Genomic DNA, 58,459 nt, shown 5'->3' with positions numbered 1-58,459 from the left:
CGGAGCGGCCGAGCGAACCGGGGTAAGCTATAAAACAGGGGGTCTTCAAACTTGGCCCTTTGATGACTGGTGGACTTCAACTCCCAGAATTCCTCAGCCAGCCATGCTGGCTGAGGAATTCTGGGAGTTGAAGTCCACCAGTCATCAAAGGGCCAAGTTCGAAGATTCCCCGCTATAAAACTTCCGCCGAGAGAAGCCGCTGCGGCGCTTCGCCCCGACCTTCCCGAAACAAAGCGACATTCTCTCCCACCCCCTTTCCCCCCCCCTCTCCCACGGCCGGCCGCCGGGACGCGTCGACGTCACTTCTCCAGCGCCCGCGCGCCAGCCGGCGTGGGCGGGGCCTGCCTGGGCCTTTCCTGCGTATCGGTTGGCCTCTATTCTGCTGGCCGGGGTTTCCACGCGGGGGGGGAGGGGGGGACGGGGGCGTTCGTTGGTACGCCGCCTCCTCCTCCTCCTCCTCCTCCTCCTCCTCCTCCTCCTCCTCCCCCCTCCCCCTCCCGTTCGGAAGACGGTTGATCGGCTATCGCTGGCTCAGGCGATAGGTTTCCCGAGCGGGCATCCAGGAAGAGAAGCGCGCATTTTCAGCTTGCTACTTGAACCGTCAGGTACGTTGGACCGCGGAGCATCTCTTGGCGGCTTCGCTTCGCCTCTGGCCGGTGCTTCCACCCGCTCGCCGGTGCCTAGGAGCAGGCCCGAAGTTTTGGATCCCCCAGGCGACTCTTCCCTGCCAGCCTGCCTGCCTCGGTGTCCGCGGAAATAGGCAAAACGATTTCTTGTGTTCCTTCTGTGCAGGCGCGGCACCGGCGTCCTTGCATTCGTGCAGCGAAAGGACGGCCGCCTCTTTTATTTTATTTCCTGGAGCCCCTACGAAGTGGATTTGAAAGAAGCCTCTTGTCTGCTTACCCCAGGGGTAGGCAACCTCGGCTCTTTTATGACTCGTGGACTTCAACTCCCAGAATTCCTGAGCCAGCAGGGCTGGCTCAGGAATTCTGGGAGTTGAAGTCCACGAGTCATAAAAGAGCCGAGGTTGCCTACCCCTGGCTTACCCGATGGTCATCATAATTTAAAACGGAGCTTATTATTTGAAGAACTTTTTTTAGTTCGCTCGATCTTATGTTGTGATTGATTGTAATGGCGCTTTAGTTGTGAGCTCATGATGAGCCGGCACCCACGGGGTGGTCCTCGACTTACAACCACAATTGAGCCCAACGTTTCTGTTGCTGAGTGAGACGTTTGTTAAGTGAGCTTTGCCCCATTTCTTGCCACAGTTGTTAAGTGAAGTACTGCAGTTGTTAAGTTGGTAGCAGAGCTGGACACTGCCACTGTCATAAATAGGAGTCAGTTGCCAAGCCTCTGAAGTTTGATCATGTGACCATGGAGATGGTGAAATGGTCATAAGTGTGAAACAGTCATAGGTTTCTTTTTTCAGTGCTGTTGTCACTTTGAATAGTCACTAAAGCAGGGGTGTCAAACTGCCGGCCTGCGGGCCAGATGCATCATCCGGATACATGCGCGACGCAAGTTTGACATATCTGCACTAAAGGAACTGTTGTAAGTCGATGACTACCTGTACTTTTGTTACTACAATTGTACAAGGGAGTGTGGCAAAGCAGCAAACTTAAAGTAAAGGTATCTAGATATGGAGCCAAGGATTGCAGGAGGCAGATTCATGTTAAATTGAACTTGAAAGCAATGAAAATAAAGGCCAGAAGTGCAGTGGTTGGAGTTTTGCAACATTACAAAAGTTGCTTCTTCAGCCTACTCTTTTTGGAGTTTTAGTTAGTAGTCTGCTACACAGAAAAGACAAAACAGAATGAAGGACTTTCAAGACTGCTGATGCAAAGCAGACATAGTACCCCAGTTGTTTGAGGCCATATTGTGTTTCTCAACAGCATGCCTTAAAAAAAAAGTGAAGCAAGTGACTTTGGTTGTTTAACAGGGGTCTTCAAACTTGACCCTTTTATGACTTGTGAACTTCAACTACCAGAATTCCTCAGCCAGCATGCCTGTCTGAGGAATTCTGGGAGTTGAAGTCCACAATTCATAAAAGGGCCAAATTTGAAGACCCCCGGTCTAACGAGTGGATAGCCAATTGAGCTTATAAATAAATAAGATCACAAGTTGCAAAGATAGATTGAAAATTGGAGTGAAAATATGACAAAAAGTTTTAAAAGTTAGCAAGGATTGGAGGCTCTAGGAATATACATTTATACATTCCACAATTGTTCCCTCACCTTTAGGAAACAATTAAGTTTTTAATTTTATAAAAGATACCACATAAATGAATAAGGAAATACAAAAAATAATTGGAATGCTAGGAAACCACCATTCTATGATCCCTTAAACATGGCCCCTAAACATTTTTTTTTAAATTCCATTTGTATCCCGCCCTTCTCCGAAGACTCAGGGCGGCTTACAAGCTTAGCAGTAAGCATTTAGTCTCAGAAAGCATCAAATGGTAATTATGTCTAAGAGTGTGACAAAATTTAGTGTTTTTCTAATCCAGTAAAGAGGCAAAAGCAGAGTTGATTAGATTTTGGTATTATTTCAAATTCTTGGCTACATTTTAGTATTACTTCAAATACTGACGCACAGAGACACAATTGAAGGTAGTATTGCTAGGATTGGTTATGGAGTTAAAATTGTGGCTGGAAAAGATAAAATGCCAATATGCACATGTAATACAAAGATTTTTAATGTATTGCCTTTGAGAATGCATTTCCATGTTTTGTGAAGCACAGTCCCAGAGACCATAAGATATATTCCTCCTGATATACTTGTGAAAGTAAGGTAACAAAGTAAGACTTCCTGCTTTGAATAGTAATTTCTCTGAATTCCCTTAAAAGATTAGCTTTTTCATAGATGGGAAGTTCTGATGCTGAACCCTAAAGTGAAAAGACTGATGGGGGGGCAAGGTTTATTGCTAGAAGGTATATCTAAAATAAATCTTTGGCCAATGTTCCAGATTCTTATTAAATCAAAATTTAATGGTCCATTCAAGATGTAAATTGACTGGTATTTATCTATGTTACAGCGTTTAGCAGTAGTGAAATATCAAAATGAGCCGCCGTCGAAAGCGTGCTCCTCCCATGAGGATGAATGAAGAGCAAAAGAGGCAACTCTGTTGGAATATGCATGATGACCAGAAAAATGATATGTTAGACGTAGATGTCATGGCTGAAGACCATCCTGTTGCTGGTACAAGTTCATCTTCTGCTGTACATATTGTGATAAATGATGATAGCAGGGATGAAGACTTGACTCGCAAAGAAAAGAACCCCAAATCCCCAAACATCTTAACACTTGTAGATGAAGCAGAAGATTCTTGTCATCTATTGTCATCTATAGCTATACAGCTAAATATTTTGATACTTCCTTATCAGCCTGATCCTCCCTGGAAAACTTTGCTTGGAGAATTTACACTTCAGCTTCTTTCTGAACAACACTTAAGTGACAATATCCAGAAAAGAGTGTTGACCTTGATGACCGCAGAATTTAGTGATCATCTGCATCTTCTTGTCCATGTAAATGATATTATAAAGGTGGACAAAGGGGAAGAATCATTGCAGAGTACTTACGAACTAGATGTTTTAGTTGAATCGTCTTTAAATAATGAAATTATGGAAAATTTAATGTGGCTGCAGAAGAAAAAAATAATTGTACTGTATCAAAGATCTGGAGATACTTGTTCTGTAAAGGTAGTCAATTTATATAATTAATAGAACATATCTACTGGTGAATATATTTGAAATGAAGAATATGTACAAAGGTCCCTGAATAGAATATTGTAACTAATGTCTTTTATCTGCAAATGGAAAATATGTTAGCATCAAAGATAGGAGTATTTTCTTTAATTCAATTTATTCTATATGCAAAGTAGATTTTACTAGATTTTATTCTTTTGCAGGACCTATTAACTAGCATTTCTGAATAAAATGTTAATTATGCCAGCTAAAATAATGAAAAGCTTTGCCCCAGCATACTGTATCTTAGGGAGTATAGTTTTCATCTGTTTTAAATTTTCAGTTGGGATGTGCAAGTAAAACTCTCCCCTGAGAAAGTTTAAAGCTGCTGTTCAGTCATAAAATTTCCTTCCTGTAGAGGAATATAGAGATAGTTCTGTAACTTATTATCCAGACTCCTAACTTGCCTATTTATTTAAACTTAAGGAATTCTTTATCTGTAAATTGGATTTTAGTGGAATCTTTATTATTTATTTATTTATTTATTATTTATTTATTTATTTTATTATATTTATATACCGCCCTTTCCCGAAGGACTCAGGGCGGTTTACAGGGTGATTAAAACGAAAAATACAAGAGTATTTTTTTATACAATTAAAAAATTAAAAAATTATATCAATCCCTGAACAAATAAAAACCCCAGTTAAAATTAAAATTAAAATTCTCAGCCTGGGCTAGAGAGCTCGAAGAGCCAGGTCTTCAGGTCCCGGCGGAATGAACGGAGGTCGGGGGCAGTCCTAAGCTCCACTGGCAGCTGTTTCCAAAGGGCAGGCGCACCCACTGAGAAAGCCCTCCCCCTGGGTGTTATCCGCCGGCAATCTTTTACCGCCGGCACCCTGAGAAGACCCTGTGGGAGCGCACTGGACGAAGGGAGCTTGATGCCGGCAGCAGGTGTTTCCTCAGATATCCCAGACCCTCACCATTTAGGGCTTTATAGGTCATCACCAGCACCTTGAATCTCACCCGGAGGGCAACCAGGAGCCAATGCAGCTCGCGGAGTAGAGGTGTTACATGGGAGTATCGGGAAACCCCCATCACAACTCGCGTGGCCGCATTCTGCACCAGCTGAAGCCTCCGAGTGGTCCTCAAGGGCAGCCCCATGTAGAGATTGTTGCAGTAGTCTAAACGGGAGGTCACGAGCGCATGAGTGACTGCGTAGGGCATCTCGGTCCAGATAGGGTCGCAACTGGCGCACCATGCGAACCTGGGCAAAAGCCCCCCTGGTCACGGTTCCTATATGATCTTCAAAGTTGAGCCGGGAGTCAAGGAGGACGCCCAAGTTGCGAGCCCTATCAACGGGGGGTAACACCTCATCCCCCATCGTTAAAGGTGGAATGGTCTGGTTAACCTGAGATGCCGATATGCACAGCCACTCAGTCTTGGCAGGATTGAGACGAAGCCTGTTTCTCCCCATCCAGACCTGGACCGCCTCCAGGCACCGGGACATCACGGCGAGGGCATCGCTGGGTTGGTTTGGGGTGGAAAGAAAAAGTTGGGTATTATCAGCGTACTGATGATACCCCACCCCGAAACCACGAATGATCTCACCCAGCGGCTTCATATAGATGTTGAAGAGGAGGGGCGAAAGAACCGACCCCTGAAGAACTCCACAAACAAGAGGCCTCGGGGTAGATCTCTGCCCTCCTGTCAACACCGACTGCGAGCGGCCCAGGAGATAGGAGAACCACCGTAAAACGGTGCCTCCCACTCCTAACCCCCTGAGACGCCGCAGTAGGATACCATGGTCGATGGTATCAAAAGCCGCTGAGAGATCTAATAGGACCAGGACAGAGGAACAACCCCTGTCCCGAGCCCGCCAGAGATCATTCACCAGCGCGACCAATGCCGTCTCCGTGCTGTATCCGGGCCTGAAACCCGATTGGTATGGGTCCAGATAATCAGTTTCCTCCAGGAACAGAGGAAGCTGATGCGCCACCACACTCTCAACAACCTTCGCCAAAAAGCAAAGGTTGGAGACTGGATGATAGTTATTTAAAACAGCCGGGTCCAGGGCAGGCTTTTTGAATTTATTAAATAAATTAAATGATGTATGTTTGTGTGTATAGCATTAAATAACCAAAGGTAAATCACAAATATAAGCTACTAATTAATTAGAAAGGAAATGCTTTTGATATAGCCATATTGTTATAAACAATTCTTTTATCAAATACGGTAGTTAACATTTTTTTAATTTAGCAAATTTTATTATGGGATATTTTTTTAAAAAACATTATAAACTGAATAAATCACATTTTATCCATAAGTTAATTACTAGTTCTTCTAATGTTTTCTGTAATTTCAGTTTAACTCCCTCAGTCCCACCACTGCATTTAATTGAAACTGAAACAACGTATTTATTTTCCTGCTCTGCTGGTTTAAATACCACCTATAGAGGTTATCATATGGAAAAGGAAATGCAAATCATTGATTAGATTACTAGATTATGGTTCAGCGTTTTATGAATACATATCAATAACGGGTGATTTAATTATGACTCTCCTTCACTAAATATAGTTTGGCCTTTAGTTATTTTCATCCAGGATTCTCAAGATCATTTGCCTCATTAATAGGATGTGCCCAGCTTTCTTTTCCCTTGCAGCTAATAATTGGAATATACTTACGAATCCCAAATAATAGTTACGATTTCAATTTTTAGGAAAATATTAAAATATACCATTATTACTAATAAAGGAGAATATGTGCAGCTCAGGGTTGACATGAGGGGTCCTTGGTGCTGTCTGAGCTTGCTTGTTTTCTTGCAGACGTTTCATTACCCAAACTAGGTAACATCATGAGTGCTAGTAAGGAGTGCAATTTGCTGTCAGCTTTATATTTTGGTGCCTTGCCTGTCAGCGTTTGTAGGGGTAGTCTTAGAGATTCTTTGGTTGGGTCAAGAAACTGCGAAAGAAGCCAACAGCAAACAGCCCAACCAAATAATCTCTAAGACCACCCCCACCAGCGCTGACAGGCAGGCCACCAGAATATAAAGCTGACAGCAAACTGCACTCTTACTAGTACTGATGCTGTTACTTAGCTTGGGTAATGAAACGTTTGGAAGAAAACAAGCAAGCTCAGACAGCACCAAGGACCTCTCATCATTATAACTTAGCCTGTTAAATTACTTTCACTATTCTTAATGACCCATTGTCTAAACTGGTATCCCTTTCATTATGAAATATGTTAGTTCTCATATTGCAACCAGTCTTGGTGAATTGTTTTAAGAATTGGCTCAGTATATTTGAGGAAAACTAGGTTAGGAAAGGCAGCTTTAATGTTCTCATTATGATTTCATTTGTTGTTATTTTTATTCTTTGTATATTCTAAAGTTGTCTAAACTTTTTTCCGTGAACGTTTAATTCACAGGTTGGAATATATCTTCTTGAACTTGGCATAAGTAAGTTAGAATTCCTTAGCGATGGTGGGGGAAGAATAAGAAAGGCTAATCAACTCCTTCAGAAACTGATGGAAAAATTTTATCACTTTGTAATTCCAGGTAATCATATTTTTCAGACCAGATGCTTTAAAATATATCTGTTTATGAATGATATTATCACTTAATTGTGAATTCTGGCAGAATCTGTGCCGTTGTTTGTTTGCCAGTTTTCTCTATATTATGTTAGGTTTTGGCCATTTACTGCAAGTTCTTTTAAGAATGGCAGCCTTTGCTCAGTTCTTCAACATAAATTTAGCATTAGTTGGTTGCTAGGAAAATGCTTGTCTTTCTGCCCTCAAAATCAGTATGCTGATAAGTTTGAGTTAGGGTAAGATTTACAACATTATTACTGTTATAAAATCCTAAGAAAAAGGAAATGAGTGAGGAAGATACTTCATTTCTCTTAGCTAGTCTAGTACCCCTTGTGGAATATGAGAAATTAAAGAGAACAAACTAGATGTATTTGGAGTAGTGAGAATATTCTTATAGACAATTTGGAATGTTATCATTAGTTTGGATGTTTTATTGTGGAAATGTGTATGATCTTATATTCAAATTTTCTTTTTGCTGACAAAGAGTTAAATGATTATATATATATGTGTGTGTGTGTGTGTGTGTGTGGTTATATGGTTATATGGAATCTTGTATGATTCCTATCTAGTTATTCTCCCCCCCCCTTTTTAAAAATGTGAGTTGCCCAGAACAATTTGGGAGTCAGACAACCTTCCAAATTTAAATAAATCCCATTCAACAACCAACCTTCAACTCCATATTCAACAAAGATTCTCTAATTCAAGCCTATTCACTTTATTGTACACTTTTTAAAAAAATCAATACAAGTTCAATAAATTAACTTTTTCAGTGGACAGCAGAAGAGCAAGAATCTAGTCTGCCCCCTCTGCCCAGCAAAAAGCCATACTACCACTTTCCCAGTTTTGTCATCTCTCTCAGTAACGTATCGGTCAGGATGCTGCCAAATGTATTCCCAGACACACATACTTTCCTTTTGCTTTTTGCATTTAGTTTTACTTCTTTTCACAATAAATGCATCCCTTCATTCGGTGCGGGTCCAGTTTTCATGTTAAACAAGTCCCATATCTATTCTGAAAACTCCAGAAAGAAATTACACCTGTATTTTAACATTTTTTCAGGTACGCTAGCAGTGCCTTTGTCCTCACTGTTTTGCAACATTCTCACACATTTATTTACAACATTCCCCCCCCTCCGGCCTTGGATACTAACATGACATTTGTTTCCATTCCACTTTCTGACTTAATGCTATTGTTATAGAAATCTTTTAAAACACTTCTTCTAGCATTTTTTCACATTAGTTTAATCCTGGGTTTTGTATAACTTTTACTTTTTTAATTTTATTCACTCTGTTTAATAGTCTTTAACTGCAAAAAAGTTTTTAAAAATTTATATTAAAACTGGTCTCTGTTTTCTCTGCTTGTTTTAAGCTTAACTGCTTTTTTCTTGTTCTTTGTAAATGTCTGGACACCATATACAGTAGGTTTCTCTCATTCTCAGTTTTTGCAACAATAATTTTTATGTGCATTTTTTCTCATCCCCATTTTTTTCACATTGCATTTCACCAAGGCTGCTTTTTTATTCTTTATATTCTTCTTAATATAACTCACTGCACTTAATGTGTAGCACTCTGATAATTCTTGTTCCTGATAATATATAAATCTTCCCATTCTGTTTTCATATCTTCCACTATCCAATCTACTAGGAGATTAATATTTCTTCTCATACTTTTGCTTACAAGATTTGTACTTTCTCTTTCTGCACTTGTTCTATTTTCATTCTTATTGATTTTACTTTTTGTCTTCCACACCTATTTTTTCCAAGATTCACTTTTAATGCTACCAAATAGTATTATTTCAAATTATCTCAGCATTTTTGTATCCTTTACAGTATTAATGATCTCACATTTTATTGCAGGTGAATCAGTTATGGATTTAGATTTCTATTCATTCCTTTACCATGTGTATATATAACCCTATGCTTAAAATTCTTATTAAAAATCTCTCTTTGTTGGCAGATAACTTACCTCAGAGCCTTTCTTATTTCCTTCCTGTCTCCCAGCTATGTCACTTAACTGAATGGATTGGATTCATTTGCACAATTTCCCCTCAAATTCATCTCAGTGTTTACTGGAATATATCACAATCTGTGGGTTCCTAGTTTCATAAGGAGCCATAGTTACATAGATGACACCAATTTATACTTTCTGACATACATTTTAGCCCTTTCATTTTTAATGAAACCTGCTGTTTCAGTTCCCTATATTCCTTCAATTTATTTATCAAATTTTGAAACTGCCTATCTCAGTCAACACATATTCATCACCTCACTCGACGAGGCCACCTTAATTCACATCTTATATCCTTCCATTTTTATTAATTTGCAATATTTCTGCATAAATAAAACAATTAAAAATGGAGGTGTGGTTCATTTTCTTCAATAAATGAATAAACAATTATATAAAAAAATGAACAAATATAATGTTTTTAACTCAGTTCTTAAAGTGAGTTCTCTTTATCTAGTTTTAGGATTTGCGTGGAAAACAATGTTTTGGGTCATATTTATAGAGAAATATTGAAAATTCAATATTCAAATGGGTTCACTAACTTAAATATTATTATATATTCATAACATTGTTTCATCAGATATTTATTCATATATTTGTATTTTGAGGTGTTGTTTTCTTATCCCTCTTTGAAAGCTTGGAAGCATTGTTGCACTAAATTATTATGTTTTTAATACTCATACTTTTTTCAACTTTTTATTTCTTATGTACTTTAAAAATGTTTGTGTTACTGATAGTCAATAGCTCTGTACATTTTTTTAGACATTCTGGAAGAAGACGAGGAATCTGATAGAGATATAGAACGGCAAAATATTGAAGAGCTGTATGACTATGTGAGGCATGTACACCAAAAAGAGATACATTTTTTAAAGGAAAACGTACAACATTCTGCATTGATTCCTGTACTCAGGCCATATCAAAGTGAGGCTGTAAATTGGATGCTGCAGCGTGAGAACTTTAGATATATAACTACCAATGGTAATTATGTCACAATAGCAGCAGGAATGCGTACATATACAACATGTTAATAGTAGAATACATGATGATGTACTATGAGGAAATCACCAGCTCCTTCTTTTGGTTAATGTTGCTTAATGACATCTTTAGAAACTATAGAAATATTAGCAAATACTATGTCCAGTTTGCATAGTAGATCAATAGAAAGGTTAACATAAACTGTATTGTATATTAGATAAGCAGTCCTTAAGCATTGCATCAATAGTGGCATTCTAATCTAGCATTTCTTTCTAAAAAATGACCCCATATTATTAATCCATGGAGGCTCTAGTTAAGAATAGCCACTAATATTTCAGAAACACAGATGTTTTAAGAAGAGATTTTATTGAATGCTTTTATATTGTGGGAAGGGATTGAAATTAGCACAAAGTTGCAAGTTGCAGTCATGTGACATTGTGTTTAACATTCACTGGTGATTCACTTAATGATCACAGCTGGAACTGATGTGATATGTCAGTATGGTTTCACTTTACAACATTTTGCTTAGCCACAGAGTTGCCGGTGCCAGCTTTGGCCAGTAAGTGAGGACTACCTGTATTTTTATATCAAGTACAATTTAGTTAAAATGGTTCCATATAATGAGGAATGACTTTCTTCAAAACTTCAATTTCAACTTCCAATTTTGAGGAGATGTAAAGTTCAATGAATCTCATTGTCTTGTTCTTTTCTTTCATCAGATAATGCCATCCACTACTTATGGAGAGAATTTATTACTCTAGATGGACTAAAGCTCTACTATAATCCTTTTACTGGCTGGTAAGGATGGACTGCTTTAATACAGGGGTGTCAAACTGCAGGTCCATGGGCTGGACGCATCATACGGAAGCTGCGCCCACCCCATTGCCAGCAATGGCAAAACCGTCCCAATACGTTGCGTGACATCACATGACATCATGAGTTTGACATGTCTGCTTTAATATATCCAAAAGCATAACATTGAAACGAGTGTAGCTGATACTTATTTAGAATTCTAAATATTGAATTCAGTAAGTTAGTTGCATTTGTAACAAAAATCCATAATTTTTTATTTTCAGTGTAATCCGTGATCGACCCGTTGCTGGGCCTCGGTGGCCTGGAGGAATATTAGCAGATGAGATGGGCCTTGGAAAAACAGTAGAAGTCTTGGCTCTTATTTTGTCACACACTCGTAAGGACATCAGACAAGATGCTCTGATGTTACCAGAGGTGAGAAACCTGCATTGTGAGTGGATAAAAGTAGTCCCAATATTCAAATCCATTTTAGTTCATTGATTGTAATTGGAAGTTACATTTGGAATATATAAGCAATGATTTCTCCTAAATCTGTAACCTTTAAAGTTTGTAAAACAATTTTGTATGACTTTATTTTTCTTTTATAATTTGTGTCAAGAGAAAAGATTTAGTTGTGAATGTAATTTGCTGGAAAAACTGGAATGAAGTAGAAAATCATATCATAATTCTACAGGATTCATAACAATCAGTCTTCATTCTTAAGCATTATTTTCCTCCCTCCCCAATCCTCAGTTTAACATTGTTTTCCATTTCCAATTTATCTATCCTAGTGAATGTCTCAAAAGGACTATGCAGTCTGCTTGAGCTTTCATTTCCTTTCAGCCTACTTGAAACATTGATACTTTACTACCCCTAAGCTTTTCACTGTCTACCACAGTGTTTGGTCACCTTTTCAGTCTCTTTCCCTGGGACATCATACAATGACACACTGTCCCAGGCATTTAAAAAGTTCTACAGTATCTCACAAAATTCTGGTGGTTTAAAATTTGCTTTATTTATGGGCCTCAACATTTTATTCTGGAGTTTGTCAGTCCCTGGATTAAAAACACATTTGTTCATAAATTCAACAGGCATAGGTGTTCATAACATTATTTACATAATGGAATCCAAATATGGATTAAGAATTATTGTCTCATTCTCTATTATACATTCCCTACTCACTAAAGTCTGGTATGTTAATCAGTTAATGAATCATATAAATGAACCATATAGATATTCATCTGGTTGTTTCAGGATCACATTTCAATCTGAGTCTTGAATGCTAAAAGAATTAATTTAATTGTTTATTTAATTATTCTGATAATTTAATAGAACATTTTGGGAAAGGTTTGCTTGGTAGCACAATGGAAATGTCACTTTTGTGTATAAGTAACATGCAAAATGCATACTAGTTTTATGAAGAAAGGTTCAAAATCAATCTGCTCTATATCATTATGCTATTACGTAACTGTGGTGTAGCTATATTGTAATAATTTGTCTGGTTCTTTTTATATTGAAAATATAAAACAACAATATTCTTAGGGTTGCATCGTATTTCTTTATCCTTGGGAAAAACCTAATCCCAACTAAAACTTTTTAAATCATTTTGTTAAAAATATCAAGTTAACTAGAATATGATAATCCCATTTTAAAATTTTTCTAGTCTTTATTCTTCTATTCACAACACACTTCAGTTAGAAATGTGTTGCAAACTGTTATCGTAGTTGTCAATCTTTAGAATTTGAAGCTTGCTAATTTGAGCAATTTGTAGATATAGTTTACCAATAGCCATTAGCAGTGAAGAGAAGAGAAAAGGTGTTTTCCTGGGAAATACAGGGCAGAACCTTTTGTATGTAATAAAGCATTTTGTGTATCTATTATTTGCCATGTAAGTCTCTTCTAGAGTGTCCTTTTTGTATTATGTCATGCACAAAATGACTGACAACATTTTTCCCATAAGCACAGTATGCTTTTTCAGAGGCTTGTTATTCATGGTTCAATTGAAACAGAACCCCCATGAATAAACAAAGCCCACTGTATATTTAAATTGGTGAAAAGATCAGTATTTCTAAGTACTGCTTCTAGAAAATAATGCTTCATTCTTACAATTTTCTTTTCCAGTTTTAATTCTACTGATTGACAATGAATTTTTATAACAGTGTTAAAGTTTCCACCTGAATTCTTGCATGCTTGGATAAAACCAGTGGACCAATAATTAAACGTACATTTTATTTTTGTCATGCCTAGCCTTTGTTAATTATTAGGTAGATTGTGACATAATAATGTTAAAATTATATTTCAGGGGTTTTTAGTAAACTTCTTTGTTCCACCACAACCTACTGAAGGAAGTAAAAAGAAAAACATAATGAAAATGGAGTTTACGTTGAAGGAAAAAGTCCAGTATCCAAGTAAGTATTTAGTAGGTATCATTTGCATAACCAGCAGTAAGAAAAAACAGCTATCTTTAGAGAGAAAAAAGTTAGTGCTGAAGTTTGTTTATACATATATATTGACAAAGCCAATGCCTTAAATCTGCATGGCTTTGTTGTGATTCATTGTCAGCCTGTGCTCCCAGCAGCTGAGTCCAAGGAATCTGAGGAGGAGGAGGAGGGGTTTGGAGAGCCTTCGGTGTCGGAGGGAGGCTCTGATGCACTTCAGGACTCTCAGCTTGGCCCCTCCAGTCGTGTTCCTCATGAGGCTCAGCTGTGTGAGAAGCAGGTGTCGGACTCAGAGGAGTCATAGCTGAATCTGTTCAGAGATGCTAGAAGCAGAAGGCAATCCAGCAGAGCAGAGAAAATCAATGAGGCAACTCAGTGAAAAGAGGAGAAGGCATTGAGAAGCCACGCCTTGGGACTGATAATAAAAGGGGAAGGTGTGGGCGGTATTGGTTGCTGAAGGCAACCGTTCGGAGACATTCAAAGAGAATGGTCTGTTCTTGCTAATCTGTTTGACTCTTGTTTGATGTTTTGAATCATGTATTTTTGGTTGAAGAAAATATTCTGCTGCTTTTTTGTTTGAAAGACTTTATTATTTGGAACTGTAAATAAATTTGGGTTCGGTTTTTTCCCAGCCTACTGATTGTTAAAAGGAAAAAGGGTTGTCCCTGACACACAAACAGGGCCGGTCGTAGGCTGGAACAGAACAGGTTTTGTGCAAGTCTAAATTTGTACATAACTCACTCTCTTGCGGGAGTTGCATTGGTTGCTGATTTGCTTCCAAATCCAATTCAAGGTGCCTTTTGACACCTTTAAAACTACGGTACATGGTCTGGGTCCAGGTTATATGAAGGGTCATCTTTTCCCAGTTACATCTACCTGACCCACCGGAGTAAAAAGGCAAGATAAAGTTTCTGTCCCCTCTCTTAAGGAGGTCCATCTAGTGGGACCAGAAAAAGGGACCTTCTTTGTGGAGGCTTCCTCCCTGTGGAACATCATCCCTGCAGAAATAAGATTGGCCACCACCTTGATACACTTTTGAAAGGCTTTGAAAATGTTTTGCCAGCGGGCCATGGGATCCCAGGGGTGAAATGGAGCCCATCAAGTTGCTGGTTTGATTATTGTGGCCAGGATGTGGAGGTTTATTGGGTTTTGTTTTCGGGCTTTATTTCTGTAAGCCACCTGGAATCACCAGGAATAAGTTGGGCTGCCATATATGTTTTCTAAATAAATAATAAATATTCCCTTTTTATTTATTTAAAGTACTGATAATACTTTCACTCACAGTATGTTCAAAGTAAATAAACACAATTGTATAGGTTTTAGTATTCATAATTATTAAAAACTAGGAACTATCAAATTCCTAACAAAATGATGTTTTATTTCCTCCAGGCGGTTATTTACTTACACATTAATAAAACATGCATTTTTCTCAGACAGCTGATAGTTCTGTGGGGGGGGGGAAAACCTGTCAAATATGCTTAATGTAAAATTATTTTCTGTTCTTTAAATTAATGAACTTTCAAGACAGAGCTCAGTTCTTCATTTTTTCCCCAGTTCTTATTTTTTCCAGTCTTCGCTAGAAGATTTTCCTAGTGCATAGGTGGTTCTTGTAAGCCCCACAGTATTTATACTGATGGCAGGTGTGATTCATTTACAACAACACGCAGAGGAATTAAATTATAAAATAAGTGACAGTCACAAGTAATTGAGAGTCTATTTGGGATTTCTCAATAAAGTAGAAACAACACATTAACAGAAGCATAGATATATATTACATAATGTATATTATTTTGATATACCAGTTAAAGTTTGAGTGAGAGGTCCTAAAGTTACATAAGGGAAATAGGTTAACTGTTGTATATTGTTGGAAAACCTGTGACTTCACCTCAGATTAAATGCTTGTTTTAGGCTAAAGAGTTTTTTTCCCCTCTTGTACAAAAACTAAGACCCATATCAAATCTTTTTGCAATTCCATTATTAAGTATATGATGCTTTCTATATCCCTTGGTTACATGTGATAATTGAAGAATTATTATTAGAGAATAAAAGTCCTGGAGGCTAGTAAGAAATTAAACTATTTAAGTTGTTTAGCAGAAAAAGCTACCTCTGCAAACTAGCCACAAAAAATTAAGCCAGAGCTTTTAAGTGTTACAATAAAAATCTTAAAATTACCTTGCAATCTCTTTTCACAGTTTTGATCAAAAATATTCATTCTTCGTATAGGTTTGCGAGTAATGCTTTTAACAGCTATAAAAGAAATGAATGTGAAGAAGGGAGCATCCATTGTTGCAATTTTTAAGTATGTCCATTCCATATATAAATACGATGTTCAGAGGAACCGTCGGATTCTTAAAAGAACTCTGGAAAAATTAATTGCAGAGAAGGTAGTGGAGCAAGTCAAAGGCCATGGTCTTGCTGGCTCTTTCAAGTTGGGCAGAAACTACAAGGAACAGATGTTTTGTAATAGATCCAAAAAACAGGTGAGCTGGAAGAAAAGGAATTATTTAGGATTATTTAAATTCATGTTCATTGCTATAATTAAGGGTTTTTTGGGGAAGGGAACTAAAAAATAGGCTGCCAGGACCATTGAATAGCAATTGCAAAATTATGGGAACATAGGCCCTTTATTTAAAATTAATCTTACACATAACAAATATTTCTGCATCATTATTATATCATGTTTAAAATACAGTGCAAAATTTATACAAAAGATAATCTTAGTACAATTGTGTGCATGATGCTAATGCAGAAACCCAGTCTTATTCCATGTAGGTATTCAAGATGTATCTGCAGATATAAGGAAAGGGTTACATGATGGATAGAATGTTATAAGCGGGCCTCCTTGATATATCTTCTACTTTTTGTATGTTCAATTAAAGAACTTAATACTTAAATAGGTCTTACCTTTTAGAAAACCTTTCTGGACTTCCCATTCCCATTCATGACTTCTTTTAAATAGTTTATAGTAAAGTATATTCTTAATTGTTCCTAATCTTTTAAGTACTTTGACAGAATTGTGCACAATTTTGGTGAAATGGAGCATAGATCCCAGTTATTATAAGTTAATATTATAAAATAAAAAATTACATATCAAATGAACATGAATAGGCTTTTTAATGAATCATAAGAATTGCACTGTAATTTTAATTAACAAGAATATTGAATTGTATTGATACTAGTAAGCTTTAAAAAAGTCAGTTTGGAGATTGCCAAGTGTACTCAATACTATGAAATGTATATTCCAAAGAGGTATAGTCTCCTATCCCCACTTGGTATTGTATAAATAAAGGTTAAAAGATAGTGGCTCACGCATGTGATACAAGCCTCTCCAGATGTGCCTTTCAGATGTGTTGAAAGCTCCCAGAATTTTTTTCTGGTGAGAATTACATGAATTATAATCTGAACACATCTAGAGGGTGTCAGATTGAGGAAGGCTGGAATACACCATGCAGAGTTGATGTTTTCCAGCTCTTCCTCATAATTTCAGAGAATTAGGAATTAGCACTACGAAAATTCAGTTTGGTTTCTTTTATATTTATAGAAAAGGCAAACTTCAAATAGATCTCAGAAGAAAAAATTGCCAGACCATAAGACTGAAATCAAAGAATTGGATGATAAGAATGCATGTTCTACAGATGCTCTGAAGTTACCTCAGGTGATAGATATTACAGCAGAAGATCATGATTACTGTGCAACAAACAAAAATACTAGTAAATCAAACCTGGATTCTAAGCGTTGGAAAATTAAAGATTCTCAGTGTAGGTCAACTGACAATATGCTTAGATCCAAAGATGAGATATGCTGTAGTGTTGCTGTTCCTAAAAATATGGATGAAACCGAAGAGATGCAGGATGCCTTAGAAGACCAGGCTTCAGTCTGTCAAGAACACACTAGCATCTTTAAACAACACCCTGGTTCTATTTTTCCATTCAACACCTCTGATTACCGTTTTGAATGCATCTGCGGGGAGCTTGGCTTGGTTGACTATAAAGCTCGGGTACAGTGCCTGAACTGTCACCTATGGCAACATGCTGAATGTGTGAATTATAAGGAAGAAAATCTTAAGATCAAGCCCTTTTACTGTCCCCACTGCCTTGTAGCAATGAAACCAGTTCCTACAGGAGCCACTCTCATCATTTCTCCAAGTTCAATCTGCCACCAGTGGGTTGATGAAATTAATAGACATGTGAGATCTTCGTCCCTTCATGTGCTGGTAAGAAACATTCTTTATAAAAACACTAGTACAGTAAGAGTTCGAAGAATGTAATGGATTTCTGAAGAGCAGGCAGAAGGAAAATGTATTTTCTTGTGAGCATTATTTTGTAGAGCACAGGTGGAATTACATGCCTTTATAGAGACTGGGGGGAAATACAAAGTTATTCAATATATATCTGTACCTGCATGATTATATCATTATTGCTATCATTTACAAAAACCGTTTGAAGTTCATTGTATCCTGGATAAAATATTTTCATGCAATTTCTCAGATTTGCTAGCAAGCTTCAGAAATTACAGGTGGCCAGTGGAAAATCAACCATTATTTGATGCATTTCTGTATTAAAGGGATTAAGTATACTTTTGTGAAGAAATTTTAATTCTCTTTTTGTGTGGTACTTTTTTTCCATTTAGATCTCTCTTGTGTAAAAATGTGAAGCTGACTGGATTTATACCTTCCCAAACAATTCCTTGTAATTGTTTAGAACATAGTTTTGATTGTTGATACAATTATTCCTCCTATCAAAAAGAACAAAGTATAACAGAGGAACTGTAAAAATAGTGTTCAGTATTAGGACGGTTAGAAGCAGTCAATAGAGGTATTGGCAAAATGTATGAGTGAAGCATTTTTTTCTTAAATAACTATTTCCTGCCCCCCCGGTGGCTGTATATCCTCATCTGCATGCAGGCAACTCAAGACAACTTTGAAATGCTATGTGAGCTTTTCAATGGATGCTGTTCCTCTTAAGCTCGAAGAGATGTATTTTTCTTACCAGCACATTTTGTCATGCTCTTTTTACGTACTTCGGCCATGTTTTATTTCACTCTATTAAACTATAATTAAGCTGTTACCTAATTTTTTAATGAGAAAGGGGTTGCTTAACTTTATGAACGACAATCACTTTTTACTACATGAAATCTCTAACTTTCAATATTTACTTTGTCTTGTATTTTTTGGCAAAATCATACAGGTTTATCAAGGAGTTAAGAAGCATGGCTTCTTGCAACCTCACATCTTAGCAGAGCAGGATGTAGTGATCACTACATATGATGTCCTCCGGTGTGAGCTGAATTATGTCGACATTCCGCATAGCAATAGTGAAGATGGGCGCCGTTTCAGAAACCAGAAACGTTATATGGCCATTCCTAGTCCCTTGGTAGCTGTGGAGTGGTGGAGAATTTGCCTAGATGAGGCACAGATGGTAGAATGCACCACTGCAAAGGTGAGGCAATCCCTTGGGAACTTCAGCTACTATTTAACCATGTAGATATAAATATGCCCTTGCACTTTATCCATCAGAAGTGAGTAAATTATGAGTTTCCCCTAAAGTTATTTGCATCTAAATATTTTCCCTGATGGAGGTTTGAGAGGATATGAAGCATATCCATTTTAAAATAATAACTTTACATAATGTATTCTGACAGTTTAAAGAAGTAGGTCATGATGTCTGTTATATAGCTTCATGGCTGAAAGCAAGAGATTGATTTAATGCTATCTCAAGAGGCACAAGGCATGCCCTTTGGGTTTAGAAGATATGAAACTGTTAGCATTGAATTTAAAAATGCCCATTCCAGCAGCTGGTAGAAGATACTGTTAATACAATTGTTTTGAAAGATTACTATTTTATTTTACAATGTTATGCGCTATCTATTCCTAGATAGTTCAGGGAACCTTATAGAAATGTAAACTTTATTATTTATTTAATTTATGAGGTGGCACGGTGGCTCAGTGGTTAAGATGCAGAGCTTGTCAGCTGGAAAGCTGACAGCCCATGTTTGAGATCCAAGCACCACACTATGGGGTTGGTTCCCAATCTTGCCCCAGCTCTTGCCAACCTAGCAGTTCAAAAACATGCAAATGTGAATAGATAAATTGGTATTACTTTGGGAAGGTAACTGCTCTGTGATGTCATACTGGCCACATGACTTTGGAAAGTGCTGTCTCAGTGAACTTGAAATGGAGATGAGCACCACCCCCTATAGTTGACAATGATTAGCAGAGTAAAATCCACAGGGACCTTTCTTTCTTTTTATTATTAAATTTATATGCTGCCCGTCTCACTATCAAAGCAACTCTGGGCTTTGAACTTTAAAATTCCACAGATGCATAAAAAGCCTCTGAAACTGTTTAGATCTTCATTCAATTGGGATTAAAAAAATATATACCGTGCACGGCAGATGGATAGGTGTTAAAAAGGCAAAGCAGGGGATCAATTCAGTAAAAATGGGATTTATGGGAAATGTGATCGGGGTAAGGCAGATTTGCTGTAAGAAAAGGAGTTCAGTTGTAATGGTCTAGAACAGACGTGTCAAACTCACGACGTCACATGACGTCACGCGATGTATCGGGATGGTTTTGCCATTGCCGGCAATGGGGTGGGTGCGCCGTCCGTGTGATACATCTGGCCCATGGGCCGGCAGTTTGACGCCCCTGGTCTAGAACAATGGTTAGCCAACCTTGGAATTTGGGGGACCTAAAGGCACATTGTACCATGGCACCAGGAAGTCTCAGTTAAGATCCATTTTTAGCCATGAACATTCATGGGAGACTTTGGGCCAGTCACATTCTCAGCTTAATCTATGTCACTTGGGTGGAGAAACGGGAGGAAGATTGTGTAGGTGTGTACGAGCACCTGAAAGAAGGATGGGGTAGAACTGTTATAAATGAATCTTATAAATACTTCTGTGATATATTCAGCAATGAGTATATAAGAGTACATGTATAGACTTAAGCTTCAGTTACAAGCATAGTTTTCAATCATCCATTTATACACAAAAAGCATATAAAGCAGATGAATGAATGACTAAAACATTAAAAAAGAAATTGTTGCAATTCTGCCACTATAAAGAAGCTGTCCTGAATAAAATTGTTTTTCATAAGCTTGTGAAATGCAAGGAACAAAGTGGCCTGGCACATCGATCAGGGTTAAAGTGTTCCATGGCATTGGGGCTACAAAAGAGAAAACCTGTCTTTTGTTTTAGGAACCCCCTCACTATGAGAGAAATCGGGGTCTGGAGTAGGCTCTCTCTCGTTCTGGCAGGATGGGGAGGATTAATTTGCAGAAAACTGATTCTAATATAGCCTGAACTTCCATTGTAAATGTTTTATAAATCATCGTGAGCATTTTGAATTGGGTGTGAAAGCTTGCTGGAAATCAGTGTAGTTATTGAGAAGTTGGTATTTGACTAAGAAAATAGGTGTTACATTAGCAAGTTTTACTTACCAGCAGCCTGACACCTGTATTTTGTGCAAGGTATGGTTTCCAGTTAATCTTCAGAGGGCCACATGACGATAGCATGCGTCACTTTTGCCAAGGCTTCCTGCTTCCTACTCCTAATACTGCATCAGCTTAAACTGGAGAAGGGCTCCACTGGACATTACCTTGATCTTACAGTGCTGTTTGCTGCCGACCGGGAGCTCTTGGATTTAATATTGTTCCTACATGTCACAATCCTGTCTTATATTTTTTGTCATCCTGTATAGGCTGCAGAAATGGCACTCCGTTTGAGTGGAATCAATCGCTGGTGCGTCAGTGGCACACCGGTACAGCGAGGACTCGAAGGTGAATGTCTTTTAAGTTGATATCACTGATTGCTGACCTGTGTATTGGAAACCAGCAATACTAGATGAATTGCTAGTGGATTATTTAGGCCACAAGCGTCAAACTCGCCACGTCACGTGACGTGTCTCAACGTATTGTGACTTTTTTTTTTTGCATTGCCGGAGCTGGGGTGGGCACGGCCTCTGTATGATGCAACCGGCCCGTGGGACGGCAGTTTGACACCCCTGATTTAGGCTGTTTATAAAATGATGGGCTACTCATTTTAATTTTTCAAAAAGTAAACATACTATCCAAGTTTTATCAATCCCTCATCCTCAAAAGAAAACAATCTTAATGAGGTTTAACTTGTCTGATGATGAGCTAAAGTAGATTATATTTTTTTAAAAAAATAAAGAAATCACATTTTAAATAGTTTTTGAAAGACTGCCACCTGCATTCGGTAAACTTTACTCTTTCTCTGCAACAGATTTGTATGGATTAGTACTTTTCCTTGGTGCTGATCCTTATTGGGTCAAATATTGGTGGGATCAGCTTCTGTATCGACCGTACTGCAGGAAAAATACACAGCCTCTTTACAATTTCATTGCCAAGATAATGTGGAGGTCAGCAAAGAAGGACGTGATTGATCAAGTAAACATTTCAGTTCTAATAACATGGGTTTTTTTAGATAACATTTTTTACCCAAACTTTAGTTGTTTACTTTTGCTTCATTTTGTTAGATTCAGATCCCTCCTCAGACAGAAGATATACACTGGCTTCATTTTTCTCCTGTGGAGAGGCATTTTTATCATCGCCAACATGAAGTGTGCTGCCAGGATGCATTGGTAAAACTCAGGAAGATTTTGGACTGGTCTCTCAAACTCAGCAGCTTGGATAGGAGAACAGTGACTTCTATTCTGTACCCTTTGCTTCGTCTGAGACAGGCCTGTTGTCATCCACAGGCTGTTCGTGGAGAATTCTTGCCTCTGCAGAAAAGGTTAATTTCACTTCTTAAAATGGATTTAGATTCTCCTTATTAATATAGCTATATAAATATTTGGTCTTTCCGTAGCTACTCTGATAATAATAAATAAAATTCAGCAAATTTACTGTGTGAAAAGTAAAAAATGTCAAGCATTTATTTGGAACTGATATCGCTGCCTGATATTCCAGGCAGCAGTGGCAGTGCCAGGGGTAGGCAGCCTTGGCTCTTTTATGAATCATGGACTTCAGCTCCCAGAATTCCTGAGCCAGCCATGTGGCTTGCTGGCCCAGCTGTGGGAGGGGGGAACTGGGTTGGTGTGGACACACATGCACACGCAGCTCAGCTGCAAGTTGAGCTGCGCGTGCATGCATGCCGGAGCACCACTTGCATGACTTGAGGTTCGCATGTGTGTGAGTTCACCAGGCTATTGCTTGTGTGAGTTGAGCTGTCCGCAGGTATGCACTGGCCTGCGGCCCGAGTGCAAATAAGTCACTGCCCATAGTGGGCCACGGCTTTAGACAGTAGCATTTTTGAAAGCAGCATCTCCTTTCTGTGTAGTTTAAATAGATCAAACATATATCAGAGATGAAGTTTATTTGTTACTGTAAGGTAACCTATTTACAAGTAAATAACTCAAATAATTTAGTTAGAAAATGTCTAAAATTGACTGCTTCATTCAAAGTTAATTATTTACAATTAAATCAATAGTGTTGAAGAATATTTCAATGTGTTCAACATTAATGAAGTTCAGTTCAAATTCAGATTATGGCCTGCAACTGTGAAATAATTGTAGTGAATAATTTTCTGTCTATTTCTGTTTTCTCCTTTTTCTTCTCTTGAGGAAGGAATAGCACATCATTGTGAAATTTGTAGTTGACAATTCAGGCCCTCACTGGACTAGAAATGGTTATACAAACCTGTATTCGGAGGCTACTATTTCTACTAACTTTTACCATAATGCTTGTTTAAACCATTGCAATTTCAGGAAGTGTGTAGATGGGATACAGTGGCTTTAATCTTAAATTAGTCCTCGGTTATTGATTACTCATTCAATGAGTATTTGAAGGTTGACAGTGTTGAATGAATGACCACTCCCTGAAGTTCCATCTGTCCCAGCAGCCCCACAGGCAGGTGGTCATGATCCAGGCGCATGGCAGCTGGCTCACATTTACAATTGTTGTAGCATCCCATGATCATATGATTACCATTGGTGACTTCCCTATCAGCTTTCCACAAGCAAAGTTAATGGAGATGGCAGGGAAGGCCACAAGTCACTCTTGTAGTGTCCTTTCCCATGCCCACCCATACGTGTGTGGCACTGCAGTGCCCTTTCCCATGTTCACTTACACAAATGCCTCAGCACGCCTTTCCATGCCTGCCCACATTTGCGTGGTGCTGCAGTGCCCCTTTGCCTGCTTGCCTGCGCTCATGGGGAGCTACAATGTCTCCTTCCCCACCTGCCCTCACAGTGTGCCACAGAGTGCTTTTGTCATTTTGGCATCCTAATAGTTAGGAACATACGGTTTCCCCTGCTTTCGCTTTGTTGTCCCCTACGTTATTTTAACTATGCATTGTTGTTGATCAATCTTTTTCTTTACTTCCTCTTTTACTGCTTCAGTTGTTGAGGGAGATACAAAGTTTTGGCTCTTGCTTTTTCTAGCAGCCTCAACCATTGTTAATTGATGATGTTGTAGCCTTGATGGGTTACATTCTCTGTCCACACTTGTGATCTCTCCCATATTGTGCAAGTTGTAAAGCCTGTGGTCAGGAGCATTGTTCCTTCTTTGTTCTGCAGTAATTTGGATAGCTGCTAGGATTATGTGTATCATTCATGTTTGGTTCTTTGTTCCAGCACAATGACAATGGAAGAGCTTCTGACATCTCTGCAGAAAAAATGTCGGACAGAATGTGAAGAAGCTCATCGTCAATTGGTGTGTGCTCTTAACGGCTTAGCTGGTATCCATATTATTAAAGGTAAAGAAAAAAGAAAAACCTTGGAAATAGAATGGAATAATTATTTGATTTGGAAATATATTGTGTTTTTTTATCTTAATTTGTTACAGGTAGTCCTCAACTTACTGATACAAAAGGGAACAGAAAATTTGTTGTTAAGCAGTACATTTGTTAAATGAGGCATCGTGTAACTGCACTCAATTTCACAACATTTTTTGCCACAGTCATTACATGAATCACTGTGGTCTTTAAGCGAGACATACTGTGACCGTGACTTGTAACCTTCCCTGCCAACTTCCCCATTGACTTTGCTTGTCAGAAACCAGCTCAGAAAATCACAAATGACGGTCACATGACCGCAGGATATTGCAACTGTTGTAAATACTCTAGGACAGGGGTAGGCAACCTTGGCTCTTTTATGACTCATGGACTTCAACTCCCAGAATTCCTGAGTCAGCTATGCTGACTCAGGAATTCTGGGAGTTAAAGTCCATGAGTCATAAAAGAGCCAAGGTTGCCTACCCCTGCTCTAGGAGTGGTCAAGTGTCTTAATCATGATCATGTGACTTTAGGGATAATGTGACTATCATAAGTGTGAGGACCAGTTGTAAGTCCCTTTTTTCAGTGCCATCATAACAATTGCCAAACAAATGGTCATTAAGTAAGGACTAGCTGTATATTAGTTAAGTTAAGCTGTTTTCACTAGAGTCTTCCAAGCAAAAAGTAGCTATTATCTGAATGTAGTTACCTAATGAGAGTACCAATGAATATGTGGAATGGTACTGTTTTGGCTTTCAGAAATAAAACTAAGTAAAGTTGAAATAATACAATGTGTGAATTGAAGCATCTCAGACTTTTGTATTATGTTGCTAACATATTTTGATTAATCAGTAGATTAACAGATTAGTTGATAGTGTGCCATCAAACTGGTATTGACTCCTAGTGACCACATAAATAGTTTTCTCCAGGATAATCGCCCCAGCCGAGCCCTTCAGGTCTTACAATAATATACTCATTGCTGCTGGTTGTCCTCTTATCTTTCCTTCCAAACTTGCTAGCACAGGGGTCAGCAACCTGAAACAGTGAAAGAGCCACTCGGAACCGGTTCCCTCACAAAAGGATAAACTGGGAGCCGCAAAAAATGTGTGCACATGTACGTAAATGCGCACATGTGCAGAACAGGGTTTGACTGAAGAGTGGAGCCAATGCGAGATATGCACCTACCCTGCATATTTGAATTGATTTTTTTTTTGGACTGCACATGGCAGAGGACTGGGAGCCACAGGAGACGGCTGAAAGAGCCGCATGCGGCTCTGGAGCCGCAAGTTGTAGACCTGTGTGCTAGCATTATGATGTATCTCCAGAAAGCTTTGTATTTGCATAATGTATCCAAATTGGAGCCTGGACATTTGTGCCTGGAGTGAAAATGTTGTGGGTTGATACGTTTTGATAATTACTTATTTTCCTGGCTGTCTCTGGTATTTTCAGGAACCTTCTCCCAACACCAAAGTTCAAAGTACCGTTGATTTTTATATATCGCCTTTTCGAAGTCCAACCTACACTTAACGCACCGTGTCACAGGGAAAAGCATTGCCTGCACAATTCTGATCTTTGTAGGTGTAGGTGCATCATGGCATTTGACTATCTTTTCCAGGGTCTTCATGGCTGCCCTAGAAAGTGCTGATTTGCAGGGTGTTTCTTGATTGCTGGTTTTATTTACTGTTGATGGTTGAACTTGAAATGCAGGTGTTATCCATCACTTCAATATCTTTATTGTCACTTCTATCCTGGTTGTTCTACCTGTTGTAATTAGTTTGGTCTTCTTTATGTTTAATCTTAGTCCCAGTTTTTCTCTGTGCTTCTTGTCATTTATTCCTAGAACTTGCACATTGTTTGCATTCTCAGCTGTCTAAAGGTGCATCCGCAAGAATGTTCATTTATATTTCTTCCTCCAGTTTTAAAATTATTCTTACCTTTTTCCGTTCAATTTTCCTCATACTCAGCATACAGGTAGTCCTCCCTTAATCATCCTATTTGAAGCTTTCACCCTTAAGTGAAACAGAGGCTTAGTAGAAAATCATGTGATCACAATTGTGCTTTCCAGCTGGAAAAAGACAAGACTAGTAGGTTTCATACCTTCGGCTTTGCTCTTCTGCACATCAAAAGCAATGAAATTGCAGCCTCAGTGCACCACATAAACAGCTTACAATACTTATAAAATCTCTGCCTCTGCAGTCTTTCTTGCTCTGCGAGGGGAGTGAGAAAAAAAAAGCCAACGATTTCTGTAGGCAATCTCTCCTTTACCTAACCCTTTCCCGCTGCCACTGCATTCAGAACCTGCAGCTGGGGCAGAGTGCAGCAGCGTGGTCAGTTCTTGGGGCCCTGAGAATTGCCCATGTAACCCCACTGCTCCACGAACTGCATCGGCTGCTGGTTCGCTTCCACGTGTAACTCAAGGTGTTGCTAATCATCTTTTAAGCCCTTCGTGGTATGGGTCCAGGCTACTTGAGGGACCATCTCATCCCATTGGGACTGTCCCCTCCCACCCGTGCTGGCAAAGAAAGCATGCTGTCGGCCCATCAGCTGGATTATTCTAGCTGGTGGGGTTCAGGAGAAGGTGCTGTTGCACCTGCTGTCTGGAACATTCTTGCCCCCTGGAATGAGGTGAGTTCTAACCCTCCTGCCCTTCCATAGGAATGTAAATACCTGGTTCTTCTAGTTAGCTTGGGGCTCCAATGAGGGAGTATCACAGTGAAGTTGATAGATTAACAGGTCCCACTCCTCCCCCCCATCCTGTTCCTGCCCTCCCCATCTTTTAATTGGGCTAAAGTATTTGGCTTTTTGTATTAACTTATTTATATTTTTAGCTTATATCCTTTTTATTTTTTATGATCGTAAGCTGCTCAGAGTTACCTTGAGGTAGGACGGGTGGCCAGTATATTTTGCAAACAAACAAACAAATAGAAGAACAGTTTGCTTTCTTGAAATCTCTTTCCACTCTTTGTGGAGTGGGTGTCTTGCCAGATCCTTTCTCTGGCTTCTTTGCGGAGCAGAGATTTTGGAGAAGGGATTTAAAGAGAGTAGTGTAATTTGTTTGTACAGCGTGCCATGGCTCCCATCCCTGGGCTATTGTCACAATTCCATTGCTTTCAGTGCGTTGAAGAGCAAACAGCTTATTTTCTTCCAATCTCTTTCTCTCCAATCTGCAAGTGAAGAAAAGAAAAAATGCATCAGGCACAGATTTTGCATGAAAACAAATGAGGTATTTTGAAATTCCCATTTCTCTAAACACTTTCCACAGTTTGATATGATCAACAGAATCAAACATCTTTCTATAATCAGTGAAATACATATTGACTTCTTAGTATTCTTTGGGTTTCTCAATTATCCATTGTGCAGCAATAATAATGTCTCATGTTCTTTGGCCTTTTCTAAAGCCAGCTTGAACAGGAATTGATGGAGTATCTATAGAAATATGGCAAGAAGAAGAACTTGTAAAGGTTCTAACCAAAAGGATGGCAGCAAATCTGGAGAATTACAGAGACCATTGAAGAGGTCAGTCTTCATACTAATACCAGAGAAAGGATAGTTGAATATGCAACCATTGTATAATATCTTTAACTTTACTTTCTAGCAAAAATAGTGCTAGATTAGAGCCCCATGTGGAAAGGAGATGCCAGATGTTCAAGCCAAGGAGTGTGTTTAGAAAAAAATATCCATTTGTTCTGACTTAGTAATGACTAGGATGGTGATCTAACTTCATCTTCTAATACAAGTAGGGAATATTTGTTCAGATATTTAGCTTGCTTTGTTCAGTTTTTTGGTCTGTTTTCATATTCATCCTTTGAATTTATTTCATAGTTCTTCTAGTTCCCTACCAATGAGATTTAAGGCTTCATTGTGATTTTTGATGTTCTTCTTAAAAATGGTGGCTACTGTATGTGTCCAAAATTATATCATGGAGTCTGATTGACTTTCTTTTTTTCACTTTAGCTTAACTATGAAAGATCATGAGCAGTTCGTGATCTTTTTCACAGTCAGCCTCTAGCTATGTCTTTGATGTTATAATTGAGCTCTGCTATCTCCTTATGCTAGTAATACTGTATAGTTAGTTTGATTTCTGCATGTAGCAAGTAGTGATGTCCATGTTTATAGATTTCATTTTGGTTATTTGAAGACTATGTTAGCAATGAAAAATCATTGGCAGAAATGGATAAGTCATTCCCCTGCTCCATATAGTCAAATTACATCTTCATCCTCAATATTTTCCCCTTCGGCATTCCAGTCTCTAAATTTGTTGATTTCAGATTTAACTTGACTATTAAACTCATTAACCTCCTCTTCTTTTGCATCAGTGGTTGGGGAATTAACTTGGATAATTAAAGAGTGATCTGCAATATCTAAACTGACACTATTCGATCATTAATTGCACTGTGATCAAGTATTGTTCTTGCTGCATCTTACCTAACTGAAAGCTTAGCGTGTTCTTTATTTTTTGTGCCCAAATAGTGAACAGTATAATCTTCTGTCTGAAAGCACCCAATTTCAGCCCATTTAAATTATCTGATGTCTTAAGATATCAACACAGTATTTGGTCAACTTCATTTCATCTTTCAGTATGCTGAACATCCACCAGATTTATCCTTCTTAGATTCCATGTTATAACTGTAATTTTATCATTGCAACTTCAGATTTTCTTTTCCTGCATGGAAGCTGGCATCTACATTAGATGCCCTGAAAGCTTTAAATTAGCCATGCCATGAACACCATTAATAATTCAAAAGATTCTCAGCACTTCCCAGTCTCATGTTGAGGAGCATCCAACCTGAGGGGGCCCTCAGCCAGAACTATATTGTTAATCAGCTTATCTTGTCTATCCTGTGCAGTATGAAATAATGCCTTTGTCATTGTCACTGAAGTGATGATCTGCCTCCAGCACCTTCTTATATGTCACTGCTGCCCAGTGTAGGAGTCTGCTAATTCAGCTGGGTAGCTTGGAAAACATTCATGCCTTGAATGATCTTGCTGGGATTCTATACTGTTGGCAAACATTCCTGATTTTCTTTGCGCATCCCTCCTAGGAACATCCCCCCCACACCCCATTTGCTGACAATTTGTTAATGCATTGGTCTTGTATATTGTTTTCTGGCTTTACGAAACTTGAAGCAGCTTCAACTTTGGTCTTAAGTTTACTGGATTTCTTTAAAATGAATTGAAAAAATATTCTTTTTTCATAGTTTGCCTGCAGTTCTTTTAAATATCAAGTGACCGTCAATTCTGGATTTAAAAGGCCAACAGGAAATGTTGCTCTTAGGAAATAGCTTTTTTGCAGTTTGTTTTAGCTGAAAACAACTAATGAATTTATGAAATAAAAAGAAAACTCTCATGAACCATTTCCAATAAATTTAATAGTTTGTCATGAATTAGTTCTTACGGTATAATATCTGTGGAGATTCTCAGTCATGCAGGCCATAGTTGTCTCAAAGATGCTTTTTTCAAAAGGCAACTGAACTTTTTTTTTAACTCAAGGAAGAAAAACAATGTAATGCATTCATAGATACCTGTCATAGTACCTGCCCTGGTAGCAAACTTGGGAAAGAAAATCATATCCTTTTAATTCTTCCTTCAAAGAAAGAACAAAGAAATGAGAGGTTAAAAGAGCAGACTGAAGTAGGAAAACCAATAATTTTGTCTCTTAAACATCAAATGCTCTGCCTTTCAGCATAAAATGCATGGTGCTTCAAAGTTTGTGAACCTTACGGATTTTCAATATTTCTGCATAAATGTGAAGCTAAAATGTCATTTGTTCTCCAAATAAGTTTTTAAATTAGGTAAAGAGAACCCGATTAAACAGTTGTGTAAAAAATATATATTTATTTATTGAGGAAAATGACCTAAACTTACTTATGTGTGTAGTAAAAGTCACCATTTTGACTTATTTTTCGAGTTGGTCTTTATCATGGAATCATAGTGATTTCCACATCTGGTCAATGTCTGCTAGGAGGGGAGAAAGGGAAATTCCCAAAAACACATGGATTTGGATTTAGGAAATCTGGGATTTTAATACTTCAGTCCATGGAACTTTGGAAAATAATTTATTAAAGGATATAAGTGCTGAGAAGAAAGAGAAGAAAACGATTCCTGGATCTTGAGTTCTAATGTTAGGAGGTTATACTATTGACTGTCTATTGAACTGACAGTGCATAAGCTTAATCCTCTCAGAGGTGTAATAAATTCCTCATTTTAATGTTATCTTGATGTGATACAAGTAGTTCTAAATTGATGATCACAACTGAGCCCAAAATTTCTGTTGCTAAGTGAAATATTTGTTAAGTGAATTTTGCCCCATTTTATGACATTTCTTGCTACAGTTGTTAAGTGAATCACTGCAGTTAAGTTAGTGACACAGTTGCTGAGTGAATCTGGCTACCCCATTGATTTTGCTTGTCAAATGGTGGCAAAAGGTGATCACATGACCTCGGGACACTGCAACCGTCATAAATATGAACCAATTGTCAAACATCTGAATTTTGATCACATGTCCATGGTGATGCTGCAACAGTTGTAAGTGTTAAAAATGTTCATAAGCAACTTTTTCAGTGCTGTTTTAACTTCTAACAGATACTAAATGAACTGTTGTAAGTGGAGGACTACCTGTATTTAATTTCTTATGAACTGGATTTAAACCATGTGTCGGGACCCACCCCAATCCACATCTTAGGAAAACAAAAACTCTTGGAGTCAGTTCTAGTCCAAAAGGAATTTTTACTAGGACATGCTTGGTTGTGGAAATACAAGACAGGACTTAGTGTTGTTTTACAAATTGAAACTCTATAAAGGGATCCCGGTTCAACCCCCCTTCCCTCAACCCCATTTGGTCAGCCCCCATCATTTTACTTCGTGTCATCCCTTTCGTGGGAAAAAAGGAACTTCGAATCTTTATGGTTATTGCCTTCTTCCTCTACAGAATTAAACGAAGACACAGTCCAGATGCCTTCTTCTCTAAACCCTCCCTTTTGTTCCCCCAGTTCAAAAGGTTCCCTTGGTCTTTGAAATAACCTAAGGCAGGCTGAATCCACATGTGCTCCTCCTTCCTTGGGAGATGGCAGAATCCATGGGGGGGGATAATGTTTTAAACATACATTTATGAATGTGATATAAATTTATTTTTATTTATTTATTTAATTAAATTTTTATACTGCCCTATTCCCGAAGGACTCAGGGCGGTTTACAGGGCAACATAAAATGCAATATAAAAATAGTATAGTATAAATGGATTCTGACACCATGTTTCAGCATGTTGTTGTGTTTGTATTTTTCCAAAGGGACTGTATATTTAAAATATTGATTGTTCGTAAATAGTACATACTCATTTTGACCATTCCAACTAGTTTTGATAACGCAGGGAAATTTCTTGTCCAAGTCATTCAAGTTTAGTGTAACTTTAAATAATAATTTAATAATATTTTGCATAGAAGTTACAGCGAGTGGCAAGTGAAGTTCTCAGTTTTAGAGTTCAAGTGCAATGGGAAACCACAGTTTCCTTGGACATCAATAAACCTGCCTGAATTTCTGGTTTATATATTTCCTCTCCTGTCTATATTTTCATGATTGTAAGGAGAGGGTTTGAAGTTTATGCTTAAGAAAACACCTTTACACATTATATCCCTTCTTTGCATTAACAGCTCAGAATCTGAAATCCAACTTTGATCCCAGACTCTTTTCAATATCAGGCACATTGAAGTATGGTTTAAATTTGAAAACTGATCAAACTGATTTCTTTGCAATTATAAAATTAGAACAGAAAAAGAACCATGGGCATCAAGCGATAGTGGTTTCCTATTATACTTGAACTGGACCTGGTTGTTTGAAGTATAGCATAACTAATCAATATTATCTTCCCTGCCCCTATTTTGTCTTCAAAAATAACAACAGTCAACTCCTGGTATATTTTTTACAATTTCAACCACAAGGCATGCAAGGAATAGCAAGGGCAGTACTTTGAGAATTGGCAAGCAGAAAGCAATTTTCAGAAATAATATGAAACTGTTATTTTAGACCAGGGTTCCCCAGTCCCTGGTCCATGGACCAGTACTGGGCCATGGCCTGCCCACAACTGGTCTGCACAAACAAGCCAAGTCCCATCTGTGTAATGCAGACAGCACACAAAACCACACACTCTCTGGTCCTCAGAATAACCTTTCTCCACAGAACCGGTCCGTGGTGCCCAAAAGGTTGGGGAACTCTGTTTTAGACAATGGTCACTTCATTTGTCTGAGTTTTAGTAAAAGGATTATAGCAATGGAAAGAATTCAGTGGAAGCATCCCACAAGTTTATTTGGTAAGACGTTGTGAGTTGCCAGCTAGTAATTCAAACAGACTGCCAAATATATGGCAAATTCACCCTGAACTAGCTGAACAAGGGAGAACTGGCAGGGCAAAGATGAGGCTTCAGATTTCAGACATTTTGGTTTGTTAATTCCAAAAGAATTCCCTGGACAACATTTTATATTATTTCTCCTCCCCATCCTCTTTAGTGAAGAGAACAACTCAAGAAATGTCATATTTTTATTTATGGGAATAACAATTCTGTGATAGACTTTTATTTTTTTAACTTCATTTTCAGGGTGGAAGTTTGGTATTCAAGTCCTTTTCAGTTAGATTCATATATTGATCTTGTATATATTTTTTTAATGTAAAGGTGCTTCTTTTAAAAAAAAGAGTAATGATCATGTATACATAATTTTATATAAGCAGAAAACAGAAATGCAACGTTCCAGTCTGAAATGTGCTAATTTTTCAGGAGAATATGCTTCGGCGGCAGATTTGTATAGAGAGGTTCTGCGTTCCTCTGAAGAGCATAAAGAGAAGCTCAAAACAGATTCATTGCAAGTATGTACACTAATTTGTAGGGGTTTTTTTTGAAAGACCACATAGGCTAGTAAATGTTGTGTTAAAAGAAGCTAAACCTCTATGAATTCATTTATGAATAAACAGGTACATCTCCATTTCATTTTATTTTGCAGTTGTGATTGATGCAGATGGATCTAAATAATACTGTTAAAGAACAAGGCATAACTATCTTAAATGCAGATCTTTCATTAGAACATCATTTTGTGTACATATATAATGCTCCACTTATTATTGAATTACTTAACTTAGCTTTTTGGTGTGTGGTATTTTTTTAAATCTTTATGGGTGTTTTTTAAAGGATTGCAACAGTCTATTTGGAACATAGTACTTTACAGGCTTTCAGGACTGCGGTCAGCCCTTTGACCATGCCAGGTTAGGAAACAGGTTCCATGAAAAACGTCAGCATTCTGCTTTACTGATATATAGGTAATCCTTGACTTATGACTGTCCAAAGTTACAGCACTGCTGAATGAAGGGATTTACAATTCATAGCTCTTGCAGTACCCCTGCTATCAGATGATTACTATCTGGGTGATGGGCAACCCTTTTGCACTTACAACCAGTTGTCAAGTACCCCATGATCACATGTTTGCCATTCACAACTTTCTTTGTTGGCTTCTCTAGGAAGTCATTGGGAAAGCCAGCAGGGAGAGTCGCAAGTTACTGAGGTAAATCTCCTCTACCTGTGCACCCTCCCAAGTTTCTTTGGGGCCCCTCTCAGTTGCTCTTGCTGCCTTACACACCATAGACCTACTGCCCCCAGCTGATCTTTACCATCTTCTGTTGACACAGTATGCCAGCCTGGCACTATGCAAGGTAGCTGCTGGCCATGCTAGGCCTTCTTCCTGCTTGTGTCATTCTCCAGATCACATGCACTGTTCTCCAAATTTCATGCCCATTATTGAGAGACCTGGAGAAGATGGTCAGACGTGGCCAGCAGCTGCCTCATAGGACCAGAACAGCCACACCTCATCAGTAGCGAGAGCAAAAGACTCTGATAGTCAGCTCAGGTGGCAGGGTCCCTGGGATTCAGGGTGGCAAAGATGAGTGCAGCTGGGCCTGGGCTGGGGTGCTTCCTGTGCTACTGCAGCTGCTGGAACTTCTCAGGATGCAGTGGCTTTGCACTGCATTCTTGGAGTTTCCTAGGGCACAGTGGTTTTGTGCTATGCTGCTGGGCCATGCTGGGGCAGTTGAAGCTTCCAGGGGTGGCTGCAGCTGCATGCTGTGCTGGAGCCTAGGGAATTTTTTGCAGCTCCAGAGCCATGGTATGCCAAAAAGCACCTAAGCCACATGGTTCTGGGGCTTCTTGCTGCCTTGCAAGTTGTAAGGATGCAGGGTGGTTAAAAGAATAGAGATGGGGCTGGAGGGGAATAGGCAATTGGGGGAAGTTGAAGGGGAGACAGTCTCTTACCTTGGAAGAACCAAGGCTTGGGGCTGGGAGGCTTCAAATTTAGAATGGCTTGTTGGAATTTGCTGAATGACTGCAGTGGGGAATGCCAGAATTGCCATCGCTAAGCAATGAGGTCATGTGATGTCGCTTTATAGCTGCATCACTTAGCAATGGAAATTCTAGTCCCAGTTGCAGTCATGAGTTAAGGACTACCTATATTCTTTCTCCAAGATCATTTTTGTTGGTTTTCTATGGTTACTGAATTGAGTTCAGTAATTTTCTGGAACAAATTATTGAATCAATTTTGTGTGGTTGTATAGCTCTATTTGTCATTGTCCAGGTGACTGATATATTTGTGTAAATGTGTTTGACAGTAAAAATCTAAAATGATGGTTCTTTCACTTCAGCTTCAGAATGCTTTGAAAGCTTTTGAATTAAATAATGTGTGTATTTTCCAGTTAATTTAAATTATTTATATTTCTTCATATCACACATTTCCATTCTAAAAGCCTACTTTTTGTCTCCATTTCTTTGATGTGCCTATTGGCAGGGTTTGTGAAGGTCAAACACAGAATCTGGAGCAAAGAATGCCACGAATTTAAGTACACACACACACACCCGGCTCAAATTTTGTGCTTTCAGTACACTATTTAACTTCAGCAATGAAAATATTTTCATTTATGCAGAAATTCATGTTTTGGACGAAACAGGCAAAGAGCTTAAGGCAACCATTTTAAAACCTTTCATTCCTCCCTTCACAAAATCCCTTCAAATAGGCAGAATTTTTCATCCCATTATCCATACTCCTTGCAGCCCTCATAGACTTTTACTTATTTTTTTAAAAAAATAAAAGATCATTAACTGTAAAAAAAACAGCCATCCTGGTCAGTTGCCCTGATCTGAAAATGTGTATATACAGTACTATACAATTAAAAGTAAGAAATTATTTCTGAGTTTCCTTAGTGCACAAACCTGTTACACATTAAATTGTTCCCTATTACAGTTTTCAGAATATAATAGACTTCATGACAGGCATTTATGTTACATTGACAGAGACTTCATTCTACACACAATCTGATGGAACTTCTGATGGCAAATCATCCTGGGATACCACCCACTTTAAGAGATGGCAAACTTAAGGAAGAGGTACTTTGTTCATTATATACATTTCAGTGTGTGGGAAGGAGCACCTATTTGCAAAAAAATAAAATAAAAACAGATCAGTTGTATCTACAAACATAAAACATTCCCGTATGGGACAATTCATGATAAAGTCTGTACTGATTCCAGGGCTAGCAAAAAATTATCACAGTGTTAGGGGTGGGATTCTTTGGCTCCTGAGGAATATTCATGCCAACTCCCAGCTTCTTGTGCTGTTGATGCTTGTTTTCTGGTGCTGTGAGGAAAATCATTTTGAAGAATGGTGAAGAAGAAAAAGTTTTAAGCCAGATTTCTCTGTCTGAAGTTAGGCTGTCTCACTAACTTCAGAGGAAGAAATTAGAACTATTCTGTGGCTATCTAATAGATATTGTGATTGATACCATGAATAACTGACACCCCCCTATCCGAAAAAAGATTTTTGTTTGGACCTGCCTGGAGTCTTCTACCAGTGTTCAAATTATACTATTCCCCTTCGCAAACATCTGTTAATTATACTTTGTTGTGTTTTATTGAAGTCATTAATCAAACCAGGCTAGCATTCTAGAATAGCTTCATGTAATTACAATAATATATCTATGGATTAACTGTATTTCATTGTTAGAAGGATTTCTGTCAAGGTTATATGACTCACTAATCTTTCACTTAAACGCAGTGTGAACAACTCCGCCAGCATTATATGAGTAAATCAAATGCAGAAGTTGCTGAAGCTCATCAGGCTTTGCAACCAGTTATACAGACAATTCATGAACTCCAAAGAAAAGTAAGAGATGGCTGCCATATTTGATCTGTATCTTTTTAACATTCAGAGATACTATATTTTTGCATCCTTTATCACAGGGCATCTTGAAATCAGGATGTGCAGATGTTTTGACTTAGAAACAATTTGTTTTGAGTATGCAGCGACCTGTTTTCAGGTGCAGAACATCTTTTTAAAGCATGAAATGGGCCGTTTCAGGCATTTCAGAAGTGCTTCAAGCTTTTACATTTGAAGCAATGATGTTTTGAGCTTGAAACTATATGTTCCAATATGCTCAGATAAGCTGCTGCATCGTATATAGGAGTTTCACACTCAAATAGTGGTATTCCAAATTCAGAATGGTTTGTTTTGAAATGTTTTGCACAGCACAAATTGAGGATCTGTTATAATCTGTTTACTGAATAATAAATATGATTGTTTATTAAAGGCTGTTTATTAACAGCCTTCATTCAAAAGCTAATTAGGTTCTTTAGAAATGTTTAAATGGTCACATCTTGCTTGTTACCTTTATTAAGAAGACAAAGTACTAAAAAAAACTAGTTCCAGTATAGAAATTGTTCTAAGACTAATTTAGCCAAATTGTTAAAACACATATTGCCATCATATATTCAGATAACTTTAAAAAATGTCTCCTCGTTAGAATTATCTGCCAGGACAGTAACTATGTCTCTCACCATGTTCTTCAAAGAATTCTCTATAAAGACTTTCAGTTTTGTGTTGCAGCGAGACAGACACAGGAAGGCAGGGCTCTGCCTTCCATGCCCAATTTCGCCCTGCTGAGGGCCCTGTAAAGGGCCTAAAACCATGGTGGCGAACCTATGGCACGGGTGCCACAATTGCCACGCAGAGCCCTCTCTGTGGGCACATGCACCATCGTCCCAGTCCTAGGCCTTCAGCTGGGTTTTATAAAACCTTTTCGCTTTAGGCCTCCGCTGCTGTGTACAAAAAAAAAGTTTCAATCAATCAATTTCAACTTCTCGTGGGGAAAAAAAGATCTAACAAAGTTGGAATTGATTGAACTTTTTAGTCCCACCCAGTTTGCTGTTACCACCGCAGCCATACCCACCCAATGGGCCATGCCCACCCAATGGACCATGCCCACCCAATGGGCCACACCCACCCAATGGGCCATGCCCACCCAGCACCTGACTGTACATAAGTGGGTTTTGGGTTGCAGTTTGAGCACTTGGTCTCTAAAAGCTTCGCCATCACTGGCCTAAAGTCACCCCAAAGAGGCGATGAGGGGTGCCTCATCTTTCTCCCAAAAGATGGCGGTCTTTCTGTTCAATCCGAGGAAAGTCCTCCAAACTGGCAGGGGAAAGACCGGCTACATTCCTATGGTTGACCATTAGCTGCTAACAGCCGAAGAAGAAAAAGCACCAATTAGCACATCATAAACAGCATGTTTGGAACTGGATGAGAATATTGATCCTATTTTACAACTGAATTCCCTGGGGAAGGCTCCCAAGAAGCTAAAAATCTCTGGATGTGAACGGAAGCGGTGTTTTAATTTTTTTACGGGGGACAGAAATACATAATACTGAAGTGAGAGTAACATAAAGCTACAGTTTTGATAAATTTGAGAACTAAGATAATTCTTAAGATTTTCTCTTTGGAAAAAAATCATTGACGTGAAATATAAGAAATCAACCCTTTGTTTTAAGAGGAAATGGATTTTGAATGACATCTAGTGGTGGATTTGAGTACAGCACTATAACTAGCTCCCTGGCTGCTTGGTGACTTTTAGCTTAAGGGAGAACAGCTAGCAATATAGGAAAATATTTTGGCATACCTATCATCCTGAACTTCTTGGACTATAAACACCTACTGAGCTTGGACTTTTAATGTCAAGAGCTAGTGGGAGAGAAAGAAAAAAATGACTTTTGAATAACTGGCTGTGAGAGACTTTTGAGCTGTTTTCAGGGAAGTTGAATATTTTGAACAGTTTGAACATTGTGGATTACAACCTTGCCTGACTGACAATTTTTAAGATATCTGAGACAAAGGATCACAATAAAATATTGCCATTAGGACTGGATTATGAAGGCTACATATAAAGACCAGAAAACTAGAGGAAACTTTGTTCCACTCTGACTGAGATGGGTGATACTAGAGGATTTCTAGGAATGATGCCTCAAGAAAAAAAACCACCTTTCAGAAGGGAATATACTCTATGCTACAGCTAATTCACCAAACAATTGTACACAGAGGACATAAAAAGAAACCATAATGAGACTAAAAATAACTTAGATGATATAAATGAGCAAATCTACAAACTGAAGCTACAACTGGAAAGTTCTCAGACAATGACTACAAATATGAACAAATAAACCAGAAATCAAAGGATGAAGCAGAGGGAAATGGACCTAGAGACGGAGGAGATAAATACTGCAAGACTTACCTAATACAATGAAAATAAAAAATACCCTTTACTCCTTAGGTCTCCAAAATTCACCTGATGACAAGGAAAAAGATTTTTAAAAATGGAATATAGTGCTGCCAGGGGAAATGTCACAACTTGGGAGACTAAAAAGAGAAATTGAGAGAAGGAAGGTGGGAGTTGCTTAGGGAATGTGGATGGGCGAATTCCCCCCAAAAAATACCCTGTCTAATATTTTTTCCTCATGCCAAGCAGCTTTCACAAACATAGAAAGAAAATTCCTGGGCGATTTAATTACCCTGGCTTGGAAAGCTACTTGGCAAAGAAAGAAAGAAAGCGAGAGTTAGATTTTAAAAACAGAGGATTTGACCTATTAGAGGTGGTATTATCTGTTTAAATATCTGTTTAAATATGATTAAAAGAATAGATTATCCTTAGATATAACTAGATTTTTATAACAAAACATATGATTTAGAATTAAAATAGCATTTTTTTTCTTTATTTATATGGGAAATATGAAAATAAGAGGAGGATTGGTATGAATAAAATCTTTAGCTATATAAATGTAATTAATATTGAGAAAATCATAACTGACAAGGATACTTCAAATATTGACGGGAAATCAAACTTTAACAAGATCACGAAAAACAGGAGGTTGATTTATGAATTGACATTATTCTTATTTGTATAATATTAGTAAAATATGATGAAGATGTTTATATCTAACTATACATCAATAGTACTAAGAATTATAACTGTGTAATGAGAGGAAAATGGAAAAAATATGGGAAAGAAAGGAGGATCGGGGAAAAAATACTGGATTGTGCAGTATTAAACAGATTTAGGCTGAAGAGGTTAATGTTTAATATGTGAACCCAGACAACATGTTGTTTACTAAGTGCTAAAGATTGTAATTTTCAAAAATCAATAAAACATTTTTTAAAAAGAATTCTTTATAAAAACATAATGCATAAACACACACACACACACAAATTAAACTGAGAACAGAACAGTACACACTGAGTTTAGTAGTTCCTCCAGATTTAATGGATGGATACAGACATCCAAACCACATAGTAATCAAACAGAAGCTGCCATATCGGCTCCCTAACTTATATTTTGCATGAAGCCTAACTTCATAAAACTGACATGAGGTAAGACAGTACAGATGATTGAGCTTTACAGCTCAGCGGGGACTTCATCCATGCCTGCTGGTCAAAGTCTGACACTGCTTGTCCATGCTAGAGAGAGCATTGTGCAGCACTAGAAATGACAGATGTAGTTACGGAATGACCCACTGAATCATGGAGGCATTCATCTTTGGAAGCATTAGCAATGGGTTATTCACAAGACAATGTCTTTGAGAGTGCTGTTTTTCAGGAATAAAAAAACCCCATGCATCAGGTAGATCTTGTATTTTTTTTTTCTTCATAAACTACCTTAAGGTATCTGGAGCATTTACTACTTTTTTTTGAGAATTTCACAAAGAAGGGTGGTGATAGATAGAAATTTTGTAACTCAGTATTGGTCCAATAGTAAATAGTCTTGTTATAGTCTTTTGTTCTGCCAGGCATGTTAGGAAAAAATATATATTATTAGACTATTTTTGTAAGGCAGCTCTGGTTATACATGAGCATATACACTGCAAGATGGAAATATTACAGCTATCAAAAATTGATACAGATAGACACATTGACAAACATATTTCTAGAGCTGGATTTTTCAGATTGTCTTAAAATTAAGTAAGTTGCTAAAGATTCCCTAGCGAACTTGTTAAAACAAGCTGGGCCTGTATTATTGCATATCTGTGTATGAGGTTCTTTTGGTTATTATTTTTTAAATCATACTACTACTACATTACTTCAGTTTCTTTGCATAATGTATTTTTTATTTGATACTTGGAGAAGACAATTTTTTCTCATCGTGAGTTTGATCTCATAGTACTGTTAAGCCTGTCATGATCCAACCTGTTCCAGGAAAGCATGATTTAAGGGACATTTATTATGGTCACAATTTTTTTGCTATACCCAGATACGCTCCGGTTCACCTTGGTGGTTGGATGTGATTCAGTCAGCAATACAGTATGCGATAGATGAGGAGCTTGTACAGCGAGTACAAAATGATCTAACCAGCAATTACAAACAGCAAATGAATAAGCTCTCTATGGCAGATAAGTAAGTCAGAAATTGAAAAAAATGCTGCTAAATTTCAACTTCTTTATTACAGTTATGTTGTTTATGGGAGAAGTCATAAACATTTGCAATAAACTTGCAATATTAAGTGGATCTGTATGGTTTTACATTCATACCGGGCAATCTTGACTAAATGAGGGAGAGATGTAAGAAATTCTCATGCTGGTTGTTAATGTGTAGAGAGCTCTCTTCTTCATGGTATCACGATGTCTATTCTAATAAGACTTACAGGGGGTCTGTTCAGCATAGTTTGTTAACTTATGTTATCTATCCATAGCCAATCAGAGGAGTAAATACAGTTAAAATAATTTAAATTAAAAGGAAATAACTTTCTGTCCTGGCACATTAAAACAAAGACGGCAACTATTATGGAGTGGACATAGCTTTTTTTCATAGCACATCTCTTGAAAATTGATCTCCATGCTCCACTATCTTCCCAGCTTTACTTTTTTGGGGGATATGTATATGTAGATAGAGAGAGAGAGAGAGAGAGAGAGAGAGAGAGAGAGAGAGAGAGAGAGAGATACTGTAGATAGATAGATAGATAGCACTTGACTGAAACAGTTTACCATTTTTATGTTCTAAAGATATAATATGGAATCTACACATATCTAAGTGCTTCCCTAAAAACAACATTATTCTGAAGGTTGCCATGTTGTTTAAAAATCTATGTGGTTAATTATGAACATCACATTGGAAATACCAGATTGCGATTAAAGCCCATCCATTTCAGATACGTGACTGAATAGATCTGTTCCAGAATAACATTCTAACTCCTTGAATACCCATTTATCTCCTCCTAGATTTCGTGACTGCAGAGGACTGCAGTATCTTCTGACAACACAAATGGAAGAAGTGAAGAAACTGCAGAAGCAAGTGAGAGAGGCTGTGAAAAATCTGGAAGGACCTCCTTCCAAAGCAGTTATTGAGGCTGCCACTATCTGCCATCTGCGGCCAGTAAGATTGCCGCTAAACAAGTAAGTGTAAAAAAAATATTGGCCATTGACCAAACTATAGAGGTTTCCTTCTGCTTTTCTTCTGTTTGTTGTGGTGAAACTGTCATGAGATTATGTAATAGGTGTTATTGTTTTATGACTTTAAAAAATCTTGTTACTATACTGTGTTATGATTTATTCAGTTAATTGATTAATTAACATAAGGTATGCAGCTGACAGATATACACTTTTGTTTGATTTATTTACATAGAAAAGCAAATTATTTATTGTTCAAATTCTCATTAAAACTTAATGGGAATTGATTTTGTATATTTCTATTGATAAAGCTTCCTTAGTTAGCAAGCACCTTTGTTTACTGATCTTCTTTTTGTAAAATTTGTATTCCAGTTGTGTTTTCTGTAAAGCTGACGAGTTGTTCACAGAATATGAATCAAAACTATTTTCCCACACGTAAGTGCTTATTGCTTTCTTTTTTTCATTGCATTAATGACAAAATCAAACATCCACAAGTAGTTACTGATAAAAATTCACGGAAGGCCTGTGTACTTTCTGAACTTTAGTGCTGCAAAAAAAGATGTGTTCTTTTTTTTTATGAACTCCTGTGCCCCTTATCCAGTGTATACAGCTTAAATGAATTGCTTTCTGTCACTGTGCTCTTTCAAGAAGAAATTATATATGGGTATGGTGGATGTGTTTTTTTTTTAGATAATGAGATCCCATCATGTGTTCTCATGCCCTTGTGGTACCTCTTTCGAGTTACGGGCTTTGTTTTGCCCAGTATCCTTGCTTTGATTAAGATGTACTGTATAGAATCTTCAGATATGATGACAGCTGTAATATTTTTGCATTAAAGTGTAAAAGGCCAGATGGCGATCTTTGAAGAAATGATAGAAGATGAAGAAGGCCTGGTTGATGACCGTTTGCCTACCACCAGCAGAGGTCTCTGGGCAGCAAGTGAAACTGAGCGCTCCTTGAAAGCGATATTGTCTTTTGCCAAAGCTCATAGGTTAGATTCCAAGGCAACTGAAGAAGGCAATATCTTCTTGGAACTTTTTGAAGCATGGAAAAAAGAATATAAGGTATGACAAGAAGAAGAAATCTCAGAAGAAATCTTAATATAAACAATAGTTGCTTGGTACCAGGCATGTGGGCAATTCGAGCATAACTTGAAACTATATGCCACTAAGTAAGCTGCAAGATGTAGATTCGGATTAACTTTATTATGTAGACCATTGCAAAAAACTAAAAACACATGTAATATATAAAAAAGTAATGAAATAACAGATCATTACACACACACACTCACACACACACACACACACACACACACACATATTAATTGTTAATTCACTAGGTCGTGCCAATTTTTGTAATTAATAGAAAAAACACTTTGCCACATTTAGAGGTAGCTGGGTTCTTGTCTGAGAGTAGGTATGCTAAATAGAGTAAGTTCTAGGATAATTGATTAATAATAATAATAATAATTTTATTTATATACCACCCTTCTCCCGAAGGACTCAGGGCGGTGAACAGGGCAAGAATAAAAAATACAAAGTTACAAAAGTTAAAAAAGAATTAAATATATGCCCACTAAAAACAGTAAATACAAATATTAAAATAACAATAAAAAACCCCACCAATCCCCTATCAGGCCAGGCCGGCTTGTTCAAATAAGAATGTCTTTAGATCGCGACGGAAGGAGCGAAGATCGGGCGCCATCCGGAGCTCAACCGGTAACTGATTCCCTGGGGGCCACCAATCGACATTCTCTGATCGGTGGCACCCTGAGGAGGCCCTCTCTGTGGGAACGTACAGGGCGAAGGGAAGTTGATGCCGGCAGCAGGTGTTCCCTAAGGTACTCCGGACCCCTGCCATGTAGGGCCTTAAACACCATTACTAGTACCTTGAATCTCACCCGGAAGATGACTGGCAACCAATGCAGCTCACGGAGCAGAGGTGTGACATGGGAGTATCGGGAGACTCCCAACACAACTCTCGCGGCTGCATTCTGTACCAGAATGCATATAGGGATAGGTGTCTATATATACATGACTTTTGTATTATTCTTATTGCTCATGCATCACTTGCTTTATCTACTAAGAAATAGTTGTTTGGAATGGGAAGTTGTTGCAAGGAATTTGACTCTGCTGGCATTAATCAGTACTAAACATGGGGGAACAAATTTTTCATTTCTGGTTGTTTGAAAATACTTAGGCTAATTGCCAAATCTGTGTTTACAAATGTATCCAGGACATATGTACAGATTTCCATGATGTACTTTATATTATTTCAGTGTAAGTTATATCTTTAACTCCTGGATATGTGTGCATGTATATATGCACATGTATATATGCACATACTGTACATATACATATATATTACTGGTAGAGATTTTTTGCATAGTTTCCCTGTATTCTGTAGAGATGGAATTGCTTGTCATACAACACATTTGAAAATAACAGAGAGGAAACCTAAGTTACTCCTTCCTATTATGTTTTCTGCCCGTGTAATTTTAGAATATGTACAATTTCTACATAATTTATGTTACATGCTGATATGTTGTGTTGAACACAGTTGAAAGATTTTTTTTCTGATTAAAATAATTAACCTTTCAGTTGCTTCATGAATACTGGATGGTCTTGAGAGACCATGTCTCTGCCATTGATGAACTTGCTATGGCCACCGAACGCCTTAGAATGCGTCATCCAGAGGAGCCAAAACCCAATCACCCTGTTCTTCACATAATTGAGCCAAATGAGGTGACATATCTTTATACTTGAGAAGCTCAAATATTGCTTAATAAGCCATGGTGGATCAGTTTGTAAACCACTGAGTTGGAGGCTAACGTTATTCAGTAATGAGGGCCTTGGCACAAATTGCTACTTTGAAAGATTGCTTCAGCTGGAGTTGAAGTAACATTTTAGTTCAAAACTACATAGTCCTAATGATTAGCAGTCACTGAGGGCTATAATCTGAAACTAAAAATAACTTAATGTTCAACACTGTTATAAGTACACCTCAGAGATACTGCAGGTTCTGTTTCAGACCACCGCAATAAAGAGAGTCATGAATTTTTTTGGTTTCCCATTGCATATAAAAGTTATGTTTATACTATACTGTACTTATTAAGTGTACATTAGCATTATGTCTAAAAAAGGTAGGTACCTTAATTAAAAATGCTTTATTGCTAAAAAAAATATGCTAATCATCATCTCAGCCTTCAATGAGTCATAACCATTGCACTGCTGAAGAGTCTTATGAAAACACATCTGCGAAGTACAATAAAATGAAATATGCCTTTATTTTTATTTATTTTTTTATCCCATTTATATCCGACCCTTCTCCGAAGACTCAGGGCAGCTTACAATTTAAAGCACAAACCAATGTGCTTAGCAATAGCCTTCATTCTATGTATATGCCTGCTTATTAGGGCTTTCCCCCCCCCAAGCGGCATTATTACAAAGTCAGCTTATTGCCCCCAACAATCTGGGTCCTCATTTTACCTACCTCGGAAGGATGGAAGGCTGAGTCAACCTTGAGCCTGGTGGGACACGAACCTGCACTAATTGCAGGCAGCTGGTGTTACTTAAGGAGGCATTAGCCCACTGTTCCACCACTAACCTTTTTTAGCAACTCTTTTATTATTATGTTGAAAGTCATATTTCTCAGATTTGTTTGTTTATAGCGGATAGGTTGCTCATTAGCCTTAACTCCAACTTGTTTGGAGTTGTTTACAATAAAAACACCATAAAACATTTCAAAATTAAATCCATTTTAAATTAAAAGGAGGAGCAATAGTAAGCTACCGGTAATCAAACCATGTCATATAATATATGTCATACTCTCCTCTCCATCTGAACTTCCTGATTGATGGTGGTTGAAAGACAGAATAATTTTAAACAAAATAGATCTCTCTTATTTAGCAGTAATGCTAGAGAAGTTGGGATATTCGACAAAGTTTTTCCACAATGTAATAAAGAGTTTTTTGAAAATAAACTTGGTTTCTAGGTGGAACAAAACAGAGTGAAACTTTTGAATGACAAAGCAGTTGCCAAATCACAGCTGCAGAAGAAACTAGGCCAGCTACTCTACCTCACTAATTTGGAAAAGGTAAGATGGAACTTTACTGGGCTTACGTTATACTAATCCTTTGGAACATCCTTCCCCTGTCAGCGTGTTCAGATACATTGGCTTTTATATTTAGTTGGTGTGATCCTATACAATTTCTGGCCATAAACCAACCAAAGACCAATAGAATGGGAATGCATGAGGGCAGGATAAATTGTTTTCAAAATAGGATTTTCTCTTAAGGCCTATTTCATGGATTTTGAAAGACCAAAATATAGTATCTGCTAACAGTTTTTAAACAGCACAAAAGCATTGCTTACCACTGTGAAATCACTAGGATCATGCCAGAGAATTCCAGCGTGCCTGGAATTAGCAATAATAACTGCTACTAGGGTTTGTTTCAGGTTTGCATTGCCTTTCCAGAGTTGCTATCTAGTTTAAGACTTGATAGTTATCTGTCTTCAATATATTTTTTTGCTAACTAGGAAAACAAATCTAAAATAATCCATACCTATTTTAACCACCTTAAATATATATATATATATATATATATATATATATATATATATATATATATATATATATATATATATATATATATATATATATATATATATACATATATATATATACATATACATACATATATACATACATACATACATATATATATATATATATATATATATATATATATATATATATATATATATATATATTTGTTTTCTGAGGTTTTCGCGGGTGCCTGTATGTGGATCCTTGTTTTTCGGGTTTTTCCCCGCGTAGAACTAAAGGTGTAGGCGCAACGTTTCGACGGAATCCCATCCGTCATCATCAGGCTTTAGCTTCCTTCTTCTGGAGAAGGAAGAAGAAGGAAGCTAAAGCCTGATGATGACGGATGGGATTCCGTCGAAACGTTGCGCCTACACCTTTAGTTCTACGCGGGGAAAAACCCGAAAAACCAAGGAACCATATATATATATATATATGAATGATTTGGGTGCAATCCCAAACCATTTGAAGCACCACTTGAATGCCATTGGCATTGACAAATCCACCATCAGTTAGTTGCAAAAGCAGGTTAATCCTGTGACAATATCTGTAACACCATCAAATATCCACATCTGCCTATCCCAGATCCTTGGGAAGGACTTGATAGATGAACAAAAATGTCCATTCAGTCTGAACATCTGGCTTACTGTGCAACAATCCATAATTATAATTGTATAATACAATTCAATCTTTCATTAGTGTCACAGACCAGAGTAAAATGAAAACATTAAAGTAAAATAGAGCAGAACAAGACATTATAGTGTATTGCAATTAATGGTGGACTGATCGATGGGTGGCCAAAGTCTGCATAACATTTTGGACAGTATATTAGAATTTAGCTATATATAACAATTGAGTTATAAAATCCAGACATTAAGACAAGATGCACATATTTAGGTTTTTATTTATTTATTTTATCAAATATCAAGGCCATTTGACCCCTTGATGAGTCTAGGCAGCTTATAAATAAAAACAATACATATAAGAACGAGCATAATCAACAATAAGAACAGAACATCAACTAAAAACTAGCTGTAGCAGAATCTTAATCACAGTCTCCAATTGTCCCTTATATACTGAATAGAATGGAATGGAATGGAATGGAATGGAATGGAATGGAATGGAATGGAATGGAATGGAATGGAATGGAATAGAATAGAATAGAATAGAATAGAATAGAATAGAATAGAATAGAATAGAACAGAATAGAAGAATAGAATAGAATAGAATAGAATAGAATAGAATAGAATAGAATAGAATAGAATAGAAATTGGTTACTGCATTGTTCAAACTGTAATCGGCTTTCAGGTTGTACTCCTTTGAAATGTTTTCTGTCACTTTGCATTACATTTTAAAATTCTATTTATATCTCTTGGGATCCATCTGCATTCTTTCATGTTTCTGAGTATTGTATCATTTTGATTATTGTGAAAAAGAATATATTTTATTAATAAAAATGAATAGTATTAACATCAAACTACCTAGATAATTATTTTAAGCAGTACATAATTGATTTTTTACTTTTGTGGTAAAAATGCTTTTCTTTAATGTTTACATAGTCTCAAGATAAAACGACTGGAGGAGTTAATCCAGAGCCCTGCCCAATTTGTGCAAGGCAGTTGGGAAAACAGGTAAATTCTCCACTGTGGCTTTTTAGTACATAATTTAATTGATTATTGGCATATGTAAAATAATTTTCTTTATCCAACTACACTTACAAATTTGTTGTCTTTCGAAACAATCCTATATGGTTATAATGCTGTATTTATTTATTTTTTAAAGTATTCTGTTGGACCACATAGCTGCCAAACGAAGAATGTGTATGCAAAATGTTGCTTTTTGACAATCTCAAGTAATATAATTTTCATATAGAAATATGAAATATGCTTCTATATCTGTCTCTTAAAATTCTGAAAATAACGATTGAAGTATATGGTACTACCTGATGAAATACCAGGCTGCTGAGCAGATATTCTAGGCATTCCTAGAATTTCAGTGTAGTGTAAAAGTTTTTGTCCTTTTTTAAAATATTAAAAGTTGATGTCAGTGTAAGTGCAAATCTACATAATTAGCTGTTTTTGTTTCATTAATATTTGCACATTCTACAAGCAAAAGAAACCTTGGCTATAGATTTTCAAACTTTTCTGAATATTGCAGCTAAATTCTGATTTCCAACAGGGTAGAAGAAGAAGAATCCTACAGCAAATGTATTTATATAAATTTAATTTAATGTTTCATAAAATGAAATTATATTTTGCCCTGGAAATTAATTTTTGGGCTTTCATGTCATTCTGAAACTGGGTATCACCCTACCCTCCAAACGAAAACCTTCACTTGGAAGTTTGATTTTTTTTTCTTTTGTTTTGATGTTTATGTATATGGTACAAATTTCCGTTATTCACTCCAGCATACTTTTATATGCCCGTAGTAAACAATGTTTTTGCTTTTTTTTTAGTTATTAAACTTCTATGCCACACATCTTACTATCCGAAGCAACTCTGGGCAGCTTAAGTAAAATATATGTGTAATATTTTACTATAGAAATACATATTAAAAACAGAGATATAAAACAATTATCAATATAAAAACAGATTAAAATTGCAAAAGATTAAATACAGACTAAATATCATGAATATCATTAAATAACTTTAGGCAGTTAAAGAAATCCAGGTCTTGTATTTCAATTATTTGCAAGATTTCACTATTTTTAATGTGGTGTTTAAATCTGAGTGAGAAATCTATTATTAGGCACCTGAGCACAAATTCAGGCTGACTGGTTAATTTAAAAATCTCATACATATGCATTGTTTCACTTTTTAAAAAACAACTGGGTAGTCCTTTTCTAGTTTTCTTGTTGGTTTAGGAATAACAAATAAATATTTTGTCTTATTTTTTTCCATCTAGTGGGCAGTGTTGACATGTGGACATTGTTTCTGCAATGAATGCATAGCTATTATTATAGAACAATACAGTGTTGGCACCCGCAGAAGTTCAATCAAGTGTGCCATCTGCAGGCAAACAACTTCACATAAAGAAATCTCCTATGTCTTCACAGCAGAGACCGCAAACCAGGAGGATGATATACCTGTGAAGGTAGACTCTATGCACATTATTGATGATTTCATTAGAAAAAAATTACATTTTATTTATTTGGAAGTCGGTTTTGTGGAATTAGTAGTTTCCACAACATTTTTATCGAAATATATGTTATCCAGAGAGAGTTCTCTGCTCTTCCAAATGGCAATTATATTTCATAGGATAAAATTTAATTTTTTAAGTTATTCTAGTGCTTAACTCTGGCATCCGAAGTAACTGGACATATCAGTTGGCTGGATCATGTTCATAGGAACAGTTTTATAATAACTTGATAGCCACACAAAACATCTCAGGTCATATGCCTGTGTTTTTCCTGGTGCACATGAATTGATATGCTATAAACAATGTTATAAAACACATAATACAGGGAGTGCAGAATTATTAGGCAAATGAGTATTTTGACCACATCATCCTCTTTATGCATGTTGTCTTACTCCAAGCTGTATAGGCTCGAAAGCCTACTACCAATTAAGCATATTAGGTGATGTGCATCTCTGTAATGAGAAGGGGTGTGGTCTAATGACATCAACACCCTGTATCAGGTGTGCATAATTATTAGGCAACTTCCTTTCCTTTGGCAAAATGGGTCAAAAGAAGGACTTGACAGGCTCAGAAAAGTCAAAAATAGTGAGATATCTTGCAGAGGGATGCAGCACTCTTAAAATTGCAAAGCTTCTGAAGCGTGAATCATCGAACAATCAAGCGTTTCATTCAAAATAGTCAACAGGGTTGCAAGAAGCGTGTGGAGAAACCAAGGCGCAAAATAACTGCCCATGAACTGAGAAAAGTCAAGCGTGCAGCTGCCAAGATGCCACTTGCCACCAGTTTGGCCATATTTCAGAGCTGCAACATCACTGGAGTGCCCAAAAGCACAAGGTGTGCAATACTCAGAGACATGGCCAAGGTAAGAAAGGCTGAAAGACGACCACCACTGAACAAGACACACAAGCTGAAACGTCAAGACTGGGCCAAGAAATATCTCAAGACTGATTTTTCTAAGGTTTTATGGACTGATGAAATGAGAGTGAGTCTTGATGGGCCAGATGGATGGGCCCGTGGCTGGATTGGTAAAGGGCAGAGAGCTCCAGTCCGACTCAGACGCCAGCAAGGTGGAGGTGGAGTACTGGTTTGGGCTGGTATCATCAAAGATGAGCTTGTGGGGCCTTTTCGGGTTGAGGATGGAGTCAAGCTCAACTCCCAGTCCTACTGCCAGTTTCTGGAAGACACCTTCTTCAAGCAGTGGTACAGGAAGAAGTCTGCATCCTTCAAGAAAAACATGATTTTCATGCAGGACAATGCTCCATCACACGCGTCCAAGTACTCCACAGCGTGGCTGGCAAGAAAGGGTATAAAAGAAGGAAATCTAATGACATGGCCTCCTTGTTCACCTGATCTGAACCCCATTGAGAACCTGTGGTCCATCATCAAATGTGAGATTTACAAGGAGGGAAAACAGTACACCTCTCTGAACAGTGTCTGGGAGGCTGTGGTTGCTGCTGCACGCAATGTTGATGGTGAACAGATCAAAACACTGACAGAATCCATGGATGGCAGGCTTTTGAGTGTCCTTGCAAAGAAAGGTGGCTATATTGGTCACTGATTTGTTTTTGTTATGTTTTTGAATGTCAGAAATGTATATTTGTGAATGTTGAGATGTTATATTGGTTTCACTGGTAAAAATAAATAATTGAAATGGGTATATATTTGTTTTTTGTTAAGTTGCCTAATAATTATGCACAGTAATAGTCACCTGCACACACAGATATCCCCCTAAAATAGCTATAACTAAAAACAAACTAAAAACTACTTCCAAAAATATTCAGCTTTGATATTAATGAGTTTTTTGGGTTCATTGAGAACATGGTTGTTGTTCAATAATAAAATTAATCCTCAAAAATACAACTTGCCTAATAATTCTGCACTCCCTGTATATAATGTTACTTTGTAATTTTAGTATGATCTGTACTGAATAAATGAAAACTAATTTTAATTTTCTTTTTCTTGAAAGGGAAGCCACTCAACTAAAGTGGAAGCTGTGGTCCGAACTTTAAAGAAAATTCAGTTCAAAGATCCAGGGGCAAAATCTCTAGTTTTCTCAACGGTATTTCTAACATTTTAAACTTATAAAAAAACAGTTTGTGAATGTGTTATTCAACTGGGTTCTTGAGTATTAATAAACTGATTGAAGCCAAATGTGGTCAGCATTGACAATTGTACATTTGGCCGTACTACTACTTATTGTTGAAGTAATAAACAAGAAAGCTCCCATAACTAGTACAACTATCCATCTTATTTGTAGTATGTAAACAACTTTCTGTTATATTTTGCAGTGGCAAGATGTGCTTGATATCATTGCAAAAGCTTTGTATGATAATAACATGGACTTTGCTCAAATCAATGGAATCCACAAATTTCAGGTATTGATTTCATTGTTATTATATATTTTCTTTTTTCTTTCCTCTTAATACTGACATAGTAAGTATAACCGACATTTGTACCAAAATAATTCATATTTGAACTGGTGAAATTAATTTCTAAAGTTACCCTAATACTATAAATTAAAAAACAAAAAAGTAAGATAAATAAGACATTGGGTTGTAAAATAAGGATCAAGTACAATTTTAGCATCATCTACCAGTTAATTCCAGTTTGATATAAAAGAGCCATATATCCAAGGAATTAATGCCCCCATAATCTAGGTTGGTTGGGAACAAGTAGGTCAGATTTTATCCTATCTAGCTTCCCATTCTTCCCTGCCATTTTTCTAACTGCTCAGAACAGTGATCTATTTCCTCTCTAATTCTTCCAAATCTTGATTGCAAGATTGATGTTCTGGGTACCTTTGGAATTATCTGGACCAAAAAAAAAATGTTTTTTGTTGTGTTTTGAGACTTGTGCCATGGAGAGATAGGGATTTTTTTTGCACATTCAACTTGCCTAATAATTGTGCATACAGTGTAGTTAATTGTTGGCAAACTCTAGGGACCAGTTTTGACTGTACCGTGGAATAAAGTACAAGCCTGTTTTTTTTAAGATGAAGTTAATTTTGGGTAGCCTTAGGCAAACTGAAACCTATCTCAAATCCATTTGAATGGAAACTTATTGCAGTTAATGCAGCAGATGAATTGCTTAAACCGAGGAGGGTAATTTATCCACAGTATAATGGGAAAGGTTTTAGTCAGGGATGATAAGGAGCCCATGTTATGTTTGCACATCATATTGGTTGTTTTTATGTGTAAGGTAGGATGTACTGTCACTAACCTTTAGTTACATTTATTTAATACACTGAAAAGTGGTGAATTTATATTTGTTCTCTCCTCCCACCCAACCTTATCCTTCACTGAAATGATACAACAATATTTTTATCTTCCAGGAAAACCTCTCTGCATTTAAATATGATCCCAAGATCAACATTCTGCTTTTGCCTCTCCATACTGGTTCTAATGGTCTAAACATAATCGAAGCAACCCAGGTACTGCTGGTTGAGCCCATACTGAATCCAGCACATGAATTACAGGCCATTGGCAGAGTGCATCGTATTGGGCAAACTAAGTATGTTCCAAAATCTGGTTTATGTAATCTAATCCCAGCTTCATAAAGGTTCTAGAGGCTCTCGTTCCTTTTTTGCCAACCAGTGACTTTTACACACCAGTCAGTTACATCCACTTATTTTAGTTTCTTTCTTTTAATCTTTCTTTCTTTTAATCCCATTTATATCCCGCCCTTCTCCGAAGACTCAGGGCGGCTTACAGTCTAAGAAGCACAAATCAATGTGCTTAGCAATAGCTTGCATTCTATGTATATGCCTGCTTATTAGGGCTTTCGGGGCCCCCCAAGCAGCATTTTTACCTCAGTGAATTTATGTACCCACACCATAATCCCAACAAGGATCAATTACCTACACAATTGGGGGAAAACTTTTCAGACATGACATTTTAACACCACCTGTGGGGGGAAAAAAGAAACAGGAAATAGTTTAGGATTTAACATAGTGACTCCAGTAAGTTAAAGTAACTTAACATTGTATCAGAAAATGTAACAAAGCACTAAATTGGTCTGACTTCAGAGTGGATACTTCTCAACCTTAATACTGTTCTGTTTAAACTATTTTTAAATAGTGACAGCTATTTTTTTACCTCTTAAATTATTACGCTTATTCCCTGCCTTTTTGCACATGCATGTATTAAGTGTAACTAATAAAAATATAAAAAAATATAAAATATGATGGTAAAATTGACACCATGAAAATGAGTTAACAAAACATTGTCATTTTCTAAAAATCAGGAGAATAGAGGCAAATACATCTTCCCAGGGAAAACATTCTATAACTCAGGAATTTTAGACCAAAGCTGTCCCCTACATTTTAAAAAATATTTTAATTAAGTATTTTAATTAGAATAGTTCCCTTACACTTTCAATATATTTTTGTAACAAAACAATATTTAATCTTAAAGAAAAAGTATAAGCTAAACATGCAAACCAAGACGGAAAATAAAACATTTTATATCTTTCTATTTTACGCGGTGGCTCAGTGGGTTAGGACGCTGAGCTTGTCGATCGGAAGGTTGGCAGTTTGGCGGGTCGAATCCCTAGTGCCGCATAACAGAGTGAGCGCCTGTTACTCGTCCCAGCTTCTGCCAACCTAGCAGTTCGAAAGCACGTAAAAATGCAAGTAGAAGAATAGGGACCACTACGGTGGGAAGGTAACAGCGTTCCGTGCGCCTTTGGCATCTAGTCATGCCGGCCACATGACCACGGAGACGTCCTCGGACAAGCGCTGGCTCTTCGGCTTTGAAACAGAGATGAGCACCGGCCCCTAGAGTCGGAAACGACTAGCACGCATGTGCGGGGGAACCTTTACCTTTACCTAATGATATACAGTAACCTTTGTTAATGTTTTGTTTTCAAAATGCAGACCTACCATTGTTCATAGATTCTTGATTAAAGCAACAATAGAAGAGCGTATGCAAACAATGATGAAAACTGTAGAAAGGAGGTAGGTAAAAGTTGATAATCAAATGGACATACAAATGTGTAAGTGAGCCACCCAATATGTAAAATCATGTAACACTCAACTCTGTGCACATATATATAGGAATAGGTACCATGGAATTAAAACAGGAGTGGACGTGTAGAATTATATCAGGAATTAGAATTAAAATGTAAAAAGGGAGAGGCATTAAGAACTCTCAATTGCAGGCATTTTCAAATTGTAGTGAATATTGTTTCAAAAAGAATCTGAAACATAATAAAAACTTTCTTCAGTGAAAATGTCTCAGACTAATATAGCAAATAAGAACAACTGGAGTTTGCTATATCCAATGATTGGGAAAGTTCCTAGGAATTACCTTTGTTTGTATTTTGAACACTTCATCAAGCTACTACAACTGAATCAGTTCATGAAAGTGATCTTGGAAGCTAACTTTCTAGACCAGGGGTGTCAAACTGCCAGCCCGTGGGCCAGATGTGTCATCAGGAAACTGCCGCCCACTCCATTGCCGGCAATGGAGAAAAAGCTCCAATACGTTGCGCGACATCACATGACGTTGAGAGTTTGACATGTCTGTTCTACACCAAAAGAATTTATCTGTTAAATCAATTATCTCATTTTTATTAGCCAAATTCCCAAGAATCATACAAGACTGTGTGCATAGGAAGTCTATTTGTTTTGGTGATAAATTATTAGGCTATCTTTTTGACTTCACAAATATAATTATTTTCTGCTTTTATACTAAGGAATTATGTTTGGTTATTGTATGGCTTATTAAAATGATAGAATCAAATCTCAACTTTTTATTCTCTGGTTGACTAAGAGATCAATCAACATTTTTATTATATAACGTTTTGCACAATATATACATTTTTTTATGTATGAAGTGGTAGCTTAGTTTATTACCTAATTTCTAATTATGTGAATCATTTTACTTAGAAATTAGATAAAATAGGATTGGAAAACAGTTTACCTTTTCAAACCTAAATGCCATTATAAAACCATCCTGGAAAATATTCAAAATTATCAGCCATGATTTTGTAGTCCTTAGAAACGAAGTGGTGTTCTTGGTAAACTGCTTTTTCCTCAATGATCATTATAAAATAAACATCTAGTGCAGACCTCTGAGAGTACCTTCTGTTTCTCAGTCATCTTGATTTGTTCCTCTTTCTTGTTTTGTTTCCAAAGTCATTCTAATTCTTCCCTGAAACAGTCGGAGGCCTCTGTGTTAACTGTAGCTGATTTGGCAGATCTTTTCTCAGAAGAAACAGAAGAACTCGAATGAAATAATCTATTTCAGACTCACTGAGGTTGGAAGGGGGCACTGACTTATCCAAGAGACGAGATGATATGGGTTAACTGTCAGAAATTCTGGTAGACGTCACCAACTACATATTCATTTTAGGATGGCAATATGGATAAATAATTTTAAGTTCTGTGATTTTGAATTTCTTCAACATATTATTTTGGTTAATGAAAATGCACTTTATTTAGAAATTAATAAACTATAACTTTGTACTTCCAAAGAACGTAAGAACTGTAATCCATCCTGAATTGTGCATAAAATTGTTAATTCACTGTAGTTTGTTATGTTAGAATATATAACTGAAAGCAGTGGGAGCAAATAGATGGCATCATTGCTTGGATGCACAAATGAATTAGGCCTAGAATTTCTGATCTAAGAGAATTAAATAAGAGGCACATATTGTTTGCTTCATCAGTATGTTCAACTAAACATTGAAGAAATAATTTGTATGGCAAGAAAGATATCTTAAATAAGTATTGTCTCAATTTTATTTTTTGCAGTTAATAATTCAAATAAGTTTCCAAATAAGCAGTTACATTTTTGAGGGAACTTCTAATGGTGCTCCTGTGAGATCATGCAAATAACAGAGTATCATTTATTCTTAACCTGCTAATCTTTAGAAACAATTTTGGTTTTTATAAAACAATATTTATGCTATGATACTTTCTTGTTCTTAAGTTTGCTGTTAATGTGCCCTTTGTAAATGAATGTCTTTTGTATGATCTTTGTCTTAAAATGATAGCTAGACATATCCGTTTAGATATGTTCAGATTTTTAAAGATTCCTAAATTTGTATTGTTTTGTTTAAAATTTGGGTATTTGTATTCTGTTAAAAATGGCAATGCTTCCTCTTGCATTCAAATTGGTAACGATTGTAAGCAAAGAATGACAAACTTGCTAATTACTAGCTCTGTTGTATTGCTCACTCATTTGTACTATTAACATTCATAGTAGAAAAAATAAAAAAAATGTATCCAAAGAGTGAAGAATTTAATAATAATAAAACTAAACTCATTGAGATTTCATATGAATTTCTTAGAAAGTATGTGTAGAATAATTTTACAAAATTGACAGTTCTAGATAGGTAAAGACTAGAATGCAGATTTAAAGTCATATTTGCAGGCTGAAAGTTTCATTGTGGATATTTTATGTTGTCAACATTTGTACCTAAGCTTTGCCCCCTACTTTCTTTGTATTTATTATGTATTATTAGTTTGGAGGCCTCTTTCCAGGCAGAAAAAATATTTTTAAATAAAGGAAATAGCACACACATACGCTGGTATACATGGGATATCAAGTTCAGTCCCTTTTTTTTTTTTTACAAATTTACCTAATCAAGCTCAGTGTGTCAGTGGTTACATCCATTTGTTTAGTGACCATAGAAGTTACCACAGTGCTGAAAAAGATGGATTTACAACTGGTCCTTGAAGTTCTAGTCAACGCCATGCCCCTGCTTGGTCCAAGTGCTTGGTAATTAACCTGCATTTACAACTGCCGCCGCCCCTCCCAGCATACCTTTGCCTGCCTACCCTTCATTGGGCACACCAATTCTGGCTGGCCTCAAGCCCTACAAAGAATGGGCTTCATTGGCCATATGCAAGGCCCTGCTGCCACCTCTCCCTCTGGCCACCTTGCCGTGCAAGAATCCCTCAACCAAGTACCCACCAGGCATCCTGGGCATGCTTGGGGAAATGTCCCTGTCTCACTGGCCAGTAGGAGGATCACCCCAGCTGGCATCGGTGCATGGTGTGGTGCAGAAGACTTGGGGCTATGGACCTTTCCCTTCCCAGCAGGGTGGCAACATTTGCCCACACTTCCTACCGTCTGTCCTGTAGTTGTCACCTCCTGGCCTGTTTGCCTAGAACTCCTGCCTCTTTCCATTTTGCAGCCATATGAGCTCAGTTAATGACCTGCATGATCCTGGTGTTAAACGATTGCAACCAGGCCTGCCATGATTATCATTTATAGGTGGTGCAGTCACATGACATTCTGCTTTACTACTGCATTGCTTAGGAACAGAAATTCTGGTCCCAATTGCCATCATAAGGCCAGGACAACCTATATGATTCTAAGACCCAGACATGACAGTAAAAGGTTGCTGCATCTTTATACCCTTAGGATTCTTCGAATGGGAAGGCTGTTTTTTTTTCTTTCATGCAGAAAATGGACAGTGTGATGTATTAATAGACATACTGACAACAGCAAAAATAATATGCTGGGAAAATAACAGGGCAGATATAACTGATTTGGAACCTTGTATACCATTTGATTCAGACGCCTTTGCAAAATTTGATTTGGCGAATCATTTACTCTTGCACATAGTGAGTAGTTCCTGTCTTTTAAAGTGAGAATAAGTGATTTAGCTATTGGGTTTGACAAGAAGACAAAAAATAGATGGCAAATCTGAGTTATCCCACAATGCCAATAATTGAATTTTCCTATTTTTTGAAAAACATTCTGGGACTTAATGGGAACTGTCCTTGGTTTAGGGCTGGATTAGAGATTCCCTGGGGCTTAGTGGCTTGGC

At 37.4% G+C, this 58,459-nt stretch overlaps 1 protein-coding gene across 2 annotated transcripts; it reads left to right on the top strand.

Moving 5' to 3' along the window:
* Nucleotides 1-341: 341 nt before the first annotated feature.
* Nucleotides 342-57,204, top strand: SHPRH (SNF2 histone linker PHD RING helicase). 2 transcript variants are annotated; one of them, XM_083367460.1, is made up of 30 exons: nt 342-605; nt 3,035-3,198; nt 7,107-7,236; nt 10,034-10,249; nt 10,966-11,044; nt 11,323-11,473; nt 13,341-13,446; nt 15,700-15,956; nt 17,018-17,689; nt 18,663-18,914; nt 21,176-21,254; nt 21,721-21,884; nt 21,974-22,230; nt 24,071-24,192; nt 32,975-33,063; nt 35,528-35,620; nt 36,288-36,395; nt 40,804-40,946; nt 41,768-41,941; nt 42,308-42,370; nt 42,774-42,999; nt 44,536-44,679; nt 45,929-46,030; nt 48,100-48,171; nt 49,445-49,633; nt 51,645-51,737; nt 51,967-52,053; nt 53,010-53,188; nt 54,552-54,632; nt 55,815-57,204. In XM_083367460.1, the coding sequence occupies exons 2-30, from the start codon at nt 3,169-3,171 to the stop codon at nt 55,909-55,911; spliced, it is 4,455 nt and encodes a 1,484-aa protein (XP_083223586.1). In that variant the 5' UTR covers nt 342-605; nt 3,035-3,168; the 3' UTR covers nt 55,912-57,204. The 2 variants fall into 2 exon arrangements, with proteins under 2 accessions (XP_083223586.1, XP_083223585.1); XM_083367459.1 differs by having other exon boundaries at nt 3,035-3,698.
* The last annotated feature ends 1,255 nt before the right edge of the window (nt 57,205-58,459 follow it).

This window comes from Vipera ursinii (assembly GCF_947247035.1).
Source record: "Vipera ursinii genome assembly, chromosome: 1".
NCBI classification, from domain to species: domain Eukaryota; kingdom Metazoa; phylum Chordata; class Lepidosauria; order Squamata; family Viperidae; genus Vipera; species Vipera ursinii.
The sequence above is the reverse complement of the archived record's forward strand: the minus strand, read 5'-3'. Positions and strand labels throughout refer to the sequence as shown.

Excerpts from the sequence above, each read along its gene's own strand:
- SHPRH (XM_083367459.1), top strand. The coding sequence starts at position 3,060 with ATGAGCCGCCGTCGAAAGCGTGCTCCTCCCATGAGGATGAATGAAGAG. Across the intron at positions 10,250-10,965 it reads TAGATATATAACTACCAATG|ATAATGCCATCCACTACTTA; the intron begins GTAATTATGTCA and ends TTCTTTCATCAG. Across the intron at positions 13,447-15,699 it reads GGAAAAAGTCCAGTATCCAA|GTTTGCGAGTAATGCTTTTA; the intron begins GTAAGTATTTAG and ends TTCTTCGTATAG.